The following is a 66,436-nucleotide window of genomic DNA, read 5'->3' as shown; positions in this document are numbered from 1 at the left end:
GAAGCCAGGGACTCTTCCGAATCGACTTCGTGGTCCAGGCCTGGGAAGGGAAGAGAGCAGCACCTGTGGGCACGGGGTCCCTGGCCCCTCCCCTTGAGAGACTGGTGCCAGCGCCTCAGAGGGAGGGGGCTGCCCCTCCCGGTGCTCCCGTCCCAGGGGGGAGGACTTACTTTCCTGGGACTCCTGGGAGCGGGAGGGCTCCTCCATGGCTGGGCCTGTGGAAAGAAAGACCCCGTCGCTTCCCTGCCCAGGCACCAAAGCCCGGCAAAGGGGGCTGGCAGGGGAGGGGGGGCCACCAGTTTGTAGCTCTGCCGGCCAGGAAGAGCTGCTGGTTTTCCCCGGAGAAGCAACCGCCTGCTGGAGGGGCCCCGAGGGGTCCCCTCTGGCCGCACGGCCACTGGGCAGCCTGGTCCGGCCCCAGTGGGGCCCGCCAGCCTTTGGGGTTCCCCTCCTGGCTGTGGTGCACAGGGCCAGACCCCTCCCCTCCCCTCCCCTGCAGCAGCTCCGTGAGGAAGAGCCCCCTTCCGTGGTCCCCGGCCCACCCACCACTCTGGGCGTCTCCAGGAAGGGGGTCCAGGCTGAAGGAGCCGAGGTTGGAGGCGTCGCTCTGCAGCAGGTCCCCGTTCATCTCCTCCGTGTGGGATCGATCCGCCTGCGCAAAGCTCACGGGGGCCCCACCTGCCCGAGAGAGGGGGGGGAGGGTGGCTGGGCTGGGGGCAGGTGCCAGGGCAGGCGCCGGCCGAAGCAGGCTGCCCTGCAAAGAGCCCGGACAGGGCAGAGAGGGCAGGAGCGTGCCCAGGCTGCCCTGTGGCTTACCTGTCGTGGCTTGCTCCACAGGACCAGCAGTCTCACCTGTAGAGGGAAGGGCAGAGGAGGAGTGGAAGCTTGGAGGAGGCTGCACACTGCCCCCCGAAGCCCCCAAGCACAGCGTTGGATTGAGAAAGGGCCCCCACATCGCTCATCTCAGGGCTGATGGAAACGGCTGCCGGGGGGGCTGCAGACCCCTTTGCAGAGGTCAACTGGGATTCACCCCTCCCCTCGACCCCTTTGGCCCCAAGCGAACCCCGCTTCCTGGGGCCTCTCTTACTTTCTCCAGAGGCCTCCGATTTGCTGGCGACGAGGGGCTCAGAATTTGCCCCGGGCTCTGAAAAGGGGGAGAGAGAAAAAGGCTGGGCTCCCCACCAAGACCCCCTTCCCCCATCACCGTTGCACGGGGTCAGCAGCTGTTTTTCCTTCTGCCTTCCCCTCCCCCAGCCTCCCCCCACCCTCCAATAAGCCTTTGGCGGGTCTCGGGGATTTTGAAGAAGGGGGCGGCTCAGGAACCCCTCAGCCCGCAGGCTCTGCTGAAAGGGGCCCCGGGCAGGGAAGGGCCCCCACAGCGTACCTGAGGTCAGGCTGCCGGCAGCGGAGGAGGAGGAGGTGGGGGGGTCTTGGGAGCTCAGCGGCTCTGCAGAAAGAGGGGGCGCTGAAACACACGCCGGGGAGCAGGGAGGGGAGTCAGGGGTTCGGGAGCCCCATGCGGGGCGGGGGGCGGGGACCCCTCTGCCTCCCTTGAAGGGCTGCACAGCCAGGCTGGGACCCGGCCAAGCAGTCCCCGTCCCCCCGCCCCCCCGGCTCAGCCCCCCGAGGCGATGGCAGCCTTTCCGGCGCGGTCTCCCCGGACCCGCTTCCAGGCAGCGACGGTCGCATCTCACCGTCGGCGGCCACCACGGCCAGGAGCAGCAGCAGAAGCGCGGCTGCCGCGAGGGCCCGGAACCTGCAGCGGAGGAGAGACCGCGGGTCAAACGGGGCGCGCCGGTGGGCGGCAAAGCCTCCGGCCTTCCTGACGGGCGCAGGAGCGAGACCAGCGGCTGGGGCACCTCTGGAGGGCCCCGGGGGGTCTCCCGCCGCCCTTGCCGGCTCTCCGCGCCAGCTCCAAGGGCTTTGCGGGCCACCTCGGGGCGCGACGCTGAGGCCGGAGCTCCCTCTGCGTCCCCTCCGTCCCCCCGTCCCCCCAGAGCGCCCACCTGCGCTGCGCCCGCATGATGCCGCTGGGCAGGGAGGCCGGCGGAGAGGCTTATATGGGCCTCGGGGGCCAGGAGGAGCCGGGCCGGGCCGGGGGCAGCCAATCCTGGACGGCAGAAGGGGGGGGAGGGGGAGCCGGCAAGCCCGCCGTGGCCCTCCCCCAAGCAAGGGGGCAGGCGGGCGCCGAGCCGGCCTTTCCCCCAGCGCGGCCTCCCCCCACCCCCGCCCGGGCGGGGATGGCAAAAGGGAACCGTCGCTACGGAATCGGGGGAGGGGGGAGGGGGGGCGGTAGTTAGTCGCGGGGTCCCTTGCGGGTCTCTGGAGCTCAGCCCGCGCACCGACCCGCCTCCTCCGCGGCCAAGGCAGCCAACCCAGTCATTGGGCGCCTTGCCTCTGTAAATCCCGGTTTGCCCCTCGGCCCCCTCCTCAAACCAGAGTTAGGAAACCGGGGACTTGCCCTGCTGGGTGGTGCCCGCTCCTCCTCTCCCCCGACCCCCGAAAGTCGGCCGGGAGGAACAAGCGGGGAGCCCAGCGCCCTTTGGGCTCTCAAGCGAACTTATGTCCGGGGGCGGGCGGTGGGGATTGAGGGGGCGGCCTCTCCTGTCCCGCCGGCCCACCTGCGTGCGGGTCTCAGGCTAGAATTGGGTCCGCGTAGCGAGGGAAGGAGCGGGGGGGCTGGAGGGGGCGCTGGGCATCCTTTCTGGCGCTAGACCGAGGTGGCCCCTCGCCTGGCCCCTCTCTCTTCTGTGGCCAGGTCCTCCTTCGGGGCCGCTCTTGCTCCCAGCCAAGCCCCCCACTTCCCCGCACCCCGTTTATCGGCCTCTTAGCCAGCCCAGCCCCGACTTGGCGCCTGCTGGGTAACTCGGCCTCACTTCCCCGACGGAAGACCGGGCGATGCTGGTGCTCTTGGGCCACCTCAAAGAGGCCCGCGCGATGCCCCCCCTCTTGGGCATCTGCCCGAGGTCAGCGGGCGCTGGGAGGCAGCCGTGTCTCCCCCGGGACCCTCGGCGGAGTTGGCGAAGGGTCTTCGGGCCAGGCCGAGGGGGTCTGGGCGGCGAGCAGGCCGGGCACGGTCTCTCGTGGGGTTGGTGGGGGAGCCCGCCTTCGTCCCTTGGGCGCCAAACGGGGCCCACTTCGTGCCAACTCCGTCCCAGCAGCGCCGCTGCGGTACCCGACGGGCAGGACGCGGCGCTGCGGGCGGGGCGAGGGGGTCAGTGAGGCAGCAGTGGGGGCCGAGGCGGGAACCCCCGCCCCAAACACTGCCGCCTCGCTGCCCCCCGCCCTGCGGGCCCTGCAGAACAAGGAGGCCTTTGCCCGGCTCAATGCGCCTTTGTCTGACTTGAAAGGGTCCCTGGGGGCGGAACGGGACTCACCTGCCCGAGTCCGCCCCCGTAATGAGGGGCCAGGTAGGCACCTGCTCGCCTCCCCCCGTCCTTAGGAGCTGCCAGCCGAGCCTCCCCGCCGCCCTGCATGCGAGGGCGGGGGTCCCAGTGGCCGCTTCGCGCGGGAGGGCTGGCGGGGGGTGGGTGGGGGGCGCGTCATGCCCCAGGCGAGCGGGAGGCGGCTGCCTGGCGAGGGTCACGCGGGGGCAGCTTCCTCCCGGCTCTGCTCTCTTCGCCTGAGCTCCGCCTCACAGGTGGAGGGTCTTGAGGGCACTTCCAACCCCTCCCCCTCCCGCCCCCGCAGACTGCGAAGCTGCCCGGGACCTTCCTTCCAAACTGCCTGCTGGCGTCCCCGGTCAGCCAGCTGGCGAATTGACCCTGCAGTGATGGCCGGACGGCGAAGGGTCAGCTGGAGGGGAGAGTGGGGGTGGGGGGGGGGGGGCACCAGGAAGACGACTGGGCTCCGCGCTCCCTTTTTCCTTCCGAGGGTTTCAGCCGCCTGGGCTGATGACTCACTTGCCCAAGGTGGGCGCGTTGTCCCCCCACGCCCCTCCCCCGCGCCCCCCACGCCCTCCTCTGGAAGGGTGAACCGGCTCTGGGTTCTTGGGCGGGCCTTACTGCCCCCTGGTGGCCCTGGGCAGCACTGCAGGCGAGGTCCTTGGGTCTACCCCCAAGGACTTGCTCAAGACTGCCTGCCCCCCTTTGGCTGGGGTGGCAGTAGCGCTGCCGGGGGTGGGGGTGGGGGCGGGGAGGGGCTGGGGAGTTTTCTCCTGGAGGGGAGTCAGGGTGGGATTTGCCCTGGCTACTTAGACAGCGAACTGGTGACCTTTGACCAGGGGAGGGGCATCCAAGCTGTCTTCTGGGCTGGGGGGAGGTTGAATTCCTAACCTGGCCTGTCGCCTCCAGACTCGTCAAGGAGGAGTTTGCTCCTTCTGACTGCTGCCTAGGGGTGGGGCCCCCCACTCACAAAGATGCCATTCTTCTGCCCCCACCCCCGTTGCTCTGGTGAAAGGAGGCAGAGACCAGCTGGGCCCCTCCAGAAAGAGCTGCCAACCCTTCCACGATTCGATTCGCGGCAAAAGAAAAAGGAGCTCAAATGCCACGGGGTGGGGAGGGGGGCGGGGGGGGGCAGCTGGATACTGGAAAGGGATGGAGCCCCTCCGGTCGCCAGCCCACCTCCCACCGGAGCTGACCTGAAGCCCAATCTCCCAGGCTCCGCGGAGAGAGACGTGGCATAAAGTCAAAATCATGTGAAGTATTGATTAATATATTTATAAAGCCTGTTGAGCAAGACCCTGCCTGGAATCCTGCATCCAGTTTTGGTCACCACGTTACATAAAAAAAAACAAGATGTTGAGACTTTGGAAAAAGCGCCGAGAAGAACAACGGAGAGGATTAAAGACTAAAACCTACGAAGAATGGCGGCAGGATTTGGGGGTGGCCACTGGCCAGTCCGGAGAAAAGAAGGACCGGGGGGGTGACATGGTAGCCGTCTTCCGACATCTCAGGGGCTGCCCCAAAGAAGAGGAGGGGGCCAAGCTCTCCCCCAAAGCCCCGAAGGCAGGACAGGAAGCAACGGAGGGGGAACTCAACAAGGAGAGAAGGAACCAGCCATGACGGAGGAACTTCCTTGACAGTCAGAACGGTTAACCGGTGGGACGACTGGCCTCCAGAAACGGTGCTGCCGAAATGGCGCCGTTTAAGAAGAGGCTGGGCAGCCACTTGCCTGGAATGGCACATGGGGTCTCCAGCTTGAGCAGGGGGTTGGACTAGAAGACCTCGAGGTCCCTTCCAGCTCTATTCTGATTGGCTAGGGCGGGGGGCGGGGAGGGGCCTCTTGGCAGATCGCATGGCAACAGCCCCAGTGGCACCATTAGCCGGGGCAGCTGGAGTTGCAGGCGTCTCCCGAGTGGAAGAAGCCGTAGATGCTGACCAGGGGGAATATGACCAGAGCCCCCACCATGGAGCCCAGCTGGACCACGGCCCCACACCAGACCAGGGCGCTGCGTCCCTCGTCCCGCAGAATCTTCCCGATCATCAGCTTGACGTACGAGAAGAGGCCGATGAAGAGGACCCAGCAGAGGACCTGAAGAAAAAAGGAAGCAGTCGAGCCTTGGGGGTCTCCCTGGTATCAGAGCCCGCTCCCCCAGAGGGGCACACGGGGCCCCCTTCCCCACCCACCCCCATGGGCGGAGGGACCTGGGACTGCCCTTGGAAGGGTGGCTGTGCGGGGCCGGCTTGACTCTGCCAGGGGCACCTGCAGGCGCCCCCCGCCGACTCTGTGCAGCCTTGTCCGCACACTTGTGGCTATTCCCTGCCTCTTTGGGCAACTTTGGAAGCGGGGGGCGACCCCCAGCCTGGTCTCCTCCATTGCAGGGTCCTCCCCTCTCCCGTGAACTGCTCTGCGTGGGGAGGAGAATCCTTTCTCCTGGGGGGGCTGCTCCAGAAACAGAATTAAATCCAATTCAAGGTGCCACAGTCCCCCTCTGTTGTCGTTGCGCGATGTGGCATTGTGTGTCGAACCGGAAGCTGTCCAGCAGCAGGCCGAAGGACGGGGGGGCTCTGCCTCTCCAGAAGATCTTTGGCTTGAGCCCAAACCGTCTTCTGAATAAGCCGCAACCAGCTGGGCTCAGCCCCCTCCCTGCCACACCCCACGGTGGCTGCGTTCACCCCACACCCGCGAACCAAGGAGCCGCACTGCAGCTGAACGGGGCCCCGTGGATTTGGCCAGGGCAGGGAGAGTGACCGGCTGGGCTCAGGCCCCGAGACTCTCCGCTGCTGACCCCCCTGCAGCCTTGGGGTGGGGTGGGGCTCCGCCCCTACTTACGATGAGAGGAGACCGCCGAGGGGTGAGTCCAGCAAGGGAGGGCAGGGGCTGAGGGTCGCCATGCTGATGATATAACCGGCCAGGAGAGATCCAGCCACGGAGAGGAGAGCCAGCAGCTTCAGAGACCTGAAAAGGGGCAGGGGGCAGAGGCGGTGGGAAGGGGGGCAACGGGCACCTGCCTGCCTGCTAGGTGCGGCCTGGGAAACCCAACTCCTGGCCCCGGTGCAGGAAGGCCAGGGACCCCGCTGCTCCCCAAACTCTTGGGACGAGTCTGTTCAGGGCAGGAGGGCCTGGGATCTGGGGGGGGGGGGTCCTCCCACCAGTGCAGAATGAAATGAGAGCAACATTACTCAGATCTCCATTCTCCCCTCTGGGTGCAGAAGCCGGGCTCCCTGGGAGGAAGGGGCCTTCCACCAGCTTCACCCCCCACCCCCTTCTTCGCATGGCTGCCCACCTCAGCCTGCTCTGCTGAGACCCACCTTCCTCTTCCGGGAGAGAGGAAGCCCCCATGCGTCTCTCTCTCTCTCTCTCTCTCTCTCTCTCTCTCACACACACACACACACACAGGCAGGGAGCTGCCCCTGGGCGTGGCATCGGAGGGTCTCCAGGAGTTGATGAAAGGCTCCCAGTCCTGAGACTGGCGGTTGGGGGCAGCTGTGACCTGGGGGACCAGAGGGACCTTCCCGGGGGCTCTTTTCCAGGGCCTGGGAGGGGCTGGGCAGGATGTCACTCAAAACGGGAAGTTGCTTTATCAGGAGTTCCTTTCCTCAAACCAGGACATTACCCCCACCCCCCACCCCCCGGAGGTTCTCTGGCCACAAAGGCGGGCTGCCCCTCCCCTAAGTGGCACAGCTGCCCTTGTGAGTGCCGCGTTGGCGTTTGGGCGTCTGGGTGCCCGGCTGGGTCTCGGGAGCCAGGTCAGGTTTGGTAAGGGAGGACATCTCTCCAAGCCCCCTCCCTCCCCCAGCCGGGAGACCAGGGCTCTGTGTAAGCACAGCTGTGTGGGAGGGCAGTGCCAGCTGTGCAGGTGGCATGGGAGCTTTGGGGCACCCCCGCTGCCTCCACCGTCGCAGGGAGATCGTCCACCAAAGGACCCCCCAATGGACGTGTCCACCCACCAGCTCTCGGGGGCCTGCTGGGTGGCCCATGTGGGCCCAGTTCCCACCCGGGCGGTCAACAGGGCTGAGGTCTCTCTCTAGCACGGCTCTGCCCCGTCCTGGCTCACCTGCTGACCAGGAACATCCCCAGGAAACAGGCGAGTGGATTGGCCAGGCTGCCCAGGGTGGCGGACAGGTGGTAGGTGGGGCGGCCATAGGGCAGGCAGGAGTAAGACTGCAGCGGGGGGAGGAGGCCATTGGTCAGCATGTTGGCCCAGCCCATCAGCCCGAAGACAAAGGCCCTCCGGACACGGAAGGGGGCCCTGCCGGCGCCGGAGTCGGGGGGACTGAGCATGGGACACCCCGTCCCCGTGGCGGCTGCGCCATCCAGGCTCCCTTGCCAGGCACGGCTCCCCTTTGCCAGCCGAGGCAGGTGGTTGAGGACGAGGAAGGCTGCCAGGCTGGAGGCCATCAGGCCAGTCAGCAGAAAGAAGAAGGTGCGGACGGAGAAACGGGCCTCCTGGTACTCGGCCAACAGCTCCGTGGTGCCGTTGCCCAGCAGGCTGGCGTTGACGCACCGAACTGCTCCGGCCCCCTGCCCCAGGGCCACCAGCCCCGGGAGAAGCCCGCTCAGCCCCTCGCCCACAAAGTAGCTGGTGAGGTGCCGAGAGGGCAGCCGGCGCATGTAAGGCAGGAAGGTGACGGAGGAGGTGCAGTCCACCAGGGCCAGGAAGAAGAGGAGCACCAGCAGCGCCAGGCTGTAGCGGGAGGCGCCCAGCAGCCGCGTCTCCTGCCAGAAGAAGGCCAGCAGCAGGCAGGCCAGGCAGCCCAGGACCAGCAGCCCGTAAATGACGGCCACCTCGTCCACCCGGCCGTGGAGGAAGCGGTGCGCCAGGGTGAAGGCCAGGGGCCCCAGGTTGGCCAGCTGGATGATGACCGTCAGGTAGGTGGGCAGCAGCCAGCCCTCGGGCAGGCGGGGCACCATCAGCGGCAGCTCCACCCACATGCCATTGATGGCCACCCAGGAGCCGGTGCCCAGCAGGCAGACCAGCAGGTGGACTACGAGGCCCATGCTCCTCCGCAGGCTCTGCTCAGAGTGTTGCAGCTTCTGGAACAACAACAGTCAATGCCCAAATCCAGTTGTGCCAAGACCGTGGGGTGCCGAGGGGTGCCTCCTTCCTCCTCCTCCTCCTCCTCCTCCTCCAGAGGCTCTGCCGCCCCCAGATTTTATTTCTCTGCAGGGAATAAAGGGAGCGGGGAAACGGAGAGGAAACGTTTAGAAAACGAAACTCATTCCAGCACCATGGAAATCAGAGAAATAGGTCTCTCCGGTGTGCCTTTTTTTTAAAAAAATCAAGGTAATCCTCCACTTACAATCATAATTGAGCCCAACATGTCTAGTTGTTAAGTGAGTTTTGCCCCATTGAGTTACCTTTCTTGCCACCGTTGTTAAGGGAATCACTGCAGTTGGTAAATGAATACGATGGTTGTTAAGTGAATTTGGCTTCCCCGTTGATGTTGCTTGTCAGAAATTCACAAAAGGGCAACTCACATCACCCTGGGACACTGCAACAACCGCTGTAACTGTGAATCAGTGGCCAGAGTTTCACGCTGAAATGGTTAGAAGTGCGATCAACGGCCACGTCCCTTTTTCCATGTTGTAACTTTGAACGGATGGTTGCAGGTTGAGGACCCCCCGGTGCTGCAGCTACGCCTCTCCTGCCCCTGAAAATGGCTGCGCCGATCCGAGGCGGGAAACGTTTGTACCGGAGGAGGGAACAGCCTCCCTCTGGCCCTGCCTGGCTCCCTCCCCAGGAAAGCTCAGCTGGGCCCACCTGCCCCGTCCACCTGGCTGCCCACCTGTGGCGCCATCTCTGGGCTGGGCCCGAAGGCGTGATCCCTGGTAGCAGTCCTGCAGAGGCTTCCCCAGCCAGGGTGGACAAGGGAGGTGGGGCTACCTGTATGGCACATCTAAGGTCGAGTGTCCAGCCTTGGCTACTTCCAGACAGGTGGACTGCAGCGCCCAGAATCCCCCGGCCAGAACAGCTTCTGGGCATTGAAGTCCTCCTGTGCTCTTCTTGGACTACAGGTTTCTCTATTTGCCGAAATAGCACTAAATCCACTTTCCATCTTCCTCTAAAAGAGCCAACTGGTGCAGAAGAGCTCCTGCCCTGGGACACTCACACACACACAGACACACAGACACACACACAGGCGCTGGTCAGCTGTCTGAGGACTATTTTTAATCTCCAGAAAGCGAGGGGGATGCATTCAAGGGCATCCCAAACAGCAGCTGACCGGCACGAGGGGAAGCCGTTGGGCCCTGAAGCAGCGCGAGAGGCCGTGTTACACAAGAGCTCCTTTGCCAGCCCCACTGGAGCCTCTTCCCGGACAAAATCAATTATTGAGAAAGAGGTTCTGTGCCATGATAGTTAGATAGCAGAAAAACAGCATTGGAAGGGACCTTGGAGGTCTTCTAGTCCAACCCCCTGCTCAGGCAGGAGACCCTGTAGCATTTCAGACAAACGGTTGTCCAGTCTCTTCCTCAAAACCTCCACTGTTGGAGCAACCACACAACGTCTGGAGGGAGGCTGTTCCACTGGTTAATTGTTCTTCCTTTCTCTCCTCCTCCTCCTCCTCCTCCTCCTCCTCCTCCTCCTCCTCTTCAACTTGTCTGTTCCCCTTCACATGTTTTTAGGGTTACTTCCACGGTCCCACGAGCAAATCCCACCCCTCAAATAGATGGGAAGCCTATACATTTAATAGATTAATTTCTGCCTAGCTCACCGCCTCCCCCCCGCCCCCCGCTCTGTGCCAGTTATCTTGTGTTGATGGAGGGAAAAACCCTTGGAGGCAGCAGCCAGTAACCACGGCTGCCTTCCATCCTTCCAGGGTTTGGGATGGCCCGGGTGGGGGTGAGGTATCCATTCACTGAACCCCCAACCAGGATTCTTCGGATCCCCTTGTTCTGGCTGACGGGGAGCCATAAATCCCGCAAGGCACTTTCCAGGTTGTCTGCATCCTGTCACCAGGTTTGAATGGTCTGCTGGCTTTCAAAACATGGCTTATCTCAATGTTAATAGTGACAGTTCCAGTTTTCCTCCTCCTCCCTTCCTCCTCCTCCTCCTCCTCCTCCTCCTCCTCCCAAGCAGGGAGAGAAGGTTTGGGCCACCAATTCTTTGCCAGTGAATCCCCTCTTTGAAAGGAAAAGGGATATTTTGAGGACGCAACAAAATACTGTAAAATCCCAGGGCCGGCTGCCAACTTGACTCTTTGACAATTGGATCGCTTGTGGCTGTGCCATCGGCCTGATCCCACTTCACAGCCAGGGCAGGAGGGCAACCGGCCATGCGGCTTCCCTGGGCAAAGGAAGAGGCCAGAAGGAAACCCATTGGCTGTGCCAAGCTGGGGCGGCCAGAGATCTACCCTGCTCCCCTTAGAGATCTCCCACCACATTAGTTGGTTGCTCTGGTGAGGAACCGTTTGGCTGGGCCATTGCAACCCTCCGGGGCTCTTGTTCCTGCATCGGAAAGTGTGGGTGGCCTTGGGGGACGGGGGGAAGGTGTAGGGCTAGAGTGGGATTTGCCAGTTTGCCGAACGGCACAGAATCTTAACTACCAGTTTGTGCGAACCGGCAGCCGCCCACCTCTGAGTAGAATTGCTTCCTCTGCTCGGGATTCCTGCCTGCTTTACCTGGGAAGTCTGACAGGTGGGGAGCACCGGCCAAAGCCCAAAACAAGGGGTGCTATATGTGTGCTATGGGCGGGGGAGGGGGAACACCAGGGCTCGACGGTTAAAGGCACGGAGCTTGTCAGCTGGAGAACTGCCAGCCTGGGTTCGAGCCCCGAGCACCGTGCCATGAGCTGAGCGCCTGTCCTCCCCATAGTTCCCGCCTACCTGACAGTTGGAAAGCCTGCAAATGCGAGTAGATACCACGTTGATGGGAAAGCAACAGCGTTCTGTGTGCCTTGGCATAGAGTCAGGCTGACCACATAACTATGGAAATAAATGTCTTCGGACATTGGAGACATTGGAGACGAGACACAGAGATGAGCAGCACGCCCAGTCGGACGTGGCCAGAGAGGGGAAACCGTTAGGTGGGCTGGCTGTTTATTTCCCAGGGGAAGCAGAGCGTCACCTTCCCCGAACTCCCCCGCAGCCCCCGCAAAGGAACAGCAGAAGCCGCTCGCCCAGGAGGGCCAAGGCAGCGAGGCACCCAGCCCCCCATCCGAAGCTTGGCCGAAGCCAAGCCGACTTCCCTTGGGGCATGAAACAGGGCGACGGGCCGGGAAAGACCCCTCCCTGCCACCGCAGGGGAGCCAGGGCAAAGGGCCCCCACACCGTCAGCAGCCCCCAGCCCCCCCGGCTGCCTCTTACCAGATGGAGGGAGCCTTCCGCTTGCCCCGGTGGCCGCCTTCTCCTCCCCTCCGGAGATCTGCTTCCCTGGTTCTGCAGACACCACCCATGCCGCGCTCGGAAGGCGTGGTGCTCCAGGGTAGCACGGCCACTGGGCAGCTTTGGCCTTTTGCCCCGGCAAGACTTGGCAGCAGGCGCAGCCCCACATTCCAGTCCCTGGAGCGGGAGGGCCTTCACCCCAAGAGACGGTTGTGCAGGCTCTGCCGGGGCCCCAAGGCTTCCAAGCCTTCTCGGCATTTGTCCCTCGACATTTATCGGGGTCCTGCCTGCTTGGTCCTATTTTTAATCATTATTTTGTGTTTCCCGTCTTGAGCAAGGAAGTCGGCCTTGTTCCCTTCTCATGCAGCTGGTCCAACCGAGCCCCAGATTTCTGTTGCTAAGCAAGGCAGTTGTTGATTTTTGCGCCATTTTACAACCTCTCTTGCCCTAGTTGTTCAGTGAATCATTGCAGTTGTTCAGTTAGTGACATGGTTGCTGAGTGAACCTGGCTTTCCTGTTGACTTTGCTTGTCAGAAGGTCGCAAAGGGGAATCACGTGACTCAGGGACGTTGCCACAAGCGTCGTATATGCGAGTCAGTTACCAAGTGTCTGAATTTTGACTACGTGACCAGGAGATGCTACAAAGGTCATAACTCTGAAAAAACGGCCATAAGTCACTTTTGGGGGGATCTTTTTTAACTGTGAGCGGTCACTAAATGAACTGTTGTAAGTCAAGGACCACCTGTAATTTGGAGAGGGCTCTAAACTCCCCCTGCCCCTCTCTGGGGAAGGGTCAAAGGGGGCCTGTTTGGGGCTGCTCCTTTCTCTCGGGAGCAGAGGCTGCTTGCAAGGAGACAGGGGGGGGATGCTGCTGGGGGGGGCTCCCCTGACCCCCCCCCCAAAAAATGAGGCCAAGGTCCAGGCTGGCCGAAGTGACCTCAGGGCTGCTGAGCCCAGCCTCTGAAACCTCGGAGGGGCAGAAAAAGGGGGGCACAAGAACAGCCCCCAGTGATCAAAAAGGAATCCACGGATCAGAGAGTCAAGTTCAACTCTTTATTGTCAGTGCACAAGGTGCGTACAATGACATTGGATGGGCCTCCCACAGAACACACCTCAATAAATCAAGAAAGAATAAAGAAATCCCTAACCCTAGATAAGCAATAAACCAGCACACCTTTCCCCAGGCAGGCAGGCAGGCAGATAGATATAGACATAGAATAACAGAGTTGGAAGGGACTTTGGAGGCCTTCTAGTCCAACCCCCTGCCTAGGCAGGAAACCCTGCACCACTTCAGACAAATGGCTGTCCAACATCTTTTTCAAAACTTCCAGTGTTGGAGCATCCACAACCCCTCGGGAGATAATATTAATATTACATTGGTTTATATACCGGCACGGTAAGTCTATCACATTAAGCCTGATCGTGGTGTTACGTTTCCTTTAGTAGTCTGACGGCCAGTGGATAAAAGCTGTTCTTCCGCCTATTTGTCCGGCTGGCTCTGCTTCTTTAGCTCCTGCCCGATGGCAGGAGAACGAGGAGATGCTGTCCAGGGCCTCAGGATTTCCCTCTCTCTGCTCGGACAGCCGGACCTGGCGATTTCATCCAGTGGGGTTAGGGGGCAGCCCAACATTCTGGCTATTCTTGTCGGGGGGAAAATGCCACCTGTAAAACATCTTATACAAATTTTCTTTATATGCTGTTGACATTGTCATTTTATAATTTTGAGACCACAATTTTTGCCATTTCTCTAGATCAATCCCATACCCCAAATTCTTCCCCCAAGCAATCATAGTTTCTTTAACTCGTTCTTCTTCTAGTTTAATTTCTAATAAATATCCATACAATTTTTTAATCACCTTTTCATCAGTACCTGTCAAAATCTTATCTAAGTCAGTTTATCATAGAAACCTTCCGTTTTAGAATCTTTATCATACCTTGAATGTATTTGCACATATGAAAACCAACCATTCATCTTCATACCTTTGTTCCTCTAGCTTTTGTATAGATTTAAGTTCACCCTTTTCATTCAATATTTCACCATATCTGTTTGTTCCTTTTTGTATATGATAGGATAAGAAAATGCTTCAATAGTCGATAGCCAGACTGGAATTTTCAAATAACATTGTCTTTTAATCTTCTCCCAGTTTAACCACAGAGACATATAATGTCTTCTAAAGTACCCCTGTGTTTTAGTTCCTTTATACCATAAAAAAGCATGCCACCCCAACAACCGATCATGTTCTTCTAATGTCAACAATCTAGTATTTCTTAATGTTATCCATTCCTTAACCCACATCAAATTTGTAGCTTGGTAATACAACTCCCAATTAGGCAAACCAAATCCTCCTCTTATTCTTGCAAAAGTTTTAACTTTATTCTCGCTTTCTTTCCCTGCCATATATACTTCAACACTATTTTATTTAAATCTTCAAAGTAGTCTTCTTTCCCTAGCCTAATTGGAATTGTTTGAAACAGATATAAAATTCTAGGTAATATATTCATCTTGATTGTTGATATTCTCCCTATTAGTGACAGTTGTAAATTTTCCCATTTCGCCAAATCTAGTGCTATCTGCTGTTTAAGTTTGATATAATTATTCTCTTTTAGTGTACTGCATCTTGCTGTCAAGTCTATCACCAAGTACTTGATCTTATTCGTGACCTGAATTTCCAATACTGTGTTTCTCATATAGTAAGGCCGGGTCTTTTTTTTTTTTTTGAGCCCCGAAAAAATGGCTAGGCCGTCTTTTCGGGGGTGTCTTTATTCCCCCGCCCCTTGCATCTTTGGGCAGGTGGCAACAGCTTGGATGTTGACCTCAGCGTTGGTGGGGCATTTCGTATCGGGGTCAACGCAGGGAGCACCATATCCGGGTGTGCAACAAAAGTACTTCCTAACGGCAAGCCCCCCCACCATTTCCCCCCATTTTGCATGTTTTAATATAGGCCTTAATTTGGGGGGAGGGGCTTAATTTCATTTCATGCCTATAAAACATGCTGGGACTTCCTATTGGGGGAGGCCGTATTGTTGAAGAAACAGGGTAGGTCTGCCAGTTCTTCCTTTTGTCTTGATAGCATATTCTTTGTCAAGATCTTTGTCTTATCTTTATTTATTTTCAAACCAGCCACCTTTCCATATGTCTCCATCTTTTCTATCAATTTTGATGCTGTTTCTAGTGGGTCTTCTAAGATAAAACCCAGATCATCTGCAAATGCTTGCAACTTAAATTCTTCCTTTTTAATTTTCGTCCCTTTTATATTTTTTTCATCTCTAATATTTCTATTTAGCACTTCCAAAGTTAACACAAACAACAGAGGTGATAGTGGGCACCCTTGTCTTGTTCCTTTTCTTATATCAATAGAGTCTGTCAGTTCTCCCTCTATCATCACCTTTGCCGTCTGCTTATGATATATAGCTTCTATTGCTTAAATAAATTTTCTAGCAAAGCCCATCTGTTCCAGCAGTAATAACATGAATCGCCAATTCACATTGTCAAATGCCTTCTGTGCATCTAGAAATATCAAAGCCATTTATTTTTCAGGATGTGCCTCGTAGTATTCCAAAGTGTGCAAGATTACTCTCATATTGTCTTTAATTTGTCTCTTTGGCAGAAATCCATTTTGATCAGGATGGATAAAATTATTTAAGTATTTTTTAAATCTTTCTGCCAATACTGAAGCAAAGATTTTATAATCTGCGTTTAGTAGGGAAATAGGTCTATAGTTCTTGATTTGTAATGGATCGGCCTCCTCTTTTGGAATAAGTGTAATATAAGCTTCTGACCATGATTTGGGTATCTTCTTCTTTAACATAACTTCATTCATAACTTCTAGCAATGGAAGATTCAACGATTCTTGTAATGTTTTGTAAAATTCTGCCGGAAGTCCATCTGGGCCTGGTGCCTTTCCATTATTTTGCTTCTTAAGTGCTTCAGTTAACTCCATCATGGTTATATTGCTTTGGACTGCTTGTTGGATTTTGCTTAACCGTTTAGAGAAGTGGTTCCCAGAGTGCGTGGTACCGCCCCCTGGGGGGGTGGGATGCCTTGGGGGGGCACTAAGAGGCAAACGGGCTGGCAGGGGGGCGCTAAGAGGCGGCAGGGGGGTGCTGGAGGTGGCCCCCTCGCAGGGCGCAATTCAGGGCTGGGATTTTGCAGGTAGCTTGGGCGAACTCCTGCCCCTGGGAATCAAAGCGCTGAAGAGTGAGCGGTGCGGGAAACTTTGGCCGGGGTCTCAAGATGAGAGCGACTCTGGCTGCTTCTTTCCGCTAACAGGCGGCCAAGATATCTGCAAACTGTCAAGTGCTCAAGAGAGATGATTTTGCATATAGCTGGCCGAACTCCTGTGTAAAGGGGAGCACAACATTGTTGCACCGCACTAACACAGGGGGTTAGGGGGAGGTGGCTCATCCCCAAAGCACCAGCATTGCTCCAGGGACGCAGCTCCGAGGACACTACCTTTGCCTGCACCCGTCACTCAAGTGCGGCAGCCAGAGAAGCGCTCCATTCAGAAGCGCTGAACTTCCAATCAGTGCTGGAGGCAGCGCTGGAATGGAAGAGGCAGCACCCGAAGGGGCTACCACAAAGGGGGAAGAAACCCCCCCCCTCTGCCACTGCTTTTGCCCATCTCATAAACCCTGCCAGCTCACGGGTGTCCTGTTTGCAGTCCTGCCCGAGGATGTGCCCCCTGCCCCCTCCCCTCCATTACGTGTCTATTAGGAGCCCCCGAGCCTGGCTTCTGGAGTCCTTCGGGGCACCGGGTGTAAAACCGCATCCAGCCGGCCACTCCTTTTTTGAAGGGGAGATTTCTGGTTTCTTGTGTTGCTGTGTTGTTTTTTCTCTCGTGGACAGTGGAGGAATCAAGAATTTCACGTATTTGTGGCGTGGGCCCCTGTCACAAAATCGGAGCCTTTTGGCAAGGCTTCTTGTATTTTATGTTACTGGCCCATTGCAGAGAGGTTGTTGAGAGAAAGAGAAATTGTAATTTAATGGCAAAATAGTTCCATTTTATTATACTGTTTGGAGAGTGGCTTCCGATAATCATGAAATGCAAAACAGTAAATGTTTCCCCCTCCTAATCAAGGTGACACTATTTAATACCTGAGACAATAAGCAGAAGAAATTCAACAATACAGAACGAACCGTTTTATGTGACACCTCACTGTTGATACTTAGAGGCAGTTTTGCCTGTTAGCAGAGAGAAGCAACCAGAGTCACTCTCGTCTCTTGAGAGCCCGGCCAAAGTTTCCTGTGCCACCATCAGTCAAAACTCAAATGAGTGGTCCACAGGAATGAAAATTATGGGTTTGGTCAGGGGTGGGCAAACTACAGCCCGTGGGCCACATCCGGCCCGTTGGTCTTTTTAATCCGGCCCGCCGAAGATTGGTACAGAATTAAGGTTGGATGTGAATGATTGAATGATTGCATTCACTTGATTTTGACTTGTAATGACAGCAATTCGACACCAGGTGGCGCATTAGGCGCAGTGACTTGATTTTGCGGAGATTCTGCAGTTTTTTATATGTATCGTATCTTGTGCTGACCCGGCCCGTCTGTCAAATTTTAAAAGTCAATGAGGCCCCCGAGCCAAAAAGTTTGCCCACCCCTGAGTTTGGTGGTCCCTGAGGTCCAAACGGTTGGTGACCCCTGGATCAGGCCCCCCCTGCCTGGGCAGAAAATAGGTAGATAGGTTAAGGAAGGGATAGAGAGAGGGGGAAAGAGAGGGAATGAGAGAGAAAAAGAGAGAGGGAGGGTGGGAGGAGAAAGTGAATGGGATAGGGAGGGAGGGAGGGAGGGGAGAGAAAGAGAGAGGGAAAGAGAGAAAGAGAAGGAAGAGACAAGAATAAAAGGGAAAGAAAAAGGGAGAAAGGAAGAAAAAGGATAGACAAAGAAAGAGGGGAGAATGGAAGGAAGGGACAGAAAGAAAGAGAAAGAAAAAAAGAAAGAAAGAAAGAAAGGGAGGGAGGGAGGGAGGAGAAAGTGAATGAGATATCTAGTCCAACCACCTGCTCCAGCAGGGTTAGAAGGGTGTGTGTGTTTGTGTGTGTGTGTGTGTGTGTGCGCGTGTGTGCGTGGCTGTCAAAACTCCAAAAACAGGTCAAGTAGCTCTGGGGAGGTCAGTCATAAATTAGAACACTTACTAAGCAACCAGCCATTAAACGAGGACCACTTATATTTGGTTTGCCAGTCACATGGCCACCTGGTCATGCCCACCCAGTCCCATGACCACCAAACCATGCCTATCCGGTCATGTGACCACCAAGCCACGCCCAGCCAGCAAGCCACGCCCAGCCAGTCACATGCCCACAAATTAAGCCACGCCCACAGAACCAGTTGTTAAGAAATTTGAATCCCACCCCTGGGTGGGTGGGGGGCACTGAGGATGAGTTTGTAGCACGAAGGGGACGGTGGACTGAAAAAGTTTGGGAACCGCTGGTTCGGAGGAAGTCAAAACCTACACTTTACTCTACAGTGTAGCTGTGTGCTGGTTGTGTGTTATTCCTCACCACTCTCACTACGTCTCCCTGTGTGCGCTCATTCTCCTAACCGGGAATTACCTCAACACTGACCCCACATCCACCCTCTTCCCAGGAGTGATGAAACGCCAAAGGGGGCCAAAAGCCAAGGCCAGATCCTGCAGTGGAATAGAAATAAACAGAGTTGGAAGGGAACTCAGAGGTCTTCTAGTCCAACCCACTGCTCAGGCAGGAAACCTTGGCCTATCCCATTTCAGACCAGTGGCTGTCCAGTAGCCCTTCCACTGGTTAATTGTTCTCATTGTCAGTAAACTCCTTCGGGTGCTTTGAAGGACAGGAGGACTCCCCACTTCTCTGGGGCAGCCTAAAGAAGGAAGCTTGCAGGCTCTGGGCTCAAGCTTCTCCTCTGATATGTGTGTATGTGTGTGTGTGTGTGTGTGTTTGGGGAGGAGGGGGAGTGGGCAGTGGACTTCCAGGAACTTCACCAGATCGTGTTGTGGTTCGCCGGCAGCCGGCTGAGGTCTCGGAGAGCGAGGACTCAGATGAGGGGGCTGCGTGTGATGCAGGGATGGGGCCAGGACCATCGGAGAGTGGGGTGCTGCCTTCGGAAACGGTGGAGGCTGGCAGCAGTGAGGAAGAGTCCCCCGAGGAGCCTGTGCCCAGTGTGCATGCGTGCAGGGCTGCTCGAAGGAAAGAGCAGCTGCAGCAGCACAGGCAACTCGGGAGTAAGGCTGCAAGGTGACGGCCCCTCCCTTAAGAGATAAAAGCCAGCTGAGAAACTGCAGTTCTGTGCAGGAAGCAAAGAAGTTTTTGTACTCAAGTCTTGTGGACGTTCAGAATATCTTGGTTGGTGTTTGGAGATTCTTTGTGTTTGAAATATTTCTTAGTAATTTTATCTTGTGTTCCTGGCAGCTTTGCACAACTTTGGCAAGGCTTGTTCTTATCGGAGACAATTAGCTTGAAACAGCCTTTGAGTCGGGAAGGAACGGAATTCGTCAAGAATCATTCAAAGGTTTGGCTGTTATCTCCGTTTCGTGTTTGTTTCCTTGGAACAAGGTTTGGGTCAGAACAGGAAGCCGAGGGGGGCCTGGTCCCCCCCGCCCCCCCAGGAAAAGGAGCCACTTTGTGGGTCCCAGCAGAGGAACTGGGGGGGGGAGGACGGGACGGGACAATTGCTCTCTCCAAAATGATCTTTGGTTTTAATTATAAGGTTTAATTCTGTTCCCAAAATATACAAACCAGATAAAAAAAGGTACAAAAATATACATAAAAGGAAAAAACAAATATTAGGAAACCATTTTTTTTAAGGCAAAAGCTCCGAAGGAAGGCCTGGGGGGCAGCCCCACCTCCCTCTGGATCCAGGAGTTCTGGGGGGAGATGGGGGGCAGAGGCCTTGCGATGTGCGTGGGGGGCGAAGGGCTCGGCTGTGTCGGCCTCTGTGGGGGAGCCAGCCCCCCCCCAGAACTTCTTTACAGGCACTACGCAGTCCTCAACTTACGAACCGTCACTAAGCGAAGGTCCGACAAAGCTACTTGCAGGGGCGCTATTGCAACCCAGATCCAGAACTCCGACGGGGAAGATGCTGGTGGTCAGGGAGCGCAGCTTGAGGGCCTGGCCAGGAGGGGGTCCCCCACTTGCGAACATTCGCTTAGGGACCACCTGAGGTTACAAGGGCGATGGGGAAAGTGGGCGTGGGAGACTCCCTGTGGTCACATGATCCAAATCCAGGCGCTTAGCAACCCCCAATTACCACGGCCGCAACATCCCTGGGGGTCACCTGATCCCCTTTTGCGGCCTTCGGACAACCAAGTCGACAGGGGATCCAGGTTCGCTCAACCGCCGTGTGGCTAACTTAACAAAGGCAGTGATTCGCTTAACAGAAGCAGCAAGAATGGTCATAAAACGGAAATCCTGGAGCAGCTCTGGATCACACACATCCACAACGGAGGCGCACTTCCCTTCCCTCCAGCTGCACGGAGGGCAGAGGGTCCACTTCCTTTCCCCCCCACCCAGCGGCCGGAGCCAACAGTCCTGGGGAGCAGAGCTGGGGGGCTGCAGGGGGGGGTCTCCTCGGGGTCTCCGTCCGGCCGCAGTCACGCCCTGCAGTTGTCCACGCAGTCCTGTCCTCTCTGGAAGAGGTGGTAGATGCTGGTGGGGGGGAACATGACCAGGGCCCCCAGCAGGGACCCCGCCTGGATGACGGCCCCACACCAGAACAGGGCCGCGTGGCCGGCCTCGTGCAGCAGGCTGCTGATGGCCACCTTCAGGTAGGCGAAGAGGCCGGAGAAGCAGGTCCAGGCCAGCACCTGGTGGGTGGGAGAGAGGCCGGTCGTCAGCCACCGAGGACCCAAGCACCCGTCCGAAATCCGACAGATGGACAGAGCAGCGTCCAGCAGAGGCTCCGTCCTGAGTTTAAACACGCTTGGGATAAACCCAGGAGGACCAGCATCCCGCAGGAACAAATGTTATTATTTAATTATTGAATTTGTCGGCTGCCCACAAGGAACAAGGAAGAATTAAAACAGGAATAATAATAAGCTAAACAGAAAAGGAAGTCAGACAGAGGAGGGCAGACTCGATGGGTCCGGTCCCTGCCTCTCGCAAAGGGTGGGGGGCGCAGGGAAACAGTCTCCCTCCCAGGGAGACGGGCACCAGTCCAAACTGCCCGGCCTCCCTTGCAGGGTTGTTGTTGCTGTTGGCCTAACAGGGGAAGAAGGCGCATCCTGAGTGCCATGAACCCGGGAGCTTCAGGGGTTCATGGGCTGCCTCCTGTCATCACAACAACCCTGCAAGGGAGGCCAGCTGGCTCTGCGGTAGCCTCGGCAGCTTTAGGGTCCGAGGGGGCAGGGGGGGGGGACCTGCTTTGGGGGCCACTTGGCCCAAGTGCCTCCTCCCTTGTTGGAAAAGGAGGACTTGGAGGGCCGGGGGGGCAGGAGGAAGACCGTGTGGCTGTTCCCCCCCCATCCCTTCTGCACCCCACTCACCACCAGAGCGACCCCCACGTGGCTGCCCTGCAGTGGGGGGCAGGGGCTGAGGGCTGCCAGCCCCATCAGGTAGGCCCCAAAGACGCATCCGGCAGCCGAGATGATGCTCAGGGCCAGCAAGGACCTGGAAGAGGGAGAGAAGGATGGCTGGGGAGGGGTCTGCGCCTAGCCAAGGCAACCCCCCCCCCCCACCAATGCTGTCCGATGACCCTCCCACAGAAACCAGGAAGCGATAGCCAAGGGGGGGGCGGGGTTAACAAGGGAAGCCCCTCCTTCCCGCTGCCTTGTCCTCACCTGCTGGGCGAGTGTAGCCTCCTCCTCCCACCAAGAGATCCCCAAGTGCTGGAGGCCTTGGCTGAAGCCCCCAAACCCTCCCAGCCCTCCCCCACCTCCTTGGGTCCCGCACAATCCAGGGCAGCTCTGCACAACCCCCGACTAATGACGCCCCTCCCTTTGGGTCTGTCCGGAGTCCAAGCCCTCTCATCCTAATCCAAATCCGGGGGTCCCCCAACTTGGCCGCTTTAAGGCTGGTGGACTTCAGCTCCCAGAATTCTGCACCCAGCCGTGCTATGGTTCTATGGTTCCTATCTCTAGGATGCTGTGCTCTGCTGGCTGGGGAATTCTGGGAGTTGAAGTCCACCAGCCTTAAAGCGGCCAAGTTTGGAGAGCTCTCCCCTAATTCATGTGTGTGGTTTTGTGTGGCTGTGTGTGTGTTACACGAATCGCCTCTGGACACAACATCCTCCTGAGGTGTGCGAGGCAGCCCCGAAACCGGCCTGAGGGCGATTTATTTAGCATGTGGCAATATCACACACGGATTTGGCACGTATGTTAACCTTTCACCTCCATTAAAAACACTCGTAAAATCAGATGTAAAAGGCAGAGCTGACGTTGTGGCGAGACGACGGAATCCCTAGGGGCTCCTGGGGGGACCCTTCAAAATCCTGACAGCCGGTGGTCCAGCTGGACCTAAGTCACCTCGGAGGGGACGCTCTGTAGATCCCAGGGATACCACAAGATCCCTGGCAGATCCAGAGGTGGCCTCTCACGCTGACTGAAGCACAGCATCGTTTGTGTAGGGAAAAAACAGATTTGGACTGGAAGAAAGAGAGGGGCAAACGGGCCTGGGTAGCCCCCCGCTAAGGCCAGTCAGAAGACCCCCGAGAAGCAGTCTGGATAAAGGGCAGGAGGGATAACTCCCTAAGATGGCTCCGACGCCAGGACCAGCTGGACCAGGAAAAGTCACTGAAGTTCCCCAGGTGGGCATCAACACCTGAGCTACCCCAGACTCAGGTCGAAATGCCTGAGAGACAACAGGACCCTGGGAGGTGAAGTCAATTCTCCCATCAACCCCGGGAGGGACTGGACCAGGGTAGGTAGGGGGACATCGCTACAGGTAGTCCTCAGTCTACAACCGTTGTTCAGTGTCTGTTCGAAGTTACGACGACACTGGAAAAAGGGGACTTATAACCCCTTTACACACTTACGACCATTGTGACATCCCCACATGATCAACGTTGAGACCCTTGGCCATGGATTCATACTTATGACGGTCCCAGGGTCTCTTCTTGTGTCCTTCTGACAAGCAAAATCAACGGGGAAGCCCAATTCACTTAACAACCATGTGACCACCTTTGTAACTGCGGTGGTTCACTTAATGACTGTGGCAAGAAAGGTCGCAAATTGGGGCCAAGCTCACTTGACGGAAATTTGGGGACTCAACTGTGGGTGTAAGTCAGAAGTCTCCAAACTCGGCAACTTTAAGTCTTGCAGACTTCAACTCCCAGAATGGGGACCCCTGGCGTAAGTCAAGGACTCCCTGTATCCCGCACCGGATCCACCTGGTGTCCCTGCCCCCAATGCCCCACGGGCTGAGGCAGGAAGCCCCCTCCCCACCCCGGAGCCCTCCAGGCACTTACCGACTCAGGAGGAACATGGCGACGAAGCAGGCCACGGGGTTGGCGATGTTGCCAAAGACCACCGAGAGATGGAAGGCGGTGTTGCCGTAGGGCAGGCAGGAGTAGCTCTGCACGGAGGGCAGCACCCCGTTGGTCAGGGCATTGGAGACCCCCAGGAGCCCCAGCAGGTAGATGTTCCTCCCGGTCCAGAAGGTCAGCAGAGGGGGAGAGTCCCTGCCGGGGGGCCCCTCGGTGATACCGTCATGCAAGGCCGGGTCGCTGTCGTCACGCAACGGGTAGACCTCCTCCGGGCCTGTCCCCCCCTCCGGAGGGACCCTCTCTTTCGGGCCCTCCTGGCGGCCGTGCCAGAGGACCAGGGCCAGGAAAGCCAGTGCAGAGCTCACCAGCAGGGCCACCAGCAGCCCAAAGTAGGTGCCGGCGGAGAAGTTCTCCCGCAGGTAGCGCGGCTGCGAAGCGTTCCCCCAGGTGGCATTGAGGCACTCCAGTTGCCCCACGCCCTGTCCCAGGGCCAGCACGCAGGGCAGGAGGGCGCTCAATCCCTGCCCGATGAAGAAGGTGCGGATGAAGAGCGGGGGGAACTGGTACATGAAGGGCAGGAAGGAGACGTTGGAGGTGCAGCAGGCCAGCGCCAGCAGGAAGGCCAGCGCCAGGAAGGCCACGCTGCGGGGCTGCCCGGCCACCACCACAGTGTGGTCCCACAGGAGGGCCAGGAGGAGCGCTGTGGCCGTGGCCAAGGCCTGGATGGCGTGGATCAGCCACCGCTCCTTCAGCCTCTTGGGGGCGAAGCGGTGGGTCAGGGCCACGCTCACTGGGCCCAGGTTCCCCAGGGCGATGAGGACGGAGAGGTAGGCGGGCAGGTTCCAGCCTGCAGAAAGAGAAGGGGCAACGGTGCCAACCCAGCTGCCCGGCAGTTTCTCGCCAAGGGGGGCTCTGCCCACCTGGAAGCCGGGTGCACCAGTTCTGCTGGCTGGGGAATCCTGGGAGTTGGTCCACAAATCTTAAAAGTGGCCACGGTTGGACACGCCTTGTATAGGGACTCCTTCTTGAGCAGGGTGGACTAGAAGACCTCCAAGATCCCTTCCAGCTCTGTTTATTTTGTTCTCTTCTTCTCGACTCTTTCTATATCCCAAGGATCTTCAAACTTGGCAGCTTGAAGACTGGTGGACTTCAACTCCCAGAATTCCTGAGCTAACATGACTGCAGGAGGAGGACTTCTGGGAGTTGAAGTCCACAAGTCCTAAAGCTGTCTCCTGTTCTATCTTACATGCAGCTCTATCATTCCCCTCTATTGCAGTGGTTTCCTGTATCACATTGCCCCTCCAGGTTTCATCTCTATTGTTCCTGTGATGCATTTCCTGTACTTGTATTACTCTAACACAAGGATCTTCAACCTTGGCAAGTTTAAGACTCGTGGACTTCAACTCCCAGAATTCCTGAGCTAACATGACCGGAGAAGGAATTCTGGGAGTTGAAGTCCACAAGTCCTAAAGCTGTCAAGCTTGAAGTCTCCTGTTCTATCTTATATGCAGCTCTATCATTCCCCTCTGTTGGAGTGGTTTCCTATATCACATTGCCCCTCTAGGTTTCATCTCTATTGTTCCTGTGATGCATTTCCTATTCTTGTATTACTCTAACACAAGGATCTTCAACCTTGGCCAGTTTAAGACTCATGGACTTCAACTCCCAGAATTCCTGAGCTAACATGACTGGAGGAGGAGGAATTCTGGGAGCTGAAGTCCACCAGTCTTCAAGCTGCCAAGTTTGGAGACCCCTGCATATAGAATAATTATTCTACGCTATTCTATATCATTCTATATTATTCTATATTCTACATTCCATTCTGTACTTTGCTGTCCTATCCTAAATAGGCCAGCAGTTCTCCATTCTTTTTTTTGGGGGGGGGGGCAGCTAACAGCACCTGGCCGGGTATCCCCCCCCCCCAGGAAGCCACGTGGCTACATCCCTTCCCTGGCAGACCCTCCTGCTTCTCTGGATGGCAGCTGGGCAGCTTTCCCTCTTCCCACCCCCCACATTGCCCCCTGCCCAGCAAACAGGCTCCTCCCCCTGGGAGCCCCTCACTCACCTTCCGGCAGCCTCTTCACCACCACCGGCAGCTCCACCCAGAGGGAGTTCACGGAGACCCAGGAGCCCATCCCAAAGAGGGCCACCAGCACGTGGGGAAGGAGAGCCGGGCTGCGCTGGGAGGCGGAGGACATCTTGGTGGCCTGCGGAGAGAGACAGGGGAGTCCCCAAAGGCCCCACTTCGTCTCCAGCTGCCCAGCATTCAGGGCCTGTGAATGTCCCTCCTCCCAGCCCCACGGGCCCCCCTCCGTCTTCAACTCTGCGGGGCAGGACCAGGCCTTGCTCCCCTCAGGCCAGGGGTCTCCAACCACGGTCACTGAAAAGACATGTGGACTCCCACTCCCAGAATTCCCCAGCCAGCTGGGCTGGCTGGGAATTCTGGGAGTGGAAGTCCACAGTGGTGGGATTCTACCGGTTGGGGTGAACCGGTAGTAAAAAAAAACAGCTACTGGTTCAGCCAAACTGGTGGAGGGTTTTTTCCTCCCGACGATCAGCTGTTCCAGGATCCCACTCACTCTCCTACTGCTTTGCCCAGGAGGCAAAAAAGGGGTGCGTGGGGGGAGGGGCTGCACGGTATGTGGGCTGCGCCGTGTCCCTCCCCCCCAGTGCTCTCTCTTTTTGCCTTCCTGGGCCTCCCTGAGGCCCCCTGGGAGCAAAAACACCCCCCCAGGAGGCTTCCCTGGGGCTCAGAAGGCAAAACAATGGAGCGCACGCCGGGGTGTGTGTGTGTGTGTGTGTGTGTGCAAAAAAAGAGAAGCCACACCCACCCAGTCCCATGGCCACGCCCACCTAGCCACACCCACAGAACTGGTAGTCAAAATATCTCCATCCCACCCCTGGCGGTGAAGCTTCCGTGGCCGGCTGGGGGATTCTGGGAGTGGAAGTTTTACAGCTGCCAGACTTGAGGCCCCCCAAGTCTTCTGCAGCCCCATGTCGCGGGCGGAGATGTGGAGGGCGCTGCTGCTCGGACCCCCCCACGAGGCTCAGCTTGGAGACCGAAATCCGGACTCTATCTCGGGGCACCAGGAAATATCAAGGGCAACCCCCCCCCCGGCTCTTTCGCCCGTGCACAGAGGAGCGGAGGAAGGAGAATCTTTGCCGCCGGGGCTGAGAGGGGGGCTCTTGGTGCTCTCTGAGCTTGGGGGTTCTTGCTGCGCTGCCCCCCCCCACCCCCACGGCAGGGCTGGCGGAGAGGACTTCAGTCCGCCTGTTCCCCCAACGGTCCCATGTCAGGTTTTCCGGTGCAAGCTTAGCCCAGTCCTCAGCCCCCCCACCCCTTTTGCCATCAGGCTCGGCCTTATTTTCGGGGAGACGCGGCACTGAGGACCACTCACCAATGAGTAGCTGGACTGAACGGAGGACTCTTCTGTTTAGTGGGGGGGGGGATCAGTTGGGCCACCCCCGAGGCAGCTGCCGCTTGCTGAACCTGCCCCCCGCTTTATAATTGCGAGAGGCTGAAGGCAGCTGGGCCCCCCGGGGTCTGCACACCCGGGCGAAGTGGGGCAGGAGGGGGAACAGCCCTCCAGACTCTGCGCAAGAGTTCCAGAGGAGGAGGAGGAGGAGGAAGGCCTGGCGTGACTCAGAGTGCTTATGGGGCGAGAGGGGAGGAGGGCTTAGGAGGGGCCTCTTTGTTGGGGGAGAGGGGAGACCGAGGGGAAGGGGCTGCCCCAATGGAGCCCTGGGGCCAGGCAGGAGCCTAAGCGGGAAGGGGAGAGGGGGAGCCCCCCCCCGCCAGAAGGACCCTCCTCTTACCCGGCCTGGAGGCCAATCCTCCTCCTGGAGTCAGTCAGGAGCTTCCTGAACGGTTGGAATTCCGGGCGGGAATGTGGCACGGGGCCTGTCCAGGCAGCTCTGCAGGAGAAAAAGGCCGGGTGTCGGTTTCTGCCAAGGCGCCAGGCAGGCCCCCTCTCCCCCCATCCCAAGCCTCAGGCCCAGCTGGTCTTCGGCTTCGTCCGCTAAGCAGCTCAGGGGGCCTTTAGCTCTGGCTGGGGGTGGCGGGGGAATGGCACAGAGGCAACCCTCCCACGGCTCATGCCGCCTGGGCGCCAACAGTGAAACCCCCCCGCCTGCATACCTCTGGTGGGGAAGTTTGGGAAGCGACAAGGCCGCCCAAAGATGCCCTCTGGCTGCCTCACTGCTCGGTCTGGGTGGTGGGAGGGTCGGCTCAGGGTCGCAGCTGGAAAACTGCTGGCCCCGTGATATTTTTTAATTTTATTTTAAAGTTAGCCCCCTTTTATGCAACATCAGGGATCCCTTCCCGAAATTCTCTGGGCTGCTCAGGCACAAGGCATTTCCATGCCCACCTGGCAGGCTCTTCCGAGGGCAAACCAGGCTGGGCCCTGCTTAGCTTCGGAGCCTGCAGAAAGACCCCCCCCTCTCCCCTTCTTGAGCAGGGGTTGGACTAGAAGACCTCCAAGATCCCTTCCAGCTGTTTATTCTGTTCTCCTCTTTCTCTATCCCAAGGATCTCCAAACTCGGCAGCGGGAAGACCGGTGGACTTCAACTCCCAGCATGCTCCACCACAGCGGCCCCGTTTGGGGGTCTGTGCTCCCGGGGATCGCCCAGCGCCGACCCCCGGCTCCCCCGCTCTTCTGCGCCCAGGGAACCCGGCGCAACCCGGCGCCTGCTCGCCGCCCGGGTCCGGGGAGGCTCCGGCGGCTCTTCAAGGCCCGTTTCCGGACCGGCCGCTTTGGCCAGCCCCTCCCTCGGCTTCCCTGTCTTCGGGGAGCGGGGGCTCCGGAACGGCCCCCGGCCCGCTTACCTGCCCAGGCCCGGAAAGCGGAGCGGCGGCCGGAGAGCCTCCGCGCGGGGCCGAGCATCGCCTTTAGGCGGCGGGCGGGGCTCCCGGGCGGCCTCGTCACCTGCAGCGGCGGGGCGGGGGAGCCGCGTGCGGGGAGGGGGAGGGGCGCCGGCCGGGTCCTGGCCCTCCCCGCCCCTTCCCGGCGGCCCCGCGCCGCGCCCCTCTCCCCCCGGGGGGGTCTTTGGGGAGGCGGAGCCAGCGGCCATGCGGCGCAAGGCTTGCGCGGCGCCCCCGCCCGAAGAGGAGGCGGAGGCGGACGGCGGACGGGCGGGCGGGGGTCGCGGGAGGCGGGGGGCTCGCCGCGCTTCGTGGTGCAGGAGACGGAGGAAGCGGCGCTGCTGCTGCTGGTGCCGGCGGAGGGCCCGGCGGGGCGGCGGGGGGCGCGCAGGAGGCGGGGCGGCGGGGCCGAGCCGGGGGCCGCGGGGTCCCCGGGGGGCGACTGGGGCTCCCGCCTCCCGGCCGAGCTGCTGGTCCGCGTCTTCGCGCTGGCGGCGGCCTCCGAGGGGGGCGCGGTGCCCTTCCTGTGCCGGTGAGCTTGGGACGGGAGGGGGCGGGCGGAGGGGCTGCCCCACGGGACCCCCCGGCCTGACCCCCCGCCTCTCTCTCTCTCCCCCCGCAGGGCGGCCCGCGTGTGCCGGCTGTGGTGCCGAGCGTCGGCGGCGCCGGTGCTGTGGCAGCGGGTGGCGGTGGGGCACTGCTGGGCGGCCCCGGGGCAGAAGTGGGTCCCCGCGCAGCAGCAGAAGGCCCTGGGCACCCTGGAGTGGCTGGCGGCCCACAGGTGAGGATGAGGACGGGGCCCGCGTCCCCCCCCCCCCGCTTCCCGTCCCCGCGACCCGACCCGACCCGAGGACCTTCTGTGCCCCGCAGGTTCTCCCTCCTGCGCGACTTCACGCTCAGCCACTGGAAGAGCCTCGTCCCGTCAGTGCTGCAGGTGAGTGAGTGGGGAGGGGAGGGGTGGGGCCAGGTGGATGTCCTGCCCGGCCCCCTTCCTGCCCTCCACCTGCCAGCTGACCCCCCCCCCCTGTCTTTGCAGGCTCTGGCCGCTTCCAGCCCGCACCTGGCCACCCTGCGCCTGGCCCACTGCAGCGGGGTGACCACTGAGGCCCTTTGCCTGCTGGCCACGTCCTGCCCACGACTGGTGAGCCTGAACCTGCAGGGATGCCAGGTGAGCCTTGGCCCGAGGAGGGTTCCGGGGACTGCTAGCCCCAACCTGGAGGGTGGAGGTGACAGGCTCTCATCTGCCCCTCCAGGTGGACCCCTGGGCAGTCACCGGCTTCCTGGAAAGGGCAGGTGCCCGGATGGAGCAGCTCTCGCTGACCTACAGCAGCCGCCTGAGCGCCATTTTTGCTCTCCTGGTGGTAAGCAGAGCGGGGGTCCTACGAAGGCCGGGCCTGTCTCCCCCCCGTGGAGCAGCCCCTCCCTCCAGGGGGACCCGGCCTGGCGAGGAGGGTCTCTGCCAGGCTGGCCAGGAGGCAACTGCCGGCCGCTGTGGTTTGGATCTAACCAGGGATATTGGCGGGTGTGGTTCAAGGCCTTGCTCTGAGCGGCATCGGCTCCCGGCCTGGTTTGGCTTCCAGTTTGGGGGCTTTGCACTTAGTCCTCCTCTTACAACCGTGTGTTTAGTGGCTGTTTGAACGGCATTGAGGAAAGGGACTTACGACCGTTTGTCACAACCGTTGCAGCAACCCTGTGGTCCAAATTGAAATCCTTGTCCGGTGACTCGTATTTATGACCGTTGCAATGTCCCAGGGTCACGTGATCATTTTTTTTTTTGGCAACCTTCTGATAAACAGAGTGAGTAGGGAAGCTAGATTCACTTAAGGACCGATTCACTTAACAACAGTGGCCAGAAAGGTTTGTCGAGTGGGGCAAAATTCACTTGACGGCTGTCTCAGCCCCAGAAAATGTGGGGTCAGTTATGGTCAGAAGTTGAGGAACCGCAGGCTGAAGGGGGGTGGGGAAGTTAAGAGACGTTCCTGGGTGGGAGGAGGGGGCGCTGGAAGTCGAGGTGTTCAGGGCGTACCTGTCCATTCCAAGGGGAGGCGGGCCCTCCATGCGGATTCATCCAAGGGAGGAGCCACGGGAGTTGTAGTCGCTTGCGCCTGGCAGCGCACCAAGAGGCCAGGCCAGGCCGGGGGCAGCAGGCAACTGCTGACTCGTGTTGGGCACACCCCTCCAGGGAGGCCCTCCTGCGCTGGGCTGGACCTCGGGAGCTGACCCAGCCTGTTCTCCGGTTGCCCCCCCCCCCATCCTTCCCCTCCCCCAGGGTGGCTGCTGCCCGGACCTGCGGCTGCTGGAGGTGAATGCGGAGATCAAGCAATGCACCCAGCACTTCCAGCTCCCCATTGAACAGCTCCAGGCCGCCTGTCCACAGCTGCAGGTGTGTGGGGGTCCCTCCTGCCCCCTCCCCAAGTCAGAACCTGACTTCCTGGCTGCTGGGGGGCTGGCTCTTCCAGAGGAGCCCTGGGGGTGGGGCTGTTTCCTGCAGCCCGTCAGCAGCTGCTCTGCCCGCTCCTCCTGCCCACAGGTGCTGCGGCTGCTCAACGTCACCTACTACCCAAAGCAACTCCCCGCCTCGTCCCCACCGTCCCTGGGCTTCCCACAGCTGGAGGAGCTGTGCCTGGCCACCACGGCCTTCTCCTTCGTGGACAACCACATGCTGTGGCGCATCCTCAGCGCCTCCAGCCGCCTCCGTGTCCTGGACCTGCGTGGCTGCGTCCGGGTGACGCCCAAAGGGCTGGAGCGGCTGACCTGCCCAGGTGGGTGCAGAAGAGGGGGCTCCCCTGTTTCCGGGCAACCCGTTAGGTTCTCCTCTCCCCTCCTTAGCCTCCAGCCCCACACTGGGGGATCTGGGTGTGGGAAAACAGCCCCCCACCCCGTAGGCTCCTGTTTCCTGCAAAGGCAGCAGAAGGCGAGACCAGAAGCAACAGACGGAAACTTGGTTTGGCCCGGCCTCCTCCTGGCAGGGCTGAGCGAAGGTCACCCAGCTGGCATCAGGCCTGGCAGGACCAGAGTGCCCGGGTTCCAGCCTGATGCTCCCCCTCCGCCCCAAACGGGGGGCGTGGATGGCATCCCTGAAGCCCGCCCACCCACCAAAGAGACAGGGTCTTGCCTCCCCTCTTCTTCCCTTGGACGGCCGCAGGGGCCTTCAAGAACCGGGGTGTCAGCCCAAAACTTGGCTAACAGGAGCTTTTACGTGTGGCTTTTTGGAGGGTGGGTGGTTTATGGGGGCCACCCTGAGATCAAGGAGACGTTCGCACGCACCCTGTAAAACTCAGCCCTCTTGCAGTGGAGGAAGTGATACGATGTGAAGGAAAGTGAGGGGCCTTGAGGCTACAACATGCAAGAATGTTTGCAGTGTTGGGGTAGGGGTAGTCTAAGAAAGGCGGGGGGGACACACACGATGGCCGCCTTCCAGCCTTTGAGGGGCTGCCCCAAAGGGGAGGGGTGGTCTCAACCTCTTCTCCAAAGCCCCCGAAGGCAGGGCAAGAAAGAAAGGATGGAAACAAGTCAAGGGCAGGAGCAACCTGGAATTACGGAGGAATTTTTGACAGGACAGTTAACCAGGGGAACCACCTGCCACCAGAGGTTGTGGCTGCTGGAGGTTTCTAAGAGCCTGGGCAGAGACTTGACTCAAATTGTACAGGGTCTCCTGCTCGAGCAGGGGGCTGGACTAGAAGACCTCCAGGGTCCCTTCCAGCTCTCCTGGGTTGAAAAGTGCCCTTGCCTCTTCCGGGCAGGAGGCCGACGGTGCCCTCAGGAGCCGTTGGGCCTTCCCAGGTCCTTGGGGAGACTGGCTGGAGCAGCCGGTGATGGTGGCCGGGTGGGGCAGACGGGCTCCCCGGGGACCCCTCCCCTGCCTCCCGAGGGGAGGGGCTCCGGCAGGGCGGGGGTCTTTCTCCCCGCTGACCTCGGAAGCCTTTCCCGCAGACCTGGAGCAGCTCTACCTGGGCCTGCATTACAGCGAGCGCAGCCTGTCCCGGCCTCTGGAAGGCAGCCCCCTCCTCACCTGGAAGTGGCGGCACAGCCTGCGGGAGCTCGACCTGACCAGCCAGGGCTTCAGCGAGGAGGACCTGGAGGAGGCCATGGCCGCCTTCACTCGGGGAGGGGCTCCGCTGCTGCGCTCCCTCAGCCTCACGGGGACCAAGATTGCCCTCCGGACCGTCAGGTGAGCCGGGCAGGGCCCCCCCTCTCTCCCTCCCCCTCGCTGCTTCCACCTGCAGAGCCAAGAAACCAGGGAGGGCAGAGACCCAGCGGGCAGGGAGGGGCATCGGGAATTTGTTTGCCCTGGGGGGGCCGGGGGGGGCATGGCCTGGGCGTGGCTGGGCCGGCCCCTCCCTGTCTCCGGGAGGGCCAACTCCACGGCCTATGGCAGGCTGGGCACAGGCTTGGCACCCCTGCACTGGGGCACCTGGAGGTCCTGGATCCCAGAAGGGGTTTCGTCCCAGGAAAAGGAGGGTCTTCCCCCTGCCGATAGCCCTTAGACTAGTACACCCCTTTATAACGCTCTTGCAGCCCTCTCTAAGTGGTCTGCAGGGTCAGCCTGTTGCCCTCCACCATTTGGGGTCCTCCTTTGACCCCCCTCGGAAGGAGGGACGGCTGAGTCGACCTGGAGCCTGGTGGGACTTGAACTGCCGACCCCTCCAGGAATTGGCACAGCCAAGAACGCCCATCTCTGCCAGCCTCCCAGCCTGCCACCTGCCTGTGGGGGCTCGGCTAGGGGAAGGCCGGCAGGTTGGGGGAGGGCCCTCGATCTTCTGGACGAGCAAAGTCAATTGGGGAAGCCAGGTTCGCTTAACGACTGTTACTAACTTAAGCCCTGCAGTGACTCTACAAACAGCTTCGGCAAGAAAGGGGCAGACATGGGGCAGAACTCGCTTAACGACCGTCTCTTGGCAGCAGACCTTGCGGTCGTCCGTCGATGCCTGTCGTGGCCCTAACCGAAGTCCCTTCTCTTTCCTCCCCCCTCCGGCAAGGACCCTGATTGCCAGCTGCCCCTCCCTCAGCTACCTCAACCTCTCCTCCTGCCGCCAGCTGCCCCGGGGCACCAAGAAGGCCTATCGCGGCCGGGATGAGATCCGCCAGTGTTTGCAGCAGCTCTTGACCGGCTTGGAAGACCCAGAGACCCCAGAGGGGGGGGGCAACTTGAGGCCTGCGACCCCTGAACTCTCTGGGGCAGCACAAGCCCTCCTTCCCAGAGCTGCCGAGTTGGGCCCCCTCCCCGTCTTGCAGGATGGACGGCTGGCCCTCCGCTCCCAATTCGAAGGGGCAGCCCACCCCCCCCCCTCCCTCCCCCAGCCTCAGGAAGTCCAGCATGGAAGCACCTTCACGTTTGACTCTGACTTTTGTACGTATTTCTCTTTTCTAAGGTTTGTAGACTCAGGTCCGGTCCGAATAAAAGGACACTTGTTTTTTTTTGTCATTGGTGTAGCGTTTCTTCTCTGAGTGCAGAAATTCCAACTTCTCCCTCCCCTTTTCTTCCTCCAGCCCTGGAGTTTTGTTCATTCTTCCTGCCCTTCCCCCCATCCCCCTACCTGCTGCTTCACTGGGGGGGGTGGGCAGAGAGAGAGAGAGAGAGACACTGACCGGGACCCAAAGGTGTTTCTCATCCCAGAAGCCTCTTCAGTTCTGACTGAATGGTGGGGAATGGAAGGATTTACATGCTGTGTGTTAGGGAGACACCCTAGCAGAATCTGCACGGCAGGCAGGCAGGCAGGCAGGCAAAATATGTGAGATAAACGTTTTTGTAGCTTACACTCAGTAAAACGGATGCACCGTGCTAGTTAAATGGTTTATTCCAGTAAGAGTTTTAGCATAGTCAAAACAGTCCATATATCATTCACTAATTCAGTCCGTCTGGGGGTTATTCAGTTGCAAAGTCCAGTGTCGAAAAAGAGAGGTCAGTAAACTTACAAATATCAGTCCAGTAATATATCTCCTCGCGGTAGAGATGTGAAGAAGTCAAACCTTCTTTCTTCCTTTGACGTTCCAAAACTCAGCAGCAGGGAACACGCAGTTAACAAACCATCAATCAGGCAATCCAGCAATCGTCAGCAATCCAGCAGGTTCTCTTGCTCCCTCTTATGGCGGTTCACAACCGCACCCAAAATTACATGCTTTACAGTTTAAAGTGACGCACACTTAAACTTACTATCATAGTTTATATATATTATTTTACCCAAACTACGTTAGGTAACCTTGTTATTCCTAACACTGTGCAGTCCTCTGATCTTTGGCGCTCTCTCTGAGAATACTCCTTCCAATCCCCCCCCATACGCACCATTTAGTCAGAACTGGAGAAGCTTCTGGGATGAGAAGGGAAATGTCTTCAAGGAAAAAAAAAGCAAAGGCCAATTATCTTTTCAAAAACCACCTTTGGGACAAACTCGACCTAGGTGGGCGGAGAACATCCGTGGGCTTCCAGAGTCCTGGTGGCTGCATAAAGTCTTCCTAGAGTTACTCCCTGGACCCTTCAGTGGACCTTGGTGGACTACTGACCCAGTTCAGCCCATGGGAGGGAACGCTGCCCCGGCCTGGAGCTCCCAAATGGTCCTTTGGCTGGGGAATTCTGGGAGTTGAAGTCCACCAGTCTTAAAATTGCCTAGTTTGGAAACCCTCGCCTTAAAACGGCTGTCTGTTGTCATGCAATTGCCCAACAGGCAGAGTAATTTTCAAACTTGCTCAGAATGGAGAAACACGGGGTGGGGGGTATATTTTTATTAGTTTGTATTTTGGGTTTTTGTAACCCTCCGTCCCGCTCCAGAGTCACCCAAAGTGAGCGGGAAGTCATAAAAATGTTCTTAAATGTTCTTAAATAAATAAACTACAAATTGAAAAAACAGCAAAGTTTTTGTGGTGGTACACATGAAGATGAATTGCGTTCAGGATAAAAAAAACTACCATATGAGATTTCACACCACACACACACACACACACACACACACACACACACACACACACACACCCCTTTTAAAATGTTCACATTTAAAGTCCCTTTGTGAGAAAACGTTCACAGCAAGCTGACTTGCAGTTAAGTCCAGTTTCTATTCACTGGCTTATCTCAGAGATAAGGGGGCCAATTTATTCTCCAAAGCCCCTGAAGGTGGGACGAGAAGCAACGGATGGAAACTCATCCAGGAGAGAAGCAACCTGGAACGAAGGAGGAACTTCCGAACAGGGAGGAGGACAATGAACCAGGGGAACTGCCTGCCGCCGGAAGTTGTGGGCACTCCTCTGAAGTGTATCGGCTTGAGTAGGGGGTGGACTAGAAGACCCCAAGGTCCCTTCCAGCTCTAGTTTGATAGTGGGGTTAGTATGCTGACCTGGGGATTGGGGATTCGAAGGTCTCCAGGTGGCGTTATCAAAATTTACAATGTGTTTGCTTCTCTCTCTCCCCACCCCAGGGAGGGGGCTTGGCTGGCCAGCTCCCCCTCCCCCCACCAAGTCAGGTCTGCTTCTCCTGGCCTGCTCCCCCCTCCCCTCCGGAGAGAACTGGGCTGGTCTCTGGACGTTTCTGTTCTCTCATGTACGAATGTCACCATGAACCAAAATGGAATAGAGCGGGAAGGGACCTTGGAGGTCTTCTAGTCCAGCCCCCTGCTCAGGCAGGAGACCCAAGTGGCTGTCCAGTCTCTTCTTTAAAACCTCCAGTGTTGGAGCTCCCACAGCTTCTGGTGGGAAGCAGTTCCACGGGTTAATTGTTCTGTTCGGCTTCCGTCCTGGGTTAGTTTCCATCCGTTGCTTCTCGTCTTGCCCTCAGGTGCTTTGGAGAATAGTTTGACCCCCTTCTTCTTTGGGGCAACCCCTGAGATATTGGAAGATCGTATGTCACCCCCAGTCCTTCTTTTCATCAAAGTAGACCTATCTAGTTCCAGCAACCATTCTTCATATGTTTTAGCCTCCAGTCCCCTAATTCTCTTCGTTGCTCTTCTCTGCACTTTTTCTAGCTCAGGGTTAAAATGAAGGGTACGGGGTGTTCTCTGAGCTCGGCTGTTTTCTTGCAGACGTTTCATGACCCAACTAGGTAACATCACCCAGTGCTAGAAGGGAGTATGTAGCCTTGTGCACTGATGATGATACCTAGTTTGATGATGTTATAAAAATAATTCAGTAAAGGAAATACACAGACAAACCACAAGCTTATTTTGAGATCAGAGGTTTATTTCATGAGCAATTCGGAACATGAAAAGCCACCATAACATAACATTTCTGGTAAGATAGTATTTAATAACAACCCATTGCAAGGAGGTCCAGAGATAGTGGCGAACTCCAGCAAGGAATAGCTACCATTGGTGGCCCTGATTTGAGGTTTACCCCGTTCTTCTTCTTCTGAAGCCCACCCAGTGGTATGTAATCTTACTGGATGTGCTTCCCTGTTCCCTCATGCTGTCCATCACTTGATATCCACTTGTAGGTGTATGCCAACTCTTTGCCAACTTGCTTACCGTCTGCTACTTTCAGTTCCCTTTTTTATTTATTTATTTATTTGATTTGTCAATTGTTTACAAGATAATAAGTATAAGTGTATACATAGTTTTGAATACATGAAATGGGTACATATAAGAAAAATAAAAAACAATAGGACAGGGACGGTAGGCATGTTGGTGCGCTTATGCAGGCCCCTTACAGACCTCTTAGGAAAGGGGTGAGGTCAATAGTAGACAGTCTAAGGTTAAAGTTTTTGGGGTTTGGGGAAGAAACTACAGTGTCAGGTAGAGGATTCCAGACATTGACCACTCTGTTGCTGAAGTCGTATTTCCTGCAATCAAGTTTGGTGCGGTTTACCTTGAGTTTGTATCTATTGTTTGCTCTTGTGTGGTTATGGTTGAAGGTGAAGTATTCGTTGACAGGTCGGACATTGCAATGTATGGTTTTATATACTATACTTAGATCGGACCGAAGACGGTGTAGTTCTAGGTTTTCTAGGTCTAGAATTTTCTCAACGTCCCAGACATTCGTGATCCAAAATAGCTCCTGTTTTGGATATTCCAGCAAATATACGCTTTTTGCAGAAGTAGCAGATAGGAAACCTACTGCTGCGCCTGCAAAATCAGCTCAGCAGATTGCAAGTGTTTCGCCCTGCTTGCAAAATCAGCTCGGATGGCGTTATTAGATATTGTTCCTTGGAGGCCTTTAGAGGCCTACACGAACCTTAGGGCCTAGTTGTCCTTTTCTCACAACGAGGAACCAGCTGCAAGCAAGCAACCAACCTCAGAGACCCCCAAGGACCCCTCCAGAAACCACGGCAGAGAAGCCACATTAACGGTGGTGGGAATTGAGGCAATAAACCCAAATGTTTATTCAAGGAGCCCTATTTAAACTAGTGCATAGCTTTAGGAGAGGCAGCGAGGGGGGGAGTGGCTCCTCTTTCCAGCCTGAGTTTTCCTGGGGTGGGGGGGGGGGAGATCAAGGGAAAGGATTAGGAACGCAAACTCGGCTGCCCTTTGAAACCTGCCCTGAGCCTCCGTTGAGCCTGGTTGACGTCAAGAGACACACTTAGCTCTCTCTCTCCCCCCCGCCCTGCTTCCAGCTTTCAGCCCCACCCAGCTCACCCTGGGTCCTTCCCTGCCCTCTCAGCGTTGCCCCCCTTCAGGTAGACCTTATTTCCACAACCGCCGCTGGGCAGCAGAGAGCAGCAGGCTGGGTGGCTGGGTGGGTGGGTTCCTTCTTGTGTGTGACCCCTGCCCCCCTTCCTTTTTGTAGATGTTCCATCTCATTTTATGCAAAGATTAAAATACAAAATCCGAAAGGAAAAAAAAAAAATTCAAACACAAGCAAAAACATTCAAAAGGGAATTTAAAAAACAACCACAACACAAAAACGGATGTTGCAAAGATATTTTACAAGAGAGACCTACGAACTTTGGAAACCAGATGCAATTATTGGGAAAGATCCCCAGCGAAAAAGCTAAAGAAATATTTCACTAGGAAGAACCGAACACCTTGGACCGGGAGATAAGGTTCGGGAGTGATTTGTGGTCAATGAGAAACTGCACTGCGGACTTTCTGTCAGGAAACTGCAGTGACAGAAGATTAAAGGAGCTCTTTGAACTTTTAACTCTGCTGTGGTTTAACCTGTTAACTATTTTTTATTTCATACTGTGTATGTAACAGCACGTGCACAATTATTCGGCAAGGGGGTATTTTCGCCATATCACCATTTTTTATGCGTATGTTCCACCTCCAAAGCTGTATAAACGTGAATGCTTAGTTGGCAGAAGCAGATCAGAAGCAGATCAGGTGAGGTGTATTTGTGTAGTAAGGGAGGGTGTGGCCTAAGGAGATCAACACCCTAGTATGTATCAAGGTATACCTAATTCTTAGGCAGCTGCTTCTCCTCAGGCAAAACGGGCCAAAAAAGAGATTTAAGTCACTCCGAAAGTCAAACATTGTAAAAAGCCTTTCAGAGGGATGCAGCGCTCTTGAAATTGCTAAGATATTGGGGTGTGATCACAGAACCATCCAACATTTTGTTGCAAATAATCAACAGGGTCGCAAGAAACGTGTTGAGGAAAAAAGTTGCACATTAACTGCCAAAGATTCATGAAGAATCAAACGTGAAGCTACCAGGAACCCATTATCCTCCAGTGGTGTCGTATTCCAGAACTGCAACCTACCTGGAGTGCCCAGAAGCACCAGGTGTTCAGCGCTCAGAGCCACGGCCAAGTTAAGGAAGGCCGAAACCCGGCCACCATGGAACAAGACACATAAGTTGAAACGGCAAGATTGAGCCAAGAAATATCTAAAAACAGAGTTGTCAAAGGTTTTATCCACTGTCATGCCCCTGTCGGAATCTGATTCGGAGGGGGAGGCCTAGCAGTTGACACAAGGAGCGGGAGTGTAGCTCCGTTGGCTGTGGAAGAAACTGGGGAAGGGCAAAGTCCAGCTGGGCAGAGTAGGGGAGAGGTAGAGCAAGGGAGAAGGAGTTCAGAGGAAGACCCAGGCCCTCTCCCTCTTCATCCTAGGGCACACAGGGAGGAATGGAGAAGGGAGCAATGTGGGTTGGGTGGCTTATGGGGGAGGAAAGGGCCCTGATTCCCTTCATTAGCTGCAGCTGGGAACATAGTGTTTAAAAAGGGAAGCTGTGCACAGCAACTTGTTGGAAGCAAATCATGAATTTATCTGGTCTCCTTGTGGCTCATCTGGGTTCCTGGCATCTTCCCAGCTGTGTAAGTTTTGCCACCCTTTCAAGCCTGCAATTCCTTCTTCTGCCCTGTCAAACTAATTATTTCAGTTTGGTTTCTGTGGATTTTTAGTTAGTCTGTACGTATCTTGATTTGGACAATTGTGCGCACAGCATCGTAATACATGACAGGCCACTTGGGTCAAATACAGGCAGTGCTCAACTGACAACCATTCACTTAGTGACGAAGGTTAGAACAGCACAGAATGACCGCTGCAGCCTTCCCCGGAGTCACGTGGTCAAAAGTTCAGAGGCAGCTGGCGTGGACTTAGGACGGTGGGCATGTCCCGGGCGGGTGGGTGTGTCACGCGACCCCCTTTTGGTGACCGCCTGATGAACAGAGTTCACAGGGAAGCCAGGTTCACTTAACAACCGTGTCACTAACTCAACAACTGCGGTGATTCACTTAACAACGGTGGCAAGGAAGGCGGCAATATAGAGTCAAACTCACTTTAACAACTGTCTCGCTTAGCAACGGAAGTTCTGGGCTAAATTGTGGCAGCGAGTCAAGGACTGCTTGATGATGTACAAACGTATAAATTACAGTCGTGCTGTGGGGGGGCAGGCTTTTACGGCTGCAATGGATTTGCCTGGCTTCAACTGGCGGGGGGGGAGATAAGGGTGTCTTTTTGTCCCCTGGTGGCCCCCCTTCCTGGAGGTCAGAGGCCGTGGGGCCCAGTTGCCACGAAGACGGCATTCTGTTGCTTGGGGTTGCCCGGCTGGTCGACGGGCAGTGGGCGGCCTTTGGTGCCAGCGCAAGTGCCCAAGAGACACGGAGGAGCCTCTGTTGGCGCAAAGGCTGCCTTCGCGCTCTTTCTGCACCTCGCCCGGCGGCCATTCGCAGGTGGGCGCCTGCCTGAGAGGGAGCAGACCCCCAGGCCCAGGCTGCGGGCCCTCTGCGGGTCCTCCAGATCAGAGGCAAAGGCGGCCAACTGCTTTGCCCTGCTTTGGGGGAGGAGGGGGGTTCCCTGGATAGCTTCAGGGCAGGGTTGACCTGCTGGGTGGTCTTTCCTGGGGTGTGCCAAGGGGCTCAGGAGGGTCCACATGCCTTCCCCCCACCAAGGGCTGCCCCTTGTCCTGCTGATCTGAGGGAGGTGGGTCCTTTCCTTGCCCTGGCAGGGTTGCCCTTCCCTCTCTGCTGATATCTTCTTTCTTCCTTCCTTCCTTCCTTCCTTCCTTCCTTCCTTCCTCCCTCCCTCCTTCCTTCCTTCCTTCCTTCCATTCCTTCCTTCCTTCCTTCCTTCCAATTCCCTTCCTTCCTTCCTTCCAATTCCCTTCCTTCCTTCCTTCCTTCCTTCCTTCCTCCCTTTTGTTTTTTCCTTTTTTTCCTTTTATATTCTTTCCCTTCCCTTCCCTTCCTTTTCCTGTCCCTCCCTCCCTTCTCTTTTCTTCTTTCCTTCTTTTTCCTTTTTTTAATTCCTTCCCTTCCTTTTCCGCCCTCCCTCCCTCCCTCCCGTAATTCCAGCACAGAACCCCTGGGGACAATGCTTCTCAAGTCCATTTTGAGGGGACCCCTGGCCCTCTGGTATTGCTCCTTTGTCAATTCGGAGGAGTATCTGCACGAGCAACTCCAGGAAAACAAATACTTCCCCTTCCAGGTGCAGCAGCCCAAAGGTAAGCTGTTTTCTGGGGAGGGGGGCAGAGTGGGGGGTTGGGGAAGCCCCCCCCAAGCCTTCCCAGGTCCTGCATACAGAATGGGGTGAAGAGCAGCTTGGCCAGGCCACCAAACACAGATTGCGGGGTGAGGTGGATGGATACACCTGGATGGAGCCTCAACGGGTTCTGCAGTTGGTTCAGTTGCCTTTGGAAGAGGCGCCTTTGGCTTACAGCTCAATGCCTCCTCGGGTGCCTCCAGAAAATGGGCTCATTTAGTAACCAAGTGCAGTTGTTCCTGCAGCTGGTTGTGGTTTGGAGAAACAAACCAGCAAGGACATCCCATCTTTTGGTGCTAGCATAGGTGAGCCCCTCCAAATGGAGAGCCAGAAAGGGCAGTGGACGAAAGAGCCCCCAGGGAAGGAGCCCCCAGGGTGCAGCTGGACTTTCTTTGTTTCTCCCTGAGGTTGTTTTCCTTTTCACCCCGGGAGCTTCTTCAGTTCTGACAGAATGCAATAGACTAATAGAATAGAAATAGAATAGAATAAGGGATAAGATAGAATAGATAGAATAGAAATAGAATAGAATAGAAAATAGAATAGAAAGTAGAATAGAATAGAATAGAATAGAATAGAATAGAATAGAATAGAATAAGGGATAAGATAGAATAGATAGAAGAGAAATAGAAGAGAAAAGAAAATAGAATAGAATAGAACAGAACAATATTGGAATGAAGAATAGAATAGAATAGAATAAGGGATAAGATAGAATAGAATAGAATAGAATAGAATAGAATAGAATAGAATAGAATAGAATAGAATAGAATAGAATAAGGGATAGAATAGAATAGAATAGAATAGAATAGAATAGAATAGAATAGAATAGAATTCTTTATTGGCCAAGCGTGATGGGACACACAAGGAATTTGTCTTGGCGCAAATCTTCTCAGTGTACATAAGGAAAAAAATACATCAAGAATCATAAGATCAATCTTATCATACTAGGAAACAAATAAAACAATATAAACTGTAAAGATACAAGCAACACAGTTATAGTCATAGGTGGGAAGAGACAGGTACTAGGAAGGATTAGAGGAATAATAGTAACACAATCTTAGTAAGTATGTTGACAGTGTTGTGGGAATTCGTTGTATAGCAGAGTGATGGCATGGGGGAAAATGTCCTTGTGTATAGTTGTTGTGGGGTGCAGGGCTCTATAGCATCATTTTGAGGGAAGGAGTTAAAACAGTTCCGGTCCGGGATGTGTGAGGGGTCTGTAGATATTTTCACAGCCCTCTTTTTGACCCGTGCAGGATACAGGTCCTCCATGGAAGGCAGGTGGGTAGTAATTGTTTTTTCTGCAGTCCTAATTCCCCTCTGGAGTCTGTGTCTGTCTGTTGGGTTGCAGAACCAAACCAGACAGTTATAGAGGTGCAGATGACAGACTCAATAATTCCTCTGTAGAACTGGATCAGCAGCTCCTTTTGGGCACTTTGAGCTTCCTGAGTTGGCGCAGAAAGAACATTCTTTGTTCTGCTTTTTTGATGATGTTTTTGATGTTAGGTGTCCATTTTAGGTCTTGTGATATGATGGAACCTAGAAATTTGAAGGTCTCTATTGTTGATACTGTGTTGTCTAGTATTGTAAGAGGTGGTAGTATGGGAGGGTTTCTCCTAAAGTCTACCACCATTTCTACGGTTTTGAGTGTGTTCAGTTCCAGATTGTTCCATTTACACCACGAGGCAAGTCGTATAACCTCCTGTCTGTATGTGGCTTCGTTGTTGTCTCGAATGAGACCAATCACTGTTGTGTCATCCGCAAACTTCAATATTTTAACAGATGGATCGTTTGAGATGCAGTCACTGGTATATAGGGAGAAGAGAAGTGGAGATAGCACACAGCCGGGGGGGGGAGGGGGGGCTGTGCTGATTGTACAGGGATCAGGTGTGATTCCGCCTAGCTTCACCTGCTGCTTCCTGTCTGTTAGGAAGCTTATGATCCATTTAGAAGTGTGGTCAAGTACCGCTACCTGGTTTAGTTTAGTTAGAAGAATGTCTGGAATGATGCTGTTGAATGCTAAGCAAAGGGGACCCTTGCACAGGTCTTTGGAGATTCAAGGTGTTGTAGGATGTAGTGCAGAGCCATATTAACAGCATCATCTGTCGATCTATTTGCTCGGTATGCAAACTGCATGGGATCTATCAGCGGATCCCTGATGGTTTTCAGGTGGGACAGCACAAGCCCTTCAAAGGTTTTCATAACTACGGATGTTAGAGCAACTGGTCTGTAGTCATCCAGTCCCTTGATGGGGGGGGGGCTTCTCTGGCACTGGGATGATGGTAGAGCGTTTGAAGCAGGAAGGAACATAGCGCATCTCTAGGGATCTATTGAAGGTTCGGGTGAAGATGGGGGCCAATTGGTCAGCACAGACTTTTAAGCAAGAAGGAGTTATCTTGTCTGGCCCTGGTGCCTTTTCCTGGCTTCTGTCTGTGAAATAGATCTTGCACTTCTTTTTCTGTGATCACCAGAGGTGGTGAACCCAATGGGTTGGGGCCAGTTGGAGGAGGCTTGGCTGTTGTTGGTGCGTTTGAGATGTGAGTTGTGGAGATAGGTGGCTGAAGTTTCCTTTCAAACCTGCAGTAAAACACATTCAGGTCGTCTGCTAGTTGTTGATTTCCTTCTGCCTGGGAAGGAGGTTTGCTGTAACCGATGATGTTTTTCAGAGTTTTCCACATGTTTGCTGGTTCATTTGTTGAGAATTAATTCTTTAACTTTTCAGAGTAGTTTCTTTTTGCTGCTCTGATCTCTCCTGTTAATATGTTTCTGGCCTGGTTGTATCGCATTCTGTCCCCTTTTCTGTAGGCTTCCTCTTTGGAACGACGTAGCTGCTTAAGTTTAGCTGTGAACCAAGGTTTATTGTTACTATATATTCTCAGGTTCCTGGTTGGCACACCTGGGTCTTCACAAAAACTGACATATGATGTTCCAGTATCTGTGAGCTCATCCAAGTCTGCAGAGGTGTCTTCGAACACCTGATGATGGGGGAATGGAAGGATTTATACTCCTTGCAGTCATCTGGTCGTTAGCAGTCTTTCTGAGAGTACTCCTTACACCCACACCCCGATACAGTCAGAACTGGAGAAGCTTCTTGGATAAGAAGGGAAACATCTTCCAAGAAAAACGAAGACAGTCCAGTTGCCTTTTGGAAAAAGCTCCTTTGGGACAACCATGACCTGGAGGATGGAGCGTCTCTGTGGATATTTAGGGAAGCAGGCCGTGGTCAGCGGCCGGGGTGTGGTGCTGATCTCCAGCACGGATAGTGGCCCAGTCCTCTGGCTCAGAGGTGCACACGGCAGAGCCACAGGGAGGCTTCTTGGGAAGCCCACAGAGGCTGGGTGGGCATCGGCTGAGAAGGTCCCGTGGGCTTCTCGGTCTGCTCACAGCAGGTGTGGGACTCTGTGGCCTCTCTGGCTCTCCGTGGCTCCTTGAGGCAGCTGGCCACGGTGGGTCACCACCAAGGAAAGAAAGCATTCCAGATCAGGAGATCGACCACTTGCACAGAAGAGGGGTGGGGGCGTTTTAATGTTGTGAATGTCGACTCATAAAATACTCCTAGGGTCATTTTAGAGTTGCCAACAGAAAGGGAGGAGGGCGAAAGGGGTTTGAAAGAGCAGTGCGGCAGCTTGGAAAGCTAAAGTGCATTCCATAAATGTTTTCAGAGATTGTAACTAGGTGACTGAAATTTCTGCCATGCAAAATTCTCACCGAAGAGCCTGATTGTTGACTCTGGGCTATGGACGTGTCCCATTGGATAATGTGAATTACGATACGCCCAGGGGTTGGGGGTGGGGGGGAACCAGGGTCAAGGGTGACAATGAATGACGTGTCTCAGAGTCAGCTACACCCAGGCAGTGCCGGACATGTTAACGCCCAATAAATCCTTTGGGAGTGTTGGAAGTTTGGCTCGAGACTCAGGATTTAAATGGGGGGGGGGAACAGCCAGCTGACTCTGAGGCACGTCATTCATGGTCACCCTTGACCCAGGTGTCCCCACCCCCACCCCCTGGGTGAATCCTGACAGTGCTCAGGTAGGAGAGAGAGTTTAAATGGCCCAGGAGATTTGGTGAGTTCTGAAGGGCTGGCCTGGGGGTGGGAGGGGGGCCTCCCTGGGGCGGAGACCCTTGCGGGGCCCTCCTGGCTGGAGCCGAGGGCTGCCCTCACTGGGCGTCCTTCCCTCCTGCAGTGTTAGTGATCGAGTATTACAAGGACACCATCTGGCAAGGACTGGTCTGTTTCGTCATCTCTGTCTTCAGCAGCATCTTCTACTTCAAACTGTACGGGGTGAGTCCTCCTCCTGGCTCTGGCTCGGGACCCCCAGGACGCCCTTCGGTTCCCCTCCAGCCCCATCCGTTGGGGGCTGCGTTGCTCACTGCCTGCTCCAGGTCTTGTGGCCGTTTGGGGCCCAGCCAAGATGGCCCAGGGTTAGGCAGCCTGGGAGTTGCTGGCCCAAAGCTCCGGAGGGACCCGGCTGTTGGGGCAGGGAGCAGCCAGTTGCCTGGACTGCAATTCAGATAACAGAGAATCAGAGTTGGAAGGGATCTTGTAGGTCATCTAGTCCAACCCCGCACCCAAGCGGGAGACCCTACACCATATCTGGCAAATAGCAGTCCAGTCTCTTCTTGAAGGTCTCAAGTGATGGCGCTCCCACAACTTCCAAGGGCAACTTCTGTTCCAGGGATTGATTGTTCTCCCTGTCAGAAAGTTTCCCCTTGTTTCCAGGTTGAATCTCTCCTTCTTCAGTTTCCATCCGTTGTTCCTTGTCTGGCCTTCAGGTGCCTTGGAGAAGAGCTTGACCCCCTTCCTCCTCCTCTCTGGGGCAGCCCCCAAATATTGGAAGGCTGCTCTCCTGTCTCCCCTGGTCCTTCTCTTCCCTAGACCAGCCAGGCTCACTTCCTGCAACATTGTCAGTGCTGGAAGGGAGGGGGTTTGTGGGGAGGGGGAGGAGGAGGATTTTGAGGGTCCCTGCACAAGGCAACCCCCTTCCCAGGAAATCCACCTGGTGCTCTCTTCGTTTGTTCGTGAGCTCCTTCCGTCTTGGCTGGACTGAGGTGGGGATCCCTCGCGGGGACCCCGGAGGCCAAGGGTGCCCCTCCCTTCCCTTGCAGGCCCATCAGGACCTGTCGTGTTTCCTCATCCTCAGCATGGCGTCCAGCCTTTGGGTCCTGGTCAGCAACCTCTGCAAACGCCGTCTGATCATCAACCACATCCGCCAGTACTACCAGTTCTACATCAGAGGCATCCTTTGGCAAGAGGGGCCCCTGCACCAGATCTACGTCCGGCTGGTCAGCCAGCGAGATGGTACCAGCCCGGGATAAGGAGGGGCCTGGGGCCCTTGCGTCCCCCCACCCTCCTAGGGCAAGGCCCTTTTCTGAAACTCCCCTGGGACGTCAGCCTTTCCCACCCAACCCCCGTCCCCATCTTGGCTTCCCTTTGGGTCAAGAGTTGGGCAGGAAGTGGCTACTCTGGACTCCAAGTTGTGCCACAAAGTGCCTGGCCGAGGCCTCCAACTCCCCAAAAAGCCAGCCCTAGAAAGAGAGGAAGTTTTGGGGGAATCTAAGGCATCACAACCAAGGAGATGTCTTGGGCCTGCAATACTGAAGTTTGTTTGGGGTCGGGTTTTGCACAACGGGCTCAACTGACCCCTGGAAGACCAAGTACAATGGGCTAAGCTTTGTTAGCAGTTGGATTGTTTCTTCATTTATGGGTGGTTTAATACGAGAGTCTCCAAGCTTGGGAACTTTAAGGCTTGTGACAGGGGTGGGCTACTGGGGGCTCAGAGAGCCCCCAATAGCCTCAGAAAGACAAGCAGCCAGGCAAAGCTCTTCATAGGCTTAATTGAACTCCTGGGCATTCAGCCAAGAGAATTTCACACCTCATAAAAGTGTTGCAAGCTAGATAAACAATCCACTCAGTGCTTGCCAGGGAGAGCCCTTGAGAAAATCAGATAGCCATTAGCCTCCAAGGGTAATGCAAACAATAAGAATCACCTAACTCACCAGAAACTCCACTGACTCCAAGATCTCTCTCACAGTCACTGCTATTACACTTGGTTTCACCCAGTCTTTTATTTAAGTATTAAATTAAATGCATGAAATAATAAACAACTTTTTGGTATATTATCTTTCTTTAGGTAATTAGGACAAAGAGGTTGAATTGGCCACACCCATCCAGTCACATGACCACCCACCCACCCAGCCATGCCCACCCAGCCAGTCACTACAAAATTTGAAGCCCACCCCTGCTTGTGTATTCTGGGAACTTTGCTGGCTGGGGAATTCTGGGAGTTGAAGTCCACAAGCCCTAACATTGCCAAGCTTAAAGCCCCCCCATTTAGCACATGGCAGGAATCCAGGTTAGCCTGCAAGGCAGCGTATTGTCTAAACCTGGAAAATGAATTAACAGATGAAGTCACTGGCAGGAATGAACTGAAACAGTTTGCTGACCAAAGCATCGCAGCCAGACTCACAAGCTACCTTGAGTCATCAGTCCCAACCACCAGCGGCTGTGGGGTTGTGCGAATCAGTCCAATCCAGAAGCACCCATAGAATCATTTTGGGTGTGTGTGTGTGTGTGTGTGTGTGTGTCTATATTTAGTCCCTCTGGTTTCAGCCATGGTTGAAAATTACTCCCACAGTCATCAAGCTGCCACACCTCCAGCCAGTGAAAGGGGCTTGGATGCCTCGGAAGGGTCTTGGTGCCTTTGACCAAGGGCTGGCTGAGAAGACCTTTGCTGGGAAGCATGGAACCACCTGTCAAAGGTCCGGGCCCATCATTTCCCTCTTCCTCTTCCAGCCCATGGAAAGCTCTTCTACAGCCTCATCATCAACGGGTACCGCCTGGAGGTCCTCACCCTGGTCCGTCTGACCAAGAACCATGAGGTGAGAGCTGGGAAGAAGGAGGAGGACCCGGGGGGGGGGGCTTCTCCCTGGGGCTGCAAGAGGGTCGAGGCAGAGGGCTGGAAGTCCATCTCCTCCCTGATCCTCCCAGCATCCGGCAAGCTGGCCTCGCTCCATCCGGAAGGATGCGCCATTTGGGGTTGTGGAACCTTCCTCCATCTGACTGACCATCCATCATCAAATTATATCTATCTATCTATCTATCTATCTATCTATCTATCTATCTATCTATCCATCCATATATCCATCCATCTCTATCTTTCTGTCTATCTATCTATCTATCTATCTATCTATCTATCTATCTATCTATCTATCTATCCATCCATCCATCTATCCATCCATCTCTATCTTTCTGCCTGTCTATCTATCTATCCATCCATCCTTCATCCATCATCTGACTCTTTCTGTCTGTCTGTCTGTCTATGTATCTATCTATCTATCTATCTATCTATCTATCTATCTATCTATCTATCTATCTATCTATCTATCTATCTATCTATCTATCTATTTATCTATCTATCATCTATCTATCTATCTATCTATCTATCTATCTATCTATCTATCCATCCATCCATCTATCCATCCATCTCTATCTTTCTGTCTATCTATCCATCCATCTATCTATCTCTATCTTTCTGTCTGTCTATCTATCTATCTATCTATCTATCTATCTATCTATCTATCTATCTATCATCTATCTGTCAGTCTGTCTAATCCATCCATCTCCATCTACCCTCTATACCCATCCATCCATCCAACCATCCATCTGTCTCTTTCTCTCACTATCATCTATATCCATTTCTATCTATCTATCTATCTATCTATCTATCTATCTATCTATCTATCTATCTATCTATCTATCCATCTTTCTATCCATCCATCCATCTCTCTCTCTCTCTCTCTCCCATTCTATCTATCATCTCTCTCTCTCTCTTTATAACATTTATTTGCCACCATCTCATAGCCAGTGACTCTGGGGGCTTACAACATAAGAAACTGCGCAAACGTTAAAATCATCCATTATAAGACACAGCAGATAAAAAAGCATCAATATATGTTCCTAGCAGGTTGGACCCCAACTCCCATGCTCCCCAGCCAGCAGGGCTTGGGCAGGTTCCTTCTGGGACGTGAGGGACAGAGATTACGTTTAGGATGTGGTCAAGCAGATTGCCAGCCTTTGCCCTCCATCCTTGCTTCCTCCCCCCTCCCCAGCCCGTCCTTGGCTCCAGTTGGAAAGCCCCCTCCTCTCCAGCCCTGCTTCCCCCGGGAGGAGGGGGCTCCTCATCCCTGGGCCAGCCTGGCCCCGACCATCCCAGAGGCAGGGGAGGGACCACTCATTTAGCACCCAGCTTTCTCCAGCCGGTCCGTGCATCCACCCACAGGAAGAGAGAGAATCCTTTCCTGCCCCCACCTTCCATGGGGCCCCTCCTGAGTAGCTCAGGAGGGAGGAGAACAGCCCCCCATCTTTGCCCCCCCCCCCATCGCCCTTGGCCACACCTTTCCCGAGAGACTTGTGTCCAGGCAGGCTGTAAAGGGACTCAGGAGAGTGTCCGGCTGGCTCTGGCCATCTTGCTGGCCCGGGATCTGCCCCCTCCTGCACACCCCAAATCTCAGCACCCCACCCTTCTGGAAGAGGCCCCCGCCATCCAGGCTTTTCTGTGGCTTCTAGGCTGTTGGGAATGACCTCAACCGATTTACCCAAGGATCAGCCCTCCCTCCCTCCCTCCCTCCCTCCCTTCCTTCCTTCCTTCCTTCCGGTATCTGGAGACAGGGGACCCTTCCTGTCTGCCTGGCCTCCTGTCCTGTGTTTTGCCCCCTCTGAACCCAACCCCACACTAGTGGCACAGGCTGGCACGCTTCCCAGTTCGGAGGGGGTCTACTGGTCGCCAGATGGGGAGCCAGAGGGACGATTCTTGTGCCCTTTAAAGTAGACTTTTGTCTTGGGCTCGTTTTGTCTTGGGACAACCCGTAGCTTGGGCGGACGGGGTTCTCTTCGTCACCTTCATCTCCAGTGCCTCATTGAGGAGACCCCCCCTCCAAAAAAGCCAGTCTTATCCCATTTTGGATTCTGCTTTTCCAAGAGTCCCAGTAAAGAGGGAAGAGATCCCCCCCCCCCAGGGGCAGTCACGGCTCCAAAGCAGGGGTCCTCAAACTTGGCCACTTTAAGACTGGTGGGCTTCGACTCCGGCTGGAGCTGGCTGGAGAATTCTGGGAGTTGAAGCCCACCAGTCTTAAAGGGGCCAAGTTTGAGGACCCCTGCTCTAAAGGAAGGGTGGGGAGGTATGCTGGCCGAGGAGCGTGAAAACTGTAGTCCAAGCATGCAAGTAAGCACAGGGGAAGGGATAACCCAACCCATATGGCTGCAGGGGTCAGGGGGCCTCCCTCTGGACAGCCGAAGACACTGAACACAAAAGAAGCTGCCGAAGGAGGGAGGGGGCCTAGAGAGGAAGGAGCTGGAGTAGGACCCCCTCCCTGTGCGTCTGGCCTGGCTTCTACAACTAGAGAGACACGGTGGCGCAGTGGTCAGAGCGCAGTACTGCAGGCAGACTCTGCCCACTGCCAGGAGTTTGATCCTGACAGGCTCCAGGTCGACTCAGCCTTCCGTCCTTCCGAGGCCGGTAAAATGAGGAGCCAGATTGTTGGAGGGGCGAGAGGCTGACTTTGTAAACTGCTTAGAGGGGGCTATAAAAGCACTGCGAGGCGCTATATAAGTCTAAGCGCAATGGCTACTGGGCTCTGACTTCTTTCTCTCTCCCCCGACAACAGCTGGTCGACAGCCTTGGACGTCGCATCGCCCGCTACTTGAACCTCAACTTTTTCGACTCCGAGGACATCTCCACAGTCCACGTCATCCGCCATTTCCCCCCTGAGCTAGAAGAGGAAGAGGAAGATGAAGAGGATTCTCTGGCTGTGTAACACCTGTAAGACGCCAGTCAATTAAAAGGTTGGCCTCCTTGCTGAGGGGGGTCCCCTCTGGTTCCCTGCATCCCACTGGGCCTCCAGACCTCGACAGGTGTGAACAACGAGCCCCGCCCAACCCCATGAAATATAAGGTGGAGAAAAGCAAGGTTTTATAACTGGGCAGGAAAAACCGAAGGGACAAGAACAGATTAGGCCAAATCTGACTCAGAAATAGGAAGCTGGGAGTCCCCAACGGACGATCCCATAAACACGAGTCAGCCGTGTGCGGCAGCAGCCGAAAAAGCCAATAACAATCCTGGGTGGTATAAACAGAGGCCTAGAATCAAAATCGGGTGAAGTTATGCGCGCCGCTTTATAAACCCTTAGTAAGGCCGCAGTTGAAATGCTGCATCTAGTTTTGGTCCCCATATTACGAAAAAGAGGTTGAGACTTTGGAAAAAGGGGCAGAGAAGAGCAACGGAAAGGATCGAAGGCCCGGAGGGGGAAAGAAACCGCCATGATGAACGGCTGCAGGATTTAGGTATGGCTGATCTAGAGAAAAGAGGGACGGAGGGAGACGTGAAAGCAGGACCCCCGTGTTTGAGGGGCTTCCACAGAGAGGAGGAGGAGGGGGCCAGTGGATTCTCCGAAGCCCCAGAGGGCAGGACAAGGAGCGATGGGTGGAAGCTCCTCCAGGAGAGAAGCAACCTGGAATTGAGGAGGAATTTCCTAAAGGTGAGGACAATTAACCAGTGGAACTGCCTGCCGCCAGAAGTTACGGGGGCTTCTTCATCCCTGGAGGTTTTAAGGAAGAGGCTGGACAGCCACCTGTCTGGAATGGTCTAGGGCAGAGGTGGGCAACTATGGCCCCTTTATGACTTGTGGACTTCAACTCCCAAAATTCCTGAGCTAGCATGGCTTGCTGAGGAATTCTGGGAGCTGAAGTCCATAATTCATCAAAGGGCCATAGTTGCCCACCTCTGGTGTAGGGTCTCCCGCTTGAGCAGGGGTTGGACTAGAAGACCTCTGAGGTCTCTTTGGATTGATTAACTGGAACCTACAGGGTGGCTCTGGAGGCCCAGCAGCCTCTCGTGATCCTGAGGCCGTCCTTGCCGGCCACGGCCTCTGCTGCAAAAGACCAGGAGCAGGGAAAGTAAGGGGGGGGGGCTCTCCTCTGCAGTCCCTGGGGCGGGGTCGTGGGGGGCGACACTGCAATAGATGCTCCGCCCTTTCCTAGCTCAGGGTCCCACCCAGGCCCAGAAAAAAAAGAAACCAGGAGGCGGTTCCAGGCTCTGCCAACGGAGGTATCCTTGGAAGGCGGCACCGCCAGCTCAGGATCAGGGGCAGGGCGCGACCTTCCCCGCCTGCAGGTGGGGGAAGCCTCCCTCGACCCCCCCACAAACGCCCGGCGAAGCAGCCGGGGCCGGTTCCGCGCGCGGCCACGAGGTGGCGCTGCCGGCTCGCCTTCGCTCTCGCCCACCGGCGGCCTCAGCGGGCATCGCAGCCCCCGCGGCTGAAGGTCCCGGGCCGGTCCCGGGGCGCAGCGCCCGGGCTCCCTCCTCGCAGGGAAAGGAGCGCAGCAAAGCCTTTCCGAGCCCCTCCGCCGCTGCTTTCGGGTCCGCCGCCCTCGGCCGGGCCCCGCGCAGGGCCGGCTTGGATCGCCATCCGCGGGATTTGCGTGGCTGATGGGGGCGTTCCTGAAACGAGCATCTCTCAAATCCACCCCCGCCCCCGGCCCCTTTCGAGCTCCCGGGGGCGGGGAGGAGGGCAGGACCATTTGGCGGGGGGTCTGTTCCAAATGGGTGGGGAGGGGGCTCGGTGCCTCCTTTTCAGGTGGGCGAGGGTTTCGAGCAGGCGGGAGTGGGGGGCGCGGGTTCTCCCTCTCCCCCCACCCGTAAGCAGCTGCCCGAGGTCCGCCTAGAGCTCCCCCCTCCGCCGGGTAACCTCACGCCCCTCTTTGCTCCAGCCTACCTTACAGGGGTGTTGTTGAAAGGTCGCTTTCCCTGCTGGAGGAGCTGCTGGAGGAGGGAGGGGAGAGGAGGAAGGGCCCCGTGGCCCTCTGCGCCCGACTCCCACGGCAGAACCCCACTTCTCCCCTTGCGCAGCGTGGCTTCCAGGAAGGGGGCGACGTGAGGCCCCCGCCACCACCACCCCCGGGCCTGGCTTTGCGCGAGGGCGGCCAAGGGGGCGCCGAGCCCGGGAAGGGCCCCGCCGAAGCTGTCGGCCCAGCACAGCGGCCGGGAATCCCCGCAGCAGAGCTTCGCGTTTCTGGCAAAACCTCCCCGGGATCCAGGCGGCCCTTTGGATCGCAACCAAACTGCGCTCGGCCGGCCCGGGGGACGTCTTAGCTCGGGTCGGAGCCCTCCGCCGCGGGGGGCTGTTGCATTCCCACGACCGGCTGACTCTTGCACGCTCCTCGAACCAAACGGGCTGCGCTCGCGGGAACCGCCAGGACACCCCAGGGAAGGTGCCACGCGCGTGGGGAAAAGGAACTCGGATCCTTAGCACGTGCGAATGCAGCTCTGGGGGGTTACTTGCGTGGTGCACGAGACGAAAAGGGGCGAAACTCCCGGGGCTGCGGAGGGCCGGGCACTTCGGGCCACCCTCTGCCGGGCCAGTCCCCGGCCGCTGCAGCTCTTCCCCCGGGGCAGCGGGCGACCCCTCCCCGACCGGCTCTCGGAGCGAACCATGCCGGCCGCGCAGCCCCCAGGCGGCTTTCCCAGGGGGCGGGGGGCGCTGATCTCTCCCCTTACCGCTTCGTTTTGTGGCCGGGCGGGGAGGGACGCGGGAGTCCTCTGGCTCCCAGCGCCGGCTGCCTAGCAGCGTGTCCTTGACCGCCTCTTTTGCGCAAAATGGGCTTTGTAGTCCAGGAGGCCGGAAGCGGGAGGTAGAGCCCGGTTCGCCCTTCCCTTCCCTTCCGCCCCCCCGCAACAAAGCCTTTTGGCCGGGGCCCCTTGTCAGCTCCAGGCGACCCAGGAGCCCCCAAAACTCGGGGTCCTGGGCGTGGGGTGGGGGCGGCCCCGGAAAACGCTTGAGCCCGGGGTGGCCCATGGCAGGAGGAGCAGGGAAGCGGCGTGATGGGGGGGGGGGGGCTCTGGTTCACAAGCAGCATTTCAGATTCAAATCCCAACGTCCCCCCCCCCTTTAATGCAGCCTGGTTGTATTGGAACTGCGTTCCCCCCCCCGGGGGCCAATTGAGGTGGGGGCACGACTGCCAGTCCAAGCGCTCCATACACACTCGCCCCCTCCCCATTCTTGGCAGAAGAGGCCGCCCCCTGGCCTTTGCTACCCCTGGGGGGCAGGAGGCGCTGCCCAGGAGGAGCCCCTGGGGGAGAAGCGGCTGGCAGCAGAAGCTCCTCTTTGGGTGATCTTGCAAGGGGGGGATGGGGGTGAAGTGGCAGCCAGGGCACCTGTCCTTGAGGCTGAGGCTTGTGGGAGGGGTCGCTCCTGCCGCAGGGACAGAGTGGAAGTGACCCGGACTGAGCGACACCCCCCCCGCCCCCTCCCTGCTTGCAAAAGACTTGGTGGGGCGCCTTTCCTGAATCTGGAGCACAGAAGAGCTGAAATGCACCAATGCGCCTTGGTGGTTCAGTTCTTAATTGTGGCACACTGCTGACTTCATCAGATGCAGAAAGAAAGCACTGCAGCGTTTCTCTGCCCCGTCCTCCTTCCCTCTGCAGTTTCCTCTCTTGCCTATTTCTATTTATTTATGCATCATATCGATATTTATCTGGTAGGATATTTCCAGGCCGTCCCGGTTAAAAAAGGCGGGGGAACCCTGCGCATTACTGACGAAAGCAGAAAGGAGCCGTCAGGTTAACAGCTTCCATGGGACGATAGGATCAACAATGCCACGCAGGGAGAGGGCCAGGCGCCATCGCTGCAAAGTCAAACGGACATAAACCAGGATTTGGGGCCCGTCTGGAAGTCCAGAAGGATGGAGCCAAGCCAATCTCGAGGAGGGGGCAGGGGGTTTGTGGGGGGGCTGGGCTGCTCCCAAGAAGGCCTGTCTTTTTGGCCTCCTTTCCCCCCAATACAATTAAGGCACCTCCTTTTGGGGGGGGGACACCCCCCCAACTTTTGCACAGGTGTTCCCGGTCTCCGGCATAACGCCAGACAAGTCACCGGAAGGCCAAATCACGAAAATGTGCCTCGTTTATTTCGGCCATATCGGGAGGGGGAATTTACTGGAGAGAGCAAACGGTGTTGGGGTGAAGGGAAACGGGGCCGCCACTATGGCTGTATACCCTCCCAGCTGGCACCAGCCAGAGCAACAGAACGGCTCACGATTGGAGGAGGTGAAGAGAGCGCCTGGCAGACAACCGGCAAGACTCGAACTCGACTGAAGGGCTTATGCCAGCATCACCCCGGCAGAGCTGAGCCCTGGGACGAAAACCCGAAGGGGACCCCCAACCCCCTTACTGCTGCCCCCAGCTGCCTTTTCGGGGTATGCCCTGACCTGGCACCTCCCTATTTAACCCAGGTAAATGGGACACCTGCAGCCTATGGATCTGACTGACAAGTCAAAGGTGGGTGAGGCGGGGAATCCAATAAAGTCCCAATGTTATTACAGCCGCTTCCTTTCCCACGCAGAGCCACGAATATCCGTTCCCTGCCTCAGCTCCTCTGAGAAATACTGTAGATTCACCTCATCAGGTAGAAACAGAATAAAACTCTGCTTGGAAAAAAATAAGAAAGGCAACGTGCCATTTTATTTCTAAATACTGTAGTTGCATGCAAGGTTTTGAGGAGGAGATGCAGAGCTATCTACATTAATTAAAAAAAGGAATCCCTGCAGATTTTACTCCATTAATGGTTGCCGACTCGAGGGAGTGGCGCTCAACTCCATCTCAAGGCTATTGAGACACCGCTGGTGTCCGAAGGTGTTTCTGTGATCGTGTGGCCAGCGTGACGTTGCAGAGCATCGTTGCCTTCCCACAAAAGCGGCACCTATTTATCTACTCGCAGTTGCACGCTTTCAAACTTCTACGCTGGCAGAAGCTGGGGTCAGAATGGGAGCTCACCCGCTCACATGGCGCTTGGGACTCGAACCTGGACTGCCGGCTCTCCAGCGGACAAATCCAGCGGTGGTGCCCGATATGTATTATTCTACGCACAATCATTTTTAATAATATACAACAACGTGAAATCAGAGCTGCCAATTCCTTAGCCGATGTTGGCTTACATTTGCATTGAATTTTTCCCCAAGAACCAAGGATGGCGTAATCCATGTGCGGTTCCAAGCACCGGGGTCTTTTGCAATCGACAGATGTCCATGCCCAAATTTTCTGAGTGCTGTCTGAGATTTTCTGGTAGGGTACCCAGGGTGCTGAGACCACCATAACTGGTTAATGCCAGGTTAATGCCTTCCAATTTTGATTTTCAGATCTTGAATCTTTGTAATCTTCTCCAATTCTTTGACTTCTACTATCCTCTGATATTGCCGCATCAATTATCCACACTTTCTGCTTTTCAACCACTGTTAAGTCTGGAGTGTTAAGAGCTGAGAACTCACCCGTTTGTACTCAGAAATTCTACAAAATTTTAACCTGCTCATTATATTATTATGGTTTGTCACCCAGGCGGCCAGATGTTCAGACTGGATTGGCCAATATTACACACCTATTAAACTCTTTCCGAAGGGTAGGCAGAGGTGTCGTTGCAGGATATAAGCTTATTATTTATTAAATTTAATATAACTGCCAACTCTAGTGGAACTCTGGGCAGTTTACAAACTATAATGAATAATTAAAACAATTAAAAATATAAACAAAATGAAACAAAACAATGCAGACTCAGAACTACCACTGAAATAAAACTCGGCAAGTTAATGGAAGGAAGACGTGGGAAAAGGTAGAATTAATATGGTCAGTGAGGAATATCGGTTCTCTCCTACTTTAGAACAGGCCGGTTTAAATCTGACGTGTCAATTTGTACAAAATGCACAAATACGGATTCTGTGGATGTCTATGGAGATTCTCAGGAGAGGGCTGTCCAGTTTTTGACATAAATGGCCTCTTTGACCCCTCTTTCTAACCAGCCATTCTCTCTCTGTCCAAAATATGGACTTTGTTCTCTTCAAAAGAGCAGCCCTGCGTCTTTTCCATGCAGATGAGCTGCTGAATCCAGTCCTGATGGGTTTTTGTTCTCCTACATTGTGCCAGCCGTTTAGGGATTCTGTCAAAATCTGTGTGATTCTGTAGGTTATGAATTCTACAGAATTGTAGGGAGACAATTATTGCCAGAGGAAAACAGAGAAAAAATAAAAATAGCGCTAGCCTTTTCCTCTTTGTGATATTTATATTACATTTATAATATGCCAACCATCTCACGGTTCGACCTTGACACGTCTATGCCCCTTGGGTTGCCCCATTCCCCTTTGAACCCGGGGCTGATGGGAGAAGCAGCACGTGCAGCTGCTTCTGCTCGACGAAAAGCCCTCGGCCAACTGCTCTCCCCTCGGGCACATCACGCCCAAACTCACATGCTCCTGCGTGCAACAGAGATGCGTGTGGAGAGCCTGCGTGGGCAGCGGGCCATCTGGCAGGGGAGGGCGGCAGAGGGGCTGAGTGTGGAGTGGAGGTTTGCCTGCCCGTTCATCCGCCCCCTACCCACCGCCGAATCCTCGTCCTCTCTGAGAGAATTCACCCTTTGGCTCCAGGTGGTCCTTCCTCAACCTGCCACCCTTCACCGAGAGACAGTTCAAAGTTACCGTTGGATTGGAAAATCAAAAAACGACTTATGACCTGTTTTCACATCTATGACCATTGCAGCATCTCTGTGGTCATGTGGTCAACATTTGGTCACTTGGCCACTTGACCCAGGAACCTATAGAAAACCAGCAAGGATTGCGGTGCCTCTCAGCCTCTCGGACAGCCCCCTGGAATGCCCTCATGGGGGGAGCCCCATGGATGTTGGGTGAGGGCCTCGTTACGGAGGTCAGAGACCACCACCGAGAACGTTCTTCCTGGGTGGCAAAAGAGGAACCCCAAGGAATCCCAGAGGGTGCCAACTGTGCTGTCCAGACAGTTTAGAGTAAATGGGATTTGGGGTAGTTACTTAGGAATTGTGAGCTGTTCCTTTAAGGGAATGCATCATGGTAAATGTAGTTAAGGTATCCTAGGAAATGTAATCTGGATTGGTCACTAAAATTGGCCCTTGTTGGGTTGGGGGAGGTTTTCCTCACTCTTGGATGAATCCACCCTACCATGCGGCTGCTCCAATCATCATGAGATTGAGACTTCATTATCTTTCTACACCACAGTTCAGATATGCAAAGGATTGAACCATAAGAAGAACCTCGTCATAACTGTGAGTTGATGAGGATGCCTGATGAACCAATAAAAAGGACTTTGTATGGATGCTTTGTGGAGTTCCTCTGTCTGCTTTATAACCCATCCAGAACGTAATAAGCAGAACACCAACCCAGCCAGGCAGATACAAAATAAGAGAACAATAGGGTTGGACGGGACCTCGGAGGTCTTCTAGTCCAGCCCCCTGTTCAAGCCAGAGACCCTAGACCATTTCAGACAAGGGGCTGTCCAATCTCTTCTTAACCCTCCCTCCAGCAATGGAGCACCCGCAAGGTCTGGAGGCAAGTTATTCCACTGATTAATTGTTCTGTCAAGGAATTTCTCTTTTAATTCTAGGCTGATTTTCTCTTTAACAAGTTTCCATCCTTCTTGTCCTGCCTTCTGGTGCTTTGGAGAATAATTTGCACCCTCTTTCTTGCAGCAGCAGCACTTCAAGTGTTGGAAGACTGCTATCATGTCACCCCTGGTCTTTTCTCTGCACTGGCCAAACCCAAATCCTTCACGGTTAGTCCAGGGAAGAGAAGGACCAGGGGAGGCAGGAGAGCAGCCTTCCAATATTTGGGGGGCTGCCCCAGAGAGGAGGAGGAGGGGGGGGGGTCAAGCTATTCTCCAAAGCACCTCTGAAGGCCAGACAAGGAAGAATGGATGGAAACTGAACAAGGAGAGATTCAAACTGGAAATAAGGAGAAACTTTCTGACTGTGAGAGCCATCAACCCATTGAACAGAAGTTGCCTTCAGAAGTTGTGGGAGCTTCATCCCTGGAGTCTTTCAAGAAGAGACTGGGCTGCCATTTGTGCCTTCTGCTTGGGTGGGGGGTTGGACTAGATGATCTACAAGGTCTCTTCCAAATCTGTTAATCAGTTTTATGTATGTTGTAGCCTCAAGGCCCCTCACTTTCCTTCACATCGTGTCACTTCCTCCACTGCAAGGGGGCCGAGAGTCACAGGGTGCGTGTGAGATCCTTGATCTCAGGGTGGCCCCCATAAACCATCCACCTCCGAAGAGCCACACGTAAAAGCTCCTGTTAGCCAAGTTTTGGGCTGACACCTCAGTTCTTAAAGGCCCCCGTGGCCGTCCAGGGAAGAAGAGGGGAGGCAAGACCCTGTCCCTTTGGTGGGTGGGTGGGCTTCAGGGATGCCATCCACGCCACCCGTTTGGGGCGGAGGGGGAGCATCAGGCTGGAACCCGGGCACTCCGGTCCTGCCAGGCCCGATGCCAGCTGGGTGACCTTCGCTCAGCCCTGCCAGGAGGAGGCCGGGGCAAACCGCTTCCGGAACACCTTGCCAAGAAAACTGCAGCAGGCACTTGTTAGGAGTTAACACAACTGGAATGCACACACATGCGCACACACACACACACAGACAATCACAAAGCACAGCAGACTGCCAACTTGGTGAGTTGAAGAGAGGGAAGGGGTTTGTCCCTTATGATTCTTGTGCCCTCTGCCCCTCCTAGAGTTGGCACCGAGCCAGCCTGGCATAAGTCTCGCTCTAACACTGGTGTTTTCCTAGTGGACGCGCATATGCCGGTCAAGGCTCAGCCTGGCCTTCCTCGTCTCTCAGCACCCGCGATCTCCGTGGTGACTAACCTTTTGGGGCTCCTGTGCCAAAAACTGTGCGCGCGCTTGCACGCTCGTGCTTGCGTGCCAGCACCCAGAAGCCAATCCTACGCATGCATGCGCAATCCCCACCCCACCCCCAGCCACCCCTTTACCTGCACTGTGCATCACAGCTGATTTTCGGCTGGTTTGAGGCCTTTTTGGCCTCCCAGAAGCTTCAGGAAGGCTTCTGCAGGCTTTTCAGGTTGAAAACTAGGCCCGTTTCGTCACTTCTGGTATTTCCGGAAAAACAGGAAGTGATGAAACGGGCCTAGTTTTCAGTCTGAAAAGCCTGCAGAAGCCTTCCTGAAGCTCCTGGGAGGCAGGAAAAGGCCAAAAATCAGCTGTGAGGTGCGCACATGCGCAGTGAGGTAAGTTTGCCTGCCACTCGCATGTCAGCACAACCGGCTCTGGGTGCCACCTGCATGCCATCACAGCCCTGTCTGGAGGGTGACCTATATGAGGAGCCAAGCAATCAAAGATGCTGAGACTTTGAAAAAAAGTGCAGAGAAGAGCAACTAGGATGATTAAAGGCCTGGAGACTCAAACCTAAGAAGAACGGTTGCAGGATTTGGGTCTGGCCAGTCTAGAGAGAAGAAGGAGGAGGAGGGGAGACAGGATAGCAGGATTCCAGGATTTGAGGGGATGCCCCAAAGAGGAGGAAGGGGGTCAAGCTATTCTCCAAAGCACCTGAGGGCAGGACGAGAAGCAACGGATGGAAACTAACCAAGGACGGAAGCCGAACAGAACAATTAACCCGTGGAACTGCCTGCCACCAGAAGCTGTGGGAGCTCCAACACTGGAGGTTTTAAAGAAGAGACTGGACAGCCACTTGTCTGAAAGGGTATAGGGTCTCCTGCCTGAGCAGGGGGCTGGACTAGAAGACCTCCAAGGTCCCTTCCCGCTCTATTCCATTTTGGTTCATGGTGACATTCGTACAGGAGAGAATAGAAACACCCGAGACCAGCCCAGTCTCTCCGGAGGGGAGAGGGGAGCAGGCCAGCAGAAGCAGACCTGACTGGGGGTGCGGGCAGCTGGCTCCTCCTTCCTGGGCTGCTGCTTCGAGTGCCCCCCCCCATTGAGGGAGGGGAGCGGCGGGTGGACGCAGAAGGGGGAGGGCAGCCAAGCCGGAGCCTCCTCAGCCTCCCTTTCTGCTGACCACGTGCTGCACCTGCAAAACCGGGACCCGGCGAGTCAGACCGGCGGCGGCGGCGGCGGCAGGAGAGGCGGGCGGGCGGACGTCCTGCAGGCTGGAAGAGCAGGGCGGAATCAAGAATTGGGGAGAGGGGAGTGAGAAAGGGGCCCGGGAGGACAGGCAGCGCAGGGCCCCTTCAGCTGGGGCTTCGGGCAGGTGGGCTCTGGCTGGGTTTTGGCCAAGGTCAGGTGTGGGGAAGGGGCAAAGCAGGGACGGAGGGCCCCAGGCCCCTGGGAGGAGCTGGCCAGGAGGGCTCCCTGCAGCCCGGAGTTGCATGGGGTGTGTGTGGGGTTTATGTGTGTGTGTGTGGGGGGCACCCCCAGGCCCACTGACTGGAGAGGACTGCGCTGCATCCTTGCAGAGACCTTCAACTTGCCTGGAGCAGGGTTGGTGGGAGGGTCTCTTTTGGGGGTCTTGCTGCCCAGCTGAATTACTTTCGGCATCAGGAGGAGCCCAGAAGAGAGAGAGAGAGAGAGAGAGAGTGTCTGTGTGTGTGTGTGTGTGTGTGTCTGTCTGTCTGTCTGTCCGTGTCCTTGGTGCTCTCTGAGTTCGGTTGTTTCCTTACAGACACTTCATTGCACAAACGGGGCAACATCATCGGGGCTAGAAGATGGGAACCCCCCCCCCACTCCCTTCTAGCCCTGATAATGTTACCTAGTTGGGTCATGAAACGTCTGCAAGAAAAACCGCCAAGCTCACGAAAGACCACGGAAGACCCCAAAGTTGCACCCTGAGCTACAAATCCTACCCTCGGATGCCAGGGAATGGGGCTGGGGGCTGGGTCCCACCTGGGCAAGGCCCGATGGCTTTTCCTTCCTCAAAAGGATCCCTTTGCCTGGGGTGGCTGGGAGCGATGGGCCCTGAAAAGCGAGGCGCTCCATTTGTGCCCTAAACTCCAGCCAGAGCCCGTTTGGGCCGGAAGGCTCAGGCAGAGGGTCTTCCAAGGGCCCCTCCTCTCCTTTCCTAAAGTCAGAGAGAGAGGAAGGGGCAGCTGGAGGCTGGGATCAAGAGGTCCCCGCCTTCAGCCCACCCCACCCCCTCCTCCTCCTCTCTGATCTGGGGCTGGGCTGGGTGTCCGGCCCTCTTTGCAGGCGTAGATCCACTGCTCCCTTTTGCCAATTCTGGGGCCGATCCGGACTCCTGCGGCATGAAGGTTGCAGGGACAGACCTGTGGAGGTGGGTCTCTGCCAGGCGGGCCTGGCCTCTGGCAAGGGAGCCCACGAACAGCAGGCCTGCCAGGGCGGCGGCTCCTCCGGGCACAGGGCTGCTTTGGGCAGGTGTGAGGAAGAGGGGGCAGGCCGGCGGCAGGCGAGCGAGCGCGGCACAGCAGGGGAGCCATTAAACTGATTAACAGCAGCGACGCCTGATGGGTGTCATGTGCAGAGTGCAGCCGGCCCTGGTGGTGGTGGGGGGCCTGGTTCTTCTGCACCCCCCTCCCCACTCCTCCCCAACCCCCCCTCCCGCCCAGAGGGCGAAGCTGGCAAGAGCCGGAAAGGGTGCAGGAAAAGATATTTGGGGAAGAATGCAGGGGAGGAATTGACTTGTCAGGCTGACCTTGGCAACTGCAGCTGAGGCAGCCCTTCCGTTTTCTCTCTCGGTCTCCCCTGTCTTTCTCCCTCTCTTTCTGTCCCTCTCCCTCTTTCTCCCCCTCTTTCTCCCCCTCTTTCTCTCTTTCTCCTTCTCCCCCTTCTCTTTCTCCCTCTCTTTCTATCTCTCTCTTTCAACCTCCCTCTTTCTCCCTCTTTCTCTCTCTCTCTCTTTGTCCCCCTCTTTCTCTCTTTCTCCTTCTCCCCACTCTCTTTCTCCCCCTTTCTCTCCCCCTCTCCCTCTCTTTCTCCCTCTCTTTCTATCTCTCTCTTTCCACCTCCCTCTTTCTCCCTCTTTCTCTCTCTCTCTCTCTTTGTCCCCCTCTTTCTCTCTTTCTCCTTCTCCCCACTCTCTTTCTCCCCCTTTCTCTCCCTCCCTCTCTTTCTCCCTCTCTATCTCTGTTTCCACCTCCCTCTTTCTCTCTCTGTCCCCCTCTGTTTCTCTCCCTCCCTCCGTCTCTCTTTCTCTCCCCCCCTTTCTCTGTGACTCTCTATCTCCCTCTCTCTCTCTCTCTGTGCTATCAAAGATGCAGAAGTTTAATTCTCCAGCAGCTGCGCCTGCTGTTTCCAAAACCCCCTCATTGAGCTAAAACTGCTGAAAAGTGAAAAAGGAGGCAGGATTTCCCACAAAGATGGGAAATTGGCCTGTTCCAGATCCCGCAAGCCCGCCCGGGGGTGGGGTGGGTGGGTGGTCCAGGGCCGCCACGGGTCCTCCCCCAACTGGGCTTTGGTCACACTTGTGGCTTTCTGGGTTCTGCCTTTCCCCTCCCCCGCTCTGCCTTCTGAGCAGCACTTCCACCCAGGGGTGGAAGTTGACCGGAGCTCAAAGATTTGCCCCTCTGTGTGTGTGTGAGAGTTGTGTGTGTGTGTGTGTGTTTCCACCTGAAGCACTGGGGTGGGGGGGCACATGGCAGTGAACAATGGGCCCCGCCCAGCCACATAAGGAGCTGCGCTTTGAGAAGGAAACGTGTGTGTGTGTGTGTGTGTGTGTGTGTGCAGAGGGTCCATTCATTTATTGCCCGTTCAAACTTGCAACGGCCCTGAGAAAAGTGACTTGTGGCCATTTTTCATACTTACGACCATTGCATAGTCAGTGACCAAATCCAGGCGCTTGGTAACCGGCTCAGAGTTATGACGGTCACAGCATCCCAGGGATCCCGGGGTCCCCTTTTGCGACCTTCTGGCCAGAGTCAGGGGGGGGCAGATTCACTTAACAACCACGGGACTCACTTAACAAGAAAGGTCTCGTAAAATATGAATGAATGAAATTATAGTCAAATGGTTGATTAATAATGATATTAGGGCACTTAATTTTTGATTGATAATAGGAGCTTTTATGTAATATAACTGTAATTGAAGACGATGAAATGGATGCACAAAATGATTTGTAAACCAACCGACACACTGTTTTGTATACTTATGGAAGAAAGTTTGATATTTTTAATGGTTTGTTTGTCTATGTTTGTTTTTAAAAACCAGTAAAATTTTTAAAAAAGAAAAAAGAAAGGTCTTAAAAGGGGACAAAGTTCACTTAACACGTGTCTCATTTAGCCACAGAAATTTTGGAATCCATTGTGGTTGTAAGTCGAGGACACTACCTATATTTGGGGGAGGGGGGGAGGATAGGGATGCCCTGGTAGATGGAGGTTAAGCATCGGCCAGCAGAAGAAAGCGGGGGGCCTTGGCCTTCCTCAAGGGAGGGCGGGTGGGGAGGTCACGGGAAGGGCTGAACTGGTCAGACTGGGCCCAGTTCCGGCTGCCACAAGGTTAGAAGGGGGCTGGAAGAGATGCGGAGAAGGGAGATGGCGGTGAGGGCTTGGAGGCTGAATCATCATTAACCCAAACAAGAGGGGGCTCTGGGGAGACATGGCAGCCTTAACAGAATAACAGAGTTGGGAGGGACCTCGGAGGTCATCTAGTCCAACCCCCGGCTCAGGCAGGAGACCCTATACCCATGGTGGCAAACCTATGGCACGCGTGCCGCAGAATTCCTAATCCCCTCAACTGGAAACGAAGGAGTTTTGTTTCTGAATAGGCTGGTCTGGATTTCTTAACGGGCCCAAAATATCCGTCTCTAACGACTTCAGGCATCTGCTGGAGGCTGTTTGCTATAGCAGGCAGACTGGGGGCTGCTTTCTGCCTTTAAGAACGTGTTTCTCCATTTCTCCTTTGGGGAAATTTAATATTCTGCCTCTTTTAATATTCCCCAAAATATTTCTTTGTCTGGGTGGGGGGTTTGACTTCCTACATAACCTTTATTTTATAGACTTTAGCTGAACCCTGTTACTATGAGCGCTGACGATGTATGCAGGACATGTTGCTCTTAAAACTGGTTGATTTTATTTTAGAAAATTTATTGGTTGACTTTATTTTAGAAAATGTATATTGCCGCCAATGTGCACATGGCAACCTAAGGCAGCTTACACACATAAAAGCAATATATAAAAGAAATAAAAATAATAAAAAGAAAAATAGCAAAATGATAACCCCCCCGCCCCGGCACCATTCATATCATTTAATGGGCTCCATCCCGCTCTGGGTTCCTCAGGCCTGCTGGCAGAACCACATTCATGACGATGTGTGTTTCCACGTTAGGTTTGTGGCGAAGCGTGTCTTTCAAAACTGTATGAAAGGGGTCCCCTCCAAAGAGAGGGGAGTGTCCACTTGGAACTGGCATCCCGGTCACCCTTTTCTTTGCCAATGAAAGTCCTCTTTTCCTTTCCACCTACCTGGTGTGGTTCCAATGTGGGCCTGCACGCCAGGGAAAAGGACCGGGGCTGCCTGGGAAAAACACATTGGCCCTCACTGGTTCTGAGCGATAGCTGTGTATTTTGGGGGCATATTGCTGCAACTGACGGAGAAGGAGGGACACGAACCTCGCAGGAAATATGAGCTGCAGACTTCAAACTTCTTCTGGGAGCCCGATCTGACCTTTGGAACACGCACATCCTTTTCGTGCGTTGGGAGAATTGATTTCCTTCCAGCACTTGGATTCAAAGAGGCCCGATTGATCTGCAGTGTTTCAGAAAAGCAGAGGTTAGACCAGGCTGGGGTGTCCAGTTACTTCAGCCCTTGTAGTCTGTGGAGAGTCTCAGTCCTCTGGTTGTCCTGGTTGTCCCAAAGGGGATATTTTTTTATCAGGAGGCACCTGGACTCTCCGTTTTTTTCTTCTGAGGATGTTTCACTTCTCATCCCGGAAGCTTCTTCAGCTCTGACTGGACGCTGGGGAAATGGAAGGATTGATGCTCCTTGCAGACAGAATTGGACATTTGCGTCCTTTTAGAGGGTCGTTGAGGCCACTTGGAGGTTTATCTGGGTCCTCTGATCCATGTTTATGACAGTTGCGGTGTCCCGGGGGGGTCATGGGATCCCCTTTTGCAATCTTCTGACAATGGGGAAGCCAGATTCACTTAACGACCATGTTTCTAACTCAACAACTGCAGTGGGTCACCTGAGTGGTGCAAATGGTTCCTGTGTCCTGCAATTCTTTCTTTTCCCCCCCTCTGGAAGTCCATTCCATGCTCCAACGTTCACTTCATTCGAAGGGTGTTCATCCCAAATTGGATAGCATCCCAAGTTCGTGCTGAAGAAGCTTCTTGGATGAGAAGTGAACATCTTCAAAGAAGGAACAAGGAAGTCTAGTTGCCTCTTGGGAAAGAAAGGGCACCTTTGGGGCAGCCCTTGTAGGCAACATTGGTGGCTGACCGGAAGGGCAGCAAGTAGGAGGGTCAGAGCTCTCCTGGACTGGAGTTCAGAAGGACCACCGTGTCCATCAGGAGATTACGGCCCGATCACGCCAAGCCACAGTCTCTGGGCCTGCAAGCAAAATTGCTTTGTGGACCCAGCCATTTGTAGCCCAACCCCACAGCCAAGCTGGAAACGGAAACAAGGTGACCAAACATGAACCTAAATCAAATCTTGTGTGTGTGTGTGTGCTGCACAATCCCATAGGGCAGGGGTCTCCAACCATGGCCATTTTAAGACCTGTGGACTTCAACTCCCAGAGTTCCTCAGCCAGCAAAGCTGATCAATGGCTCTCAGTAAAGCTGGCTGAGGAACTCTGGGAGTTGAAGTCCACAGGTCTTAAAATGGCCATGGTTGGAGACCCCTGGTCTGCTGGCTGGGGAATTGTGGGAGTTGAAGTCCACAAGTC

At 55.7% G+C, this 66,436-nt stretch overlaps 5 protein-coding genes across 7 annotated transcripts in view; 2 read left to right on the top strand and 3 right to left on the bottom strand.

Moving 5' to 3' along the window:
* Positions 1 to 2,082, bottom strand: part of LOC148126502 (uncharacterized) — a 3,467-nt gene extending 1,385 nt beyond the window's left edge. Inside the window, exons 1-8 of one of the 2 annotated variants that reach the window (XM_087928747.1) lie at positions 2,007 to 2,082; positions 1,695 to 1,756; positions 1,385 to 1,447; positions 1,088 to 1,144; positions 817 to 852; positions 547 to 678; positions 171 to 215; positions 1 to 40 (exon numbers count right to left, since the gene is read on the bottom strand). The exon at positions 1 to 40 is cut by the window's left edge and continues 5 nt beyond it. In XM_087928747.1, coding sequence (XP_087784873.1) covers positions 1 to 40; positions 171 to 215; positions 547 to 678; positions 817 to 852; positions 1,088 to 1,144; positions 1,385 to 1,447; positions 1,695 to 1,756; positions 2,007 to 2,023 — 452 coding nt within the window. In that variant the 5' untranslated portion in view covers positions 2,024 to 2,082. The remainder of the gene's footprint in view (positions 41 to 170; positions 216 to 546; positions 679 to 816; positions 853 to 1,087; positions 1,145 to 1,384; positions 1,448 to 1,694; positions 1,757 to 2,006) is intronic. The other variant, XM_087928748.1, reaches the window with a different exon arrangement.
* Positions 2,083 to 4,675: 2,593 nt separating this feature from the next.
* LOC113451985 (riboflavin transporter 2-like) lies at positions 4,676 to 8,470 on the bottom strand. Its single transcript, XM_087931861.1, has 4 exons — positions 7,439 to 8,470; positions 6,227 to 6,339; positions 6,004 to 6,014; positions 4,676 to 5,472 (listed from the first exon to the last, which is right to left on the bottom strand). The coding sequence occupies exons 1-4, from the start codon at positions 8,380 to 8,382 to the stop codon at positions 5,260 to 5,262; spliced, it is 1,281 nt and encodes a 426-aa protein (XP_087787987.1). The 5' UTR covers positions 8,383 to 8,470; the 3' UTR covers positions 4,676 to 5,259.
* Positions 8,471 to 19,368: 10,898 nt separating this feature from the next.
* On the bottom strand, positions 19,369 to 28,042 carry SLC52A2 (solute carrier family 52 member 2). 2 transcript variants are annotated; one of them, XM_087931859.1, is made up of 6 exons: positions 27,923 to 28,042; positions 26,914 to 27,012; positions 25,163 to 25,304; positions 23,080 to 23,944; positions 21,161 to 21,284; positions 19,369 to 20,482 (listed from the first exon to the last, which is right to left on the bottom strand). In XM_087931859.1, exons 3-6 carry the CDS (start codon positions 25,293 to 25,295, stop codon positions 20,270 to 20,272), a joined length of 1,335 nt encoding a protein of 444 aa, XP_087787985.1. In that variant the 5' UTR covers positions 25,296 to 25,304; positions 26,914 to 27,012; positions 27,923 to 28,042; the 3' UTR covers positions 19,369 to 20,269. The 2 variants fall into 2 exon arrangements, with proteins under 2 accessions (XP_087787985.1, XP_087787986.1); XM_087931860.1 differs by lacking the exon at positions 27,923 to 28,042 and adding an exon at positions 26,496 to 26,690 and having other exon boundaries at positions 26,914 to 26,958.
* On the top strand, positions 27,673 to 33,476 carry FBXL6 (F-box and leucine rich repeat protein 6). Its single transcript, XM_087930412.1, has 9 exons — positions 27,673 to 28,490; positions 28,581 to 28,739; positions 28,829 to 28,892; positions 28,995 to 29,126; positions 29,212 to 29,319; positions 30,228 to 30,341; positions 30,489 to 30,720; positions 31,892 to 32,129; positions 32,938 to 33,476. The coding sequence occupies exons 1-9, from the start codon at positions 27,673 to 27,675 to the stop codon at positions 33,404 to 33,406; spliced, it is 2,334 nt and encodes a 777-aa protein (XP_087786538.1). The 3' UTR covers positions 33,407 to 33,476.
* A 7,150-nt stretch (positions 33,477 to 40,626) lies between these two features.
* CATSPERQ (catsper channel auxiliary subunit theta) lies at positions 40,627 to 50,606 on the top strand. The gene is made up of 6 exons (XM_087930411.1): positions 40,627 to 40,756; positions 44,978 to 45,068; positions 45,275 to 45,284; positions 45,900 to 46,092; positions 47,587 to 47,672; positions 50,457 to 50,606. Exons 1-6 carry the CDS (start codon positions 40,627 to 40,629, stop codon positions 50,604 to 50,606), a joined length of 660 nt encoding a protein of 219 aa, XP_087786537.1.
* Positions 50,607 to 66,436: the final 15,830 nt, after the last annotated feature.

This window comes from Pseudonaja textilis, chromosome 3 (assembly GCF_049901715.1).
Source record: "Pseudonaja textilis isolate UNSWEBS1 chromosome 3, rPseTex1.2, whole genome shotgun sequence".
Lineage (NCBI taxonomy): Eukaryota > Metazoa > Chordata > Lepidosauria > Squamata > Elapidae > Pseudonaja > Pseudonaja textilis.
Note: the sequence above shows the minus strand (reverse complement) of the source record. Positions and strands in the feature narration are given on the sequence as shown.

Coding starts and splice junctions, on each gene's coding strand:
- LOC113451985 (XM_087931861.1), bottom strand. CDS start 8,382: ATGGGCCTCGTAGTCCACCTGCTGGTCTGCCTGCTGGGCACCGGCTCC. Junction 6,340..7,438: donor GGGATGTTCCTGGTCAGCAG/GTGAGCCAGGAC, acceptor GCCCCTTTTCAG/GTCTCTGAAGCTGCTGGCTC.
- SLC52A2 (XM_087931859.1), bottom strand. CDS start 25,295: ATGTCCTCCGCCTCCCAGCGCAGCCCGGCTCTCCTTCCCCACGTGCTG. Junction 23,945..25,162: donor GGTGAAGAGGCTGCCGGAAG/GTGAGTGAGGGG, acceptor CTCTTTCTGCAG/GCTGGAACCTGCCCGCCTAC. Junction 20,483..21,160: donor ACGTGGGGGTCGCTCTGGTG/GTGAGTGGGGTG, acceptor CCCACCCACCAG/GTGCTGGCCTGGACCTGCTT.
- FBXL6 (XM_087930412.1), top strand. CDS start 27,673: ATGCTCCACCACAGCGGCCCCGTTTGGGGGTCTGTGCTCCCGGGGATC. Junction 28,740..28,828: donor GAGTGGCTGGCGGCCCACAG/GTGAGGATGAGG, acceptor TGTGCCCCGCAG/GTTCTCCCTCCTGCGCGACT. Junction 29,127..29,211: donor TGAACCTGCAGGGATGCCAG/GTGAGCCTTGGC, acceptor CTGCCCCTCCAG/GTGGACCCCTGGGCAGTCAC.
- CATSPERQ (XM_087930411.1), top strand. CDS start 40,627: ATGCTTCTCAAGTCCATTTTGAGGGGACCCCTGGCCCTCTGGTATTGC. Junction 40,757..44,977: donor CCAGGTGCAGCAGCCCAAAG/GTAAGCTGTTTT, acceptor TCCCTCCTGCAG/TGTTAGTGATCGAGTATTAC. Junction 46,093..47,586: donor GCTGGTCAGCCAGCGAGATG/GTACCAGCCCGG, acceptor TTCCTCTTCCAG/CCCATGGAAAGCTCTTCTAC.